Genomic DNA, 72,089 nt, shown 5'->3' with positions numbered 1-72,089 from the left:
TATCTACTGATCTTTACCAAATTAGAAATTAAAATGTCTTAGTGTTATTACAAAAATAGTTTTGATTTCTCAGTCTCACTGAAAGGGCCTTAGGAATCCCTGGACTACTCTTTGTTCTATGAGTTACAAAACTTCTTCCTCAAATCTCTACCTCATACCATTGCTGCATTTGTTTCCTGGCATTTCGATTCACCATTTGTCCTGGATACAGTTGAGGAGACAACTAATTATTCATGATCTCTTAGACTTGAAAAACCAGAAAGGGATTAGGTCATTGTCTATTAAGTGCCCACTATGTTCAGTTTCAGGCAGCTAGGTGGCACGGTGGATGGAGCACCAGGCCTGAAGTCAGGAAGACTCATCTTTGTGAGTTCAAATCTACCTTCAGACACTTTACTAGCTGTGTGACCCTAAGCAAGTCACTTAGCCTGTTTCAGTTCTTCAGTTGTAAAAATGAGCTGAAGAAGGAAATAGCAAATCACTTTCAGTATCTTTGCCGAGAAAACCCTAAATAGGGTCCTGAAGAATCAGACACAACTGAACCCATGTTCCAAACATTGTGTTGAGGAGACAAAGAGACAGATAAAACCCTCAAAGAACTTTCATTCTTTTGGTGGAAATAGCATTGTACATATACAAGGGAAGAAGCATTTATCATGCACCTACTACGTACCAGATACTCACTTTATAATCTTGGGAGGTAGGTACTCTTATTCTCCTTGTTTTACAGTTGAAATCAAGACAAACAGAGATAAAGTGACTCACCTACAGTGTCTACAGTGTCTCACCTACAGTCTACACTTTAGAGTAAGTCATTGGGGCTGGATTTAAACTCAGGTCTTCCTGACTTTTGGCCTAATGCTCTAAGTACTGCTTTACCTAGCTTCCTCCTATAGGTATAAATACAAGGCAGGGGGTTAAGGGAAGGTACTAACTAATGGAGTGGGGGGAGGGGGATTCTGGAAGGGTTTGATGTATAAGGAGGAGCTTGAGCTAAGTTTTGGAAAAAGAAGGAATTTCAAGAATGACCTTGACTTAGTCTCTTGAGTTTGCTTTGTTTTATGCATTATGTATTATGCATAGGTAATTCTCAACAGGATTTCCCTGGTAATAAGACTAAAAAAAAAAAACTACATTCTCAAATGTAGTCATCTTATCAGTCTCTGCTTCTTGGAGAATTGTGGCAGCTCCATTTAAAGCCAGAGACATAGGACAGAAGTCTTAAAGTCACAACAGCAATCAGAAAGCTTGCCAAATGGTTCATTTCAGCTTTCTCATCGAGAGTGATCTCTAGTGTTTCACATTTGCCATTGTTTGGCTAGATTCCAAAAGCAAAGCCCTAAGGGAGCTGGGCAGAATCACTGAATGCTTAATAAGAGACATCACCAGATTTGTACTCTGGGGAGGCTGGGTGCATGTTTTCAGTAAGTGCCCTCGCTGTTTTTCCTAGACTTTGGTCCAGGAACAGATGGATAATGATAGGAAAGCATATGGTGCTTGAGGTTCCCCCACATACACCTTATCGTTATCTTCCTTGAACTTTTTATTCTGTGTACTGTCACTCATATAGTTTGAATGAGCTTGAACACTCACCCCCACACTCCCTTTCAGGCCACCTTTCCCTGAACCTCTCCTGCAGCCACCACAAGCACTGAAGAGTCCCCTTCTATGGTTAAACGAAAGAGTAGGCCTGGCCCTGGCTCACTACCACATCCTCCTCGTCAGGCTCAGAGGCATGTCCTTTTTTGTGGTAAAGAAAAGCACCTGTAGCCACATGTTCTCATGGGTACTGCACAAAGTAGTCTACAAAGACCAAGAGACTGGAGCTGCCCCTAGGACTTCCCCATTTATGTCCTTTTTCTTCTTTCCCTGATTAATTGCATTCCTCCATATCGATTCTCTGTTGTCTGGCCGACTTTCTCTTTGAAGAAAAGACAGAAACAGTGATCTTTTTCTTCCCCTTTAATTGCTAAAAGGTAAAATAAAATGGAGTTAGTTTTATCAGTCCTATCCATGTCATCAGGAAAAAAAAATCCTACCACCAAAAATGATTTCCAAAGTCTTCTTTGCTAAGTATCATTCTTATTGTTGGCTGAGGGAAACATAGTGGAATGAGCAAGTAGAATCAGAAGACCAGGCTTCCAGTCTTGGTCCTTCTGTCTGATAGCTATGTGATCTTGGACAAGTCACTTAATCTTTATGTGCCTCAGTTTCCTCATTTGTCAGATAGGGATAATATTTAGAGAGCTTTCTCATGGGGTTGTTGTGAGAAAGACTAATGTTTGTAAAATGTTTTTTCAATCTGAAAACATTTCATAAATGTCAGTCATTAATATCATTAATGGTTATATCATTATTTGGAGTTATTGTGAAATATTTGAGGAACAGTTCTTGGCTCTAATATCTACTTTCCAATGAGATAAGAATTTTTTTTAAGTAGAATTGTAGATCATTTAGATCAGAGACAGTTGACTCCAACTCCAACATTTTACATTTAAGGAGACTGAGATTAAAAAAAAGGTTAAATGACTTGTTCAGACTCACAGAGCTAGTAAGTATATATACGTGCAAGTATACAGAATTTTATCTATGAGTCAAATGTTATAAGTCAAAAAATAGGGAAGGCAACAATGGGTCATACTGGCTTACCATATCATCTTCAGATAGCTCACTGCCCAAATGCAGATCTCCATCAGTATCACAGTATAGAAACTGGGAGTGATTCAAGCTTAGGACTCTTTGCCCCACTAGGTCAGAAGAGTGGCAGCGTGGATTCTCCTTTTTTTAGACTACAGGATTCTGTGTAGCCACCTCCTCAAAGTGGATTATCAAGTGAAACATGACTTCTTATCCAAAAAAACAATTATTTAGCTTTGCTCATCATCTCTTCATAAGTCTCCCTGATACAATGCTTTATTGTTAGCCTCCAAGTAAAACTTGTGTTATTCCCACTCCATAGAAAACTAACTCAGCCTGCATGTAGAAATGCTGTCTTACACATGGTAATTATATATGCAAATTGGGAGCCCCATGACTTGCCTGCTGAGTGTTCATCCCCTAAACTGTGGGGGGCATATGGTTTCTGTTTTATTACTTTTGTCCTTTATTGTAAAGAGGGTAAGAAGTAAAAAGTGGCACCATAGAAATACAGATGAGTCTAAATTTATAAAGGGGGGTGGGGAAGGGGGTTGAGAGAAACAGCCCAGATTAGGGCATTTGGTAGCATGAGGAGAAAAACAGAAGTGTACCTGAGTGACTTCATTGTGAAAGAAGATTCTAAAGTGACAAAACCCAAGAGAGTGCTGGGAAGCCAGAGGCAATGGGGAGAGAATGAGCAAGCCCTCTTGTCACAATTGGGCCCAAAAGGCAGGAGAACAAAAGCAAGACCATTGGGTTTTATAGACTAACCATCTTGATAAAAAATAGGAGAAATGAAGTTAACAACTCTTAAACAATTTCCACTTTCTGAGAGGATTATAATTGAGTTTCTCTCCTCTCAACCTTGCTAAAAATTGCCTTTGGACTGCCAGTGGTTAGCTCTTAGCTCTGTTTCTCCCCTGGGAAATTGCCATTTGCCTCAGAGAGAACAGTTTGCCTTAATCTGCTGTCCAAACTAGCAGCCGAATGGGAATGTGGGCAAATGACCTGGGCATCTGAAGGATTAAAATGTTATTCTGAGATAATCCTAGGTACATACTAAGTGGCCACATAGCAAGGTTAACTCTGTAAAGACAGAAATCTTAAAGTACATGTGTATTATGCCCTAAATTGGTAAACTACCAGACAAGGGTTCTCAATCTGGAGTCTACAGACTCTTGAGGGGTCTGTGGATAGATTTCAGAGGGTCTGTAAACTTGGATGGAGGAAAAAACCACTTTTTATTTCAATATATTTGGATTTCTTTGTAATCCAATCTATTTTATTGTATGTGCTTTAAGACATTTCAGGAAGGGTTCACTAGGAACCAAAGGAGTCCATGACACAAAAAAGGTTAAGAACCCCTGATCTAGAGTCTTGTTTTATTTTTTTAATTTGTTTTTAAAATATAATTAATTTATTTTTAGTTTTCAACATTCACTTCCATAAGATTTTGATTTTAAAATTTTCTCCCCCTACCTTCCCACCCTCTTCCCCAAGATAGCATGCATCTGATATAGGCTCTACTTATACATTCATATTAAACATATTTTCACGTTAGTCATGATGTGAAGAAGAATTAGAACTAATAGAAAGAACCATGAGAAAGAAGAAGCAAAACAATAAAAGAAAAGGAGAGCAAATAGTATGCTACCATCTGCATTCAGACTCTAAAGTTTTCTCTGGTTGGGGATAGCATTGTCTATCATGAGTCTTTTGGAGTTACCTTAGGTCCTTGCATTGCTGAGAAGAGATAAGTCTATCAAAGTTAGTCATCCCACAATGTGGCTGTTATTATGTACAGTGTTCTCCTGGTTCTGCTCACTTCACTCAGAATCAATTCATAGAAGTCTTTCCATGTTTTTCTGAAGTCTGCCTGCTCATCATTTCTTTTTTTTTTCCTTTTAAATTAATTTATTTTTAGTTTACAATGTTCAGTTCCACAAGCTTTTGAGTTCCAAATTTTCTCCTTCTCCCTCTCTTCCCCCCTGCCCCCCTCCCCAAGATGGCATGCAATCCAATGTAGGCTCTACATATACATTCACATTAAACATTTTCACGTTGATTATGTTGCAAAGAAAAATTATAACCAATGGAATAAACCACAAGAAAGAAGAAACAAAACCAAAGAAGAGATTGCAAATAGTATGCTTCCATCTGCATTCAGACTCCAAAGTTGTTGCTGTAGATGTGGAGAGCATTTTCTATCATGAGTCTTTTGGAGTTGTCTTAGAACCTTGCATTGCTGAGAAGAGCCAAGTCTATCAAAGTTAGTCATCGCACAATGTGTCTGTAACTGTGTTCACTGTTCTCCTGGTTCTGATCCCCTCACTCTGAATCAGTTCATATAATGCTTTCCAGGTTTTTCTGAAGTCTATCTGCTCATCATTTCTTATAGTACAACAGTATTCCATTACATTCATATACCACAACTTGTTCAGCCATTCCCCAATTGATTGACATCCCCTCAATTTCCAATTCTTTGCCACCACAAAAAGAGCTGTTATAAATATTTTTTGTACATGTTGTTCCTTTTCTCATTTTTATGATCTCTTTGGGATATAGACCTAGAAGGAGTATTGCTGGGTCAAAGGGTATGCACATTTTTATGGCTGTTTGGACATAGTTCCAAATTGCTCTCCAAAATGGTTGCATCAGTTCACAACTCCACCAACAATCCATTAGTGTTTCAATTTTCCCACCTCTTCTCCAATATTTATCATTTTCCTGTTTTGTCATGTTAGCCAATCTGATGGATGTGATGTGGTACCTCAGAGTCATTTTGATTTGCATTTCTCTAATCAATAGTGATTTGGGGCATTTTTTCATATGACTATAGATAGCTCTAATTTATTGCAGAGTCTGTTTTATAATCTTTTCTGAGAAACGAAGAATGTTTTCAAGAGATTAAAAAAATTAATATTTTGTATTCTATCTATGTAGCTAATCATGTCATAGTCTTTTTTCCTTGTGATGCCCAGCCCTATCTTATATAAAATCTGTATTTCATCTCTATAGACTTTGGTTGGGACTACCAAGCCAGAAAGCCTTTAGTGTAAGGGGTGGGGTGGTGGAAAGCATTTTCCTAACAAAGAGAGCTGTCCAAAAGAAGAATGGACTGCTTTGGGAGATTTGGGGATCCCTCTCATTTTCTTCAGGCCAAAGGATGAATGACCACTTGTCCAGTATTCTGAAGAAGGATTCTTGTTCAAGTATGGGTAAGACCTACAAGCCCTCTTTCAACTCTTGAGATTCTCTCTGTTTCATATTGTGACCTCTCTGTGCCTTAATGGGCTGATCTATTTGTCTGTCTCTCTCTGTCTCTCTGTGTGTCTTTCTCTTTGTGTCTTTCTCTCTCTGTCTTTCTGTGTCATTCTCTGTCATTCTCTCTGTGTCTCTTTCTCTCTGTCTCTCTCTGTTTCTGTCTCTGTGTCTCTTTCTGTCTCTGTCTCTCACACATACAACACACACACACACACATAACACACATACACACATACACACACACATACACATAGACAGAGAGAGAGACAGAGAGAATGATCACTTAGTGGCTAACCACCAGTTGAATTTACTGGTCCTCTACATTGGATCAATAGAATATTTTCCAGCTTGGGGAAAACCTCTCAGAGCTTATAAAACAGGATCCTGTCAAAGAAGGATTTTATTGGAAGACCTTCTAACACAGTCTTACTTCAGTGTCTCATCATAGTGTAGGAGTGCCCTTGGGGTCTTGAAGGCTGTGCTAATAGAGTACATGGGCTCTGGATGACCCTCCCAAGCTAAAAAGGCTTCAAACATGGACAAAATGAAGAAGTGCTGCTTTCTGCCCAAGAATCAGCCCCGTTACCAGAAGGGTGGCTCTCAGGTGATGAATACTTTTGGCCCCAGTAACTCATGAAACTGTCTACTAAGTTGTGGAGAGCCTTGTGTCTACATCACAAGATCTTTTTGAAATACTGAAGACGATCAGAGTTAAGTGCCTAATATTTGCTGGGCCCATGTCTAGGCTATGCAATTGGGAAGGTATAGCAGGGGGTTAACCATCTCCTGGGGGAAATAAAGACAAGGACAAAAATAAACTCTAATAGCAGGCACAGTGTGATAAGTCTGAAAAAAATTTATTGTGGTTCTGTCCTAAAAACAGCTGGGCTTCAAGTCCTGGCCTGTGGCTTACGCTTTACCAGTCACAGGTTCTCAAAATAACATTTTCGAATAGGACTTTAAGTCAGAGAATGAAAGACAAAAATAAAGAGATATAAAGTATCTACTGTGTGCAGAGCACTGTGCAGGGAGAAATAGAAAGATAATTAAGATCCTGTCCTTCCTGCCCTTGTGGTTTAGGTGGGAGGGCAAGACAGATACACTAGTAGCAGTGAAAATGTTGCATGAGGTCTGAGGGGGGAAAGTCATTTCTGAATGGAAAGACCAAGAAGAAAAGTCTCTCAGAGCCACAGGTTGATCTGGAAGGAACCTTAAATGTCATCTAGTCCATCTTTGTTTTAGAGATGAGGAAACTGAAGGCCAGAGAGGTTAATGAGCTTGCCCAAAGATCTATTATGGTATATGAACTGTATCTTTAAGATCTAGCTGTTGACTGACCTCTGCCATTGAGTGTCCTGAAGTGTGCCTTGCTACTCAGTCACCTCCTTCCTCCCCCCAGCCTTGCTCAGGAATGTGATAGTCGAAGGAATAGTTAAAAAGGTCATAGCATTCTACTGTCCTATGACTCCATTCAGAATCCTTGTGACTCAGTTACGGGCTGCCTGGATAGAAACTTTTTTCCATGGGTGCCACTCCGTTTTCTCATACATCAGTGTCAGTCCCATTCCTGCTGTGGCCCTAACCAACTCCCTTCCATTGACCCCTATTCTATGGGGTCTAATGGGAGTCCCCATTCTATTGGTAACAAAATTTTCTCCCTAGCCCTTCTGCAAGTCTGGTGAAGGCTATAGACCCCTTCTCAGAATAATGTTTTTAAATTCACAAAATAAAATACACAGAACTACGACGGAAACCAATCATGTTGAAAAAATGTGTATGTGTATGTATGTATATGTGTATATACATACATGTATATATGTATCTATCTCCATCTATGACCAAATAGACATTCCTAAAGCAGAAGGAATATCATATCATTTCCCTGCTCATGAAATTTCAATAGTTTTCTCTTGCCTCTAGGACAAAATATGAAGCTGAACTCTCTTTAGATTTAAAACTTTTTGTTATCTGGCTCCAACCTACCTTTCTAGGTTTATTACAAATCCTTTCCTTTTACACATTCTGTATCATAGCGGAATTGGCTTACTTGTTGTTCCCCATATACAATATTACATCTTAGTACCTTTGTATAGGCTATCCCTCAGGCCTAGAGGACACTCCTTCCTCACATCTGCCCCTTAGAATCCATAACTTTATTTAAAAAACAGCTAAAATGCCACCCGCTGAAATAACCATCTGGATCACCACATTTGCCAGTGCCTCCCCTACCCATTACTTTGTATATATTTTGTATCTATTTCCTGTATATGTGTTGTTTCTCTTTGGTAGAATGTAAACTTCTTGAAGGCAGGGACAATTTCATTTTTGTCTTTGTATACTTAGAGACTGCCACACGGTAGATATTTCAAAAAGATTGAATGAATCAGTGGATTTTGATAAGTTGAAATGGGAGGCAAGAAGAAATTAGGTCAATGAAAGCATCTTCTTTATCTATTATCCCAGATAATTGGCACAGCTTAAAAAAATTCTTAAGAATGGCAATGGGAAAAAATACAAGAAAATTCAAGTTGGACCTATGACCCCCAAGTAACTGGGTCACTTCTTGTCATTCAACAATTAAAAATGATTTCTATTTTTATGTATTTTGTAATTGTGTGAGTAAACCCATCCACTTGTAGAGGAAGAGGAAAGATGAGAAAAATTCTGATAAAAGGAATTCTTGTAAATGAAAGCTAATAATCTGTTCTTTTTTTCTCTCAGAATGACTTCATTTTTTTCTATTATTTAGCACAAGATAGTGGTCAGGGGAATATGAAGGGTGCTTGGGTCTTACTTCTGGGGCCTCCAGTTTTCTTCCTTATCAAAGAGTACCATGGCTTTCTATGGGAGAGCAAAAGTGTGTTCAGGTGATGTGTTCAAACTGAATAGTTTATTATTTATTATGGGTAACCCACAGGACTTCCCAATAGATTGTAGAAGGAAGGCACATTTTTAGTTTGTACCATAGCCTCCTAAATGGCTTTGTCTGGGTATGGAAAATACCCTCAACACTGGCTCTATCTGGGGAAGCAGAGTATGTCCCTCTTGAACCCAACAGACTCTTTCTCTTTTAGATGCCAAAAGTTAATGAATAGGGAAAAAAAGCATTTAGTAAGGATTTACCATGTACCAAGCGCTGTAGGAAGAAATGCAACCCTGAATAAAGTCATGTCATTGAGGCCAGTGGTGTTGCTTTTGACACATTTCAACATGTATCTGATTTGTGACCAGTTTACCTTTTTCCATGGAATCCATTTGGTCTAGCAAAGCTAAAAATTCAAGTGGAGAGGGCTTCCACTGTTTGTGACTTTACCTCATGTGAAGTTGCTTCAGAGTCACTGGAGAAGACACAGTTCAGTATGGCTGCCATGGTAAATCTAAAACTGTGATGACAGAGTATCAGAGTCCTAACATTGAGGGAGGGATCTCAGTAGCCAGCTAGTCCAATTAAAGGAAAATGGCTCTTATCTAACCTTAGCGTGAGAAGAGGAGTCAGTTTATTGTAGTTGTTCAAAATAAAATATCTGACCTCACTTTCATGCTTAGGCATGTAGAACAAATCCAAGTGTGGCAATATTGTCCTTACTCGATCCAGTGGTAAATCATTCCCCCTCTTTGGACCTTACTTTCCCCAGCTGCAAAGTGAGGGAGTCAGACTTAACAGATTTCTAAGGTCCTTACTCCATCTGACAGTCTGAGATTCTATGAATATTAACCAAGTATTTATTGTAAATGCTTTTAATAAAACTGCTTGACTGAGGAATAAAATGCCAGAAAGATTAGTGTTTAGCTGGTCTCAGTCACATAGCTTTCATCACTGACAGAGATGGGGTAGGACAATGAGAGAATCTTCCTAAATAAACCTTTCATAGCAATGTAGGAAAGAAATGCTTTTGAGTATATTCATTTTATAAATGCTTGTTGAATGATTGATTTGGACATTGGGAAGGCTATGAGACCATGACTCATATTATTGTTTAGTCACTTTTCAGTCAATATTCAGTCTGACTTTTCATAACCCCATTTGGGGTTTTCTTGGCAGAGACATTAGAGTCGTTTGCCATTTCCCTCTCCAGCTCATTTTACATGTGAGAAACTGAGGCAAACAGGGATAAGTGACTTGCCCAGGGTCACATAGCTAGGAAGTGTCTGAGGCTGGTTTTGAAGTCAGGAACATGAGTCTTCCTGACTTCAGACTCTCTATCCACTAGTGACACTGCTCCCTCTGACTGGTATTAGTCATCTGGAATAAATGAGATGATTGCTTCTCAATCTTTAAAGCATCAACTCTTATAACATACTTCCTGAAACAGGATATAGCTTATACAAACATCCTCTGTTTTAATAGCAATTACAGCACATTTACTCATCTCCTAAGGAGAAAATAGTCTTGTATTCAGGAATGATAAGCAGATAGGGGTAAGGACTTGATTCCAAAATGATCAGAAAATGGATTCTATGCTTGGACAAGAGTTTATAGGCATCAACTTGCTTAAAAACAGATCTGGACTAGAAAGAAACTGCCATGTGGCTAAATTAAATTTAAAAAGTTATGTTTTTAGATGTGTAGATAAGGAAAGACTTCTGACTCCACTATGCTCTCTAGCATCTCAGTTTCTCTTGTGAGAATGTCTAAGGATATAGAACCTTTGATAAGGAAAGATTACTCTGTTAGAATGTAAATTAAATATAAAGGGATCAATGTAAAGTCCTACATTTAAATGTAAAAAGTCAACTGCCCAAATACAAGTTGGAGAAGCAATGGCTATACAACATTTCCTGTGGAAAAAGCCAAGGGGTTGAGGGAGAGAGAGGAGGAAGTATGTGGTATATTAAGGCAAGTTCAACATGAGTCAATGATGTGATATGTCAGCCACAGAAGCCAAGGCGATATTAGGTTATAATGACTGAAACTTAGTTCCCAGAAGGAGGGAAATTGTATATCAACTGCATTCTATCCTGGTCACATCACATCTGAAGTATCTTGCTTGTTTCTGGGTGCTGAATTTTAGAAAAGATATTGACGAGCTGAAGTGGATCCAGAGGAGGGCAACCAGGAAGATAAAGGGACTTGAAATATAAGGAATTGAGAACATGATAGGTGTCCTGAAGGATACCAAAGGCCCCCATGTCAAAGAAGCTTTGACTTGTTTTGTTGGGCTCCAAGAGGCAGAACTAACAGCAGTAGGTTGAAATTGCAGAGAGGCAGATTTCTGTTCCTTTGCAAATAAAAAAAAAGAAAAGAAAAAGAAAAAAAATTCCTAATGATTAGGACTGTCCAGTAGTAGAATAGAATGCCTTCAGTTGAAGTAGTGAAGGAAGTGAAGGGATGATAAAGGAGGAACTCTAAGCACATATAAGAGTTAAAGCTATAAAGACTGAAAAGTGGCCATCTGGTATATTCCAAGTGATGAATGCTAGTCATGGTCTTATGGTCTTTCCAATGTCCCAATCAATCAACAAGTGATTGTTCTGTTAGAACAGCCCCTGAGATCCTTTCCAATACCATTATGCTGTGCTTCTGTGATCAGCTCCCACTGAGGGGGGGCAAATCTTCCTATGTGCCATGTTCCAGTCTATACCAGCTTGCCTGAATTTGGCCCTGTGACCTAGAAGTGAAAGACGCCTTGTCCTCCAGCTAACAGACTTATGCATAATCTCCTAGCTAATCTAAACATCATCACATACCAATTATGATTAGGAAGGCAATGACTCGTCTCATTTAATCGAATTACTGTCTATGGGAGAATCGATGACTGAACTGATGTGAGAAGCTCTAAAGTCATATTTTGGTGCTATTTCTTATGGGCCCTCAGCTTTAGGAGAATTAAGGGCTGAAATATCAAGAAAAAGATATCTATTATTTCCTGGTCCTCTCTGAGGCATCTATATCTGATTGTTGTGGATTTTGCTGGACTATATTTATGTTGATGGTGTAGTGAGGCAGACCTGGGTTTTGAGATACCTTTGACCAAATGATTTAAGTCCAGCTAAATGGGCCTTTCTTGCTGTTCCTCACACAAGACCCTCCAGCTGTTTTTTTCTCTGTCTTTGTATCATGCCTGCAGTGTACACCCTCACCTCTGCCTCTTAGAATTCTTATTTTCCTTTAAAGCTCAGCTCATGAAACGTCTCCTGATACTTCTTCCCCCACAGCAGCTGCTACTGTTTCCCCCCAAAAAAATTACCTTGAAGAGGGGAGTGAGCAATAGTGTTGCCCTCTCCTGCTGAAAAAAGAGAGCCAGTGAAACAGTTTTTTAAGACATAAAACAAAAGAAAGTTTAGAAGGAAACATATACATGGCAGCTATGTATAAGAGACTTGGGATTTCCCATATAATCCTCTTTTCTATTCTGCTCCATATGTGCAAATGTTTGGGGGAGGAGGGAGCAGTGTTTGTGAAGTTCAAAGTAAAAAAAATACAATTTAAAAAGTGTGGCTTGTTTATTTACATGTAATGTCAGTATTAATTACAAACCTATCCTATCCTGGTAATAACTTTTCCATCACAGTCATTAGACTCCTCTTTCTGTATGAAATGAGATAATTTATGTGAGGTGCTTTGCAAGCCTTCAGGTGCTTTATAAATGTGAGCTATTATTATTACTGTGTAGCCAGACTTTTTGCTATTTTCTTACTACCTTCTGAAGTTACTAAATTTTATAGCTTTTTAAAGAGGCAGCATGAGGATCTAGCAAATGCATTGGGGCAAAGATGCAGAAGCTCTGGGTTCCAGCTTTGATTCTCCCAGGTCCTTGCTTCAGGGAAGTGACTATACCTCTTTAGACCTTGGTTTCCTCAGCAGTAAAATGAAAGGTTGAGATTAGACCCTTTTTACTACTGTCTTCTAGCTAACAGTCTATGCTCTATTAGTCTGTAGCTTAAATATATATATTTAAAAATTTATTCTTTGATATGTTGCAGTAAGATGTAGACCAAAATGTATCTAAATGTTCATGGGGAAAATCTACTTTAACATCTAGATACAAAAAAGGAAACATACTATTTTAAAAATCCAGAGAATTATCCTATTGTGTTTGAAACATTCCAGGGTCTTCTACATGAAATAATATGCTGGTGACCAAAGTGGTGGCTCCTGATTCTATGATGATGGGCCTACAGACTTCAGCTAATTAATGCTTTTTGCGTTGTTTGCACATTTGGCATGTTTTCTGTCTCGCATATCAACCTCATAGATCCTAAAGTACCATTAAATGGGGCAGTTTATTCTATGGTAGATAAGTGGTTAACTTACATAGTAGTCTATATTAATTTGCATGCTTGTCTATTTCTTTACCAGATGGTAAGCTCCTTGAGCTTACCTTTGTAAGCAGCTTTGTAGCACCAACACCTTTCATGAAGTAGGCATTTGAGAGTTTGAATCAAATTGAAAACACACAGAAAGAGAGAACCTTGTTTTTGTTTTTTGTTTTTTAACACAATAAGATAATAGTCAGTACTGTAAATCCCTTGATGTCGTAAACTCACAGAATCTCAGAGCTGAAAGGGATTTTCAGAGGTCATCTAGTCCAACCTTCAATTAACACAAACCCTCTCCACAACCTCTTCAACCTGTGCTTGAGAGCTTCCAGTGACAGGGAACCCAGTGAATCTGGTGGACAGCCTATTCCACTTCTGGATAGTTCTAATTAAGAAGGTTTTCCTTAAATTGAGCTGAAATAAGCCCCTAAACAGTTCTTGTTTTGTGTGTTTAGATGTTTAGTTTTTTAAGAATTCTATTCTATATACTGAACGAACTCCTTTCATGCCAATCAAAAACAATAAATTACTTTAAAAGATATCACAGAAGCAGGTTTCTCCTGAAGAGTGATGGTTAATCATAATTGGACTTGCTTTAGAAGTAATCCTGTCCACTCAAAACAATGTCAAATTGATAGCGATCTGATTTTTCAAAGCTAGCATTTATGTAACTGATGTCATGCTGCAATGGTTTAACAAATGTTCAGAAGGTATATGAATCAAGTAACATCGAATGGGATCCAAAACACAAAACTGTACTGACTCCATTTAGATATAGATGGTAGTTTTTGATTATATATGTTGAAAAGCCTTCCCATGTTAAATATATCTAAGTGCTAAATAAATGTGCTTATTAGAATGACATTATTTTCAAATTAAAGAACTCTCTTAAAAAAACCCTCTAGCTTAGTTCTTAAAGGCCAATGCTTGCCTAATAATTTCAAATCTTAAAGATAGCTTACGTGTATAATCATATATGTAGTGAATCCATACATAATTGAAGCAAAAGTTCCTAACTCCTGGTCATTTAAGTAGAATGAATTTTAATTTTCAAGGGATTTTCTATTCCCATAAGTACTTTTAAAAAAAAGGCTCTTAAAAAGGCAACATATATCCTTCCCATGTGGTGTTTAGGTGATGTTGACCACTACAAAGCATAAATAGGGGCATAGACTTAGAGCTAGAAGGGCACCCAGATGCCATCTAGTCCAGCTCCATCAATTTACAGATGAAGAAATTTTGGCCCAGGGAGGTTAAGTGATTTGCCTAAGTTCACACAGCTAGTATATATCAGAAGCATGGTTTGGACCTAGTGTGACTCTCCAGCCAGCATATTAAGTAGTGTTACCAACCAGCCAAGCATTTACTAAATGCCTGTTGTGTGCCGGGCACTATGCTAGACACTGGCCATTACAAATACAAAGAATGAAACAATCCCAACTCTAAAGGAGTTTATATTCCAATGTGAGGGTTTTGCCTAATAATAGTATATTCTCTCTGAGCTCTTTATCCAAATTATTCTCATGTAGGGACCCAACTTCATAGGGTGAAGCAGGCTTCAGCTTTCTTTCAGTACAATTTTAGAACTTGCATGATGTCATTTATTTGATGCAAAAACTAATTGTGTAAACTTAGCGCTCACTTTAGGATTATTCCCTCCCCTCCCCCCCAAAAAAACTTCATTATTACTAATAGCAAAAAATGTAAAAATCTGACCTTTTCTCAAAAAATATTTTCTGATGTTTCATTATACATTTGATTTGACAAGCAAATTTCATTGTAGATTTGATTTGATGTGTAAGACATTAGACTGGGCACTGGGTTAAAATATAGACTGCTTGCAGTACAGGGCTCTAAGTTATGATTAAATGAAGGCACAGATGCATGTCTGTCAAATCTGCAAGTGATTAAAAAAAACTGGCAGAATAATTAACCTCTTGGATAATATGCTCTGTGCCTGATCTAATAAGTTGAAATTTGCTTGAATGAATGAAAAGCATTTATTAAGGACTTACTATGTGCCTAGGGATTTGCTACATAATATGGATACAAATACAAGAGCAAAATAGTTTCTGCCCTTGAGAGTGCTTATAGTCTAATATAAATGGTGGCCAGCAAAGGTTTGGTTTTGGTCTGAAAAGTGGCCTGGATGGTAAATGAACCTACAGACAATTGATTGAAGAACTCTTTCCAGAAGCAAGGAATAGAAAAGTGAGGAAAGAGGCGTAATTTTTTTAAGGATCATGCAGATCACATCCCCTGTATCATTTAGGAGATGGTCTTTGGTAGGTTTTCAGTCTTAGTTTTTTGTTCTATTTTTGTTGTTGTTGTTTTTGCAACAGCAACTCTTACCCTGTGGTTAATTTGGTAATGAGTCTCTCCAATTGAACCAAGTTTATCCTTAGATTTGGTAGAATTTATTGGAGCTTGTGTTCTACTGGGTCCGCTCCATTCCATAATAAGGTTAGAACAAAAATTTTTGTGGAGGAAGATAAAATTTAGAAGGAACTTCCCCCCACCTTCTTTGCAGGTGTGGCAAACTAGGGGTGTGCAGTACTACATACAATGTCATGCTTTTTCCAATATCTTGGCTAATTTTGATGAATTGTCTGAGTTTTCTCTCTCTGTTTTAAGGGATAGTTTTTTGAAAGAGAGTATACAGGGGTGTGTTGAGAGATGTAAGTGATTAAAAATAAAATCTATAAAATTTTTATTTTTAACAACTTAATTGAGCTAAATGTGAAGTCCTATACTTGGGTTGTTTTGTTTTGTTTTTAATCAACAGCACAAGTATAATATGAGAGAGACATGGCTAGAAAATTTCACATGGAAAATATTTGGGGGATTTAGTGGACCATTACTGCAACGTGAGTCAACAGTGTGATAAGGCTGACAAAAGAAGCTAATGTGACAGTGGGCCATGTTTAGTAGAGATTTAGTATTTAGAAAGAAGGAGATGACAGGCGCACTGTACTCTAGCCTAGTCAGACCCCATCCAGAATATTGCCTTTAGTTCTAGGCATCATGTCCGCAAAAAGACTTTGACAAGCTAGAGCATACCCAGAGGAGGGCAGTCAGGAGGATGAATGGATTGAAAATCATTCCTTAAGATGAATTGTTAAGAAAAAAAAAAAAGAGGCTCTTCATCATGTGGCAGAGAGAGAGCTGCCTTCACATATCTGAAGGGCAACCATGGGCATGAGAGATTCTGCTCTGCTTGGTCCCTGAAAGCAGAACTGGAAATAATGAATGGAAGCTGAGATTTCATCAAGTGAGGAATAATAATTATAACAATAGGTCACATTTACTTGCTTTAAAGTTCCCAAAGCATTTTATGTACATTTTAAAGCCCTTCAAAATCAGCCTCCCTTTTTCAGCTTCCCTTTGAGTGTTATCTTACTCCATTAGAATGTAATCTCCTTGAGGCCAGGGATCATCTTTCTTTCCCCCCCCCCCCCTTGTATTTGTATTCTCAGCACTTAGCACAGGGCCTGGTACATAGTAAGTCCTTAGGAATGCTGCTTGATTGCCTGACGCTGCACTGTATAGTTCAGACAATGGGCTTTCTCTCGTTCCTCATTCCCAAAGGCATCTCTGATGCCTGGAATGCACTGCCTTCTCACCTGTACTTCACAGAATCTCTCTCATCCTTCAAGATGCCATTCCAACATGCCCAATGTGAAGCCTGTTCTGGTCTCTCCCAACTGCTAGCAGTTCCTCTCTTATGTTAAACTACTATACTTAAACTATTTCTATCTTATATTAAACTTATTCTATTTATACTTATTCTACATGTATTCACATACATATATGTTTCCCTTATAGTACATAAAGTCCTTGATGATAGAAATGATTTCATTCTTTGTGTTTCTATCCCCAGTACATAACACATAGTAGGGACTTAATAAATGCTTATTGATTGATTATCCCATTTGACCATTTGTTAGGGGGAGGAAAAGACTTCCTCTACAAGTGGAATAAGTTCCATAAAGTGGAATTCTTGTGGTCTTGGGGTGCCCGAAGTGACAGGGCAATGGGTGTGGGTCTGCCTAGAAAGAATTCAACCACTCAAGCCTTCTTTCAGTCAGAGACAAAGTTTATTGTATTGCTAACAGAAGTAGGCGTGATTTTAAGAATCTGAACAATTTAATGGGGGGCAAGATGGACACTTTTATACAAGAAGACTGTAGGAAGATCTGGATGGTATTAAGGAAAGGCAAGTAGCATGGGGTAGGGGCTATATTAGGAAGGCAGAATTTATGATTTCAAAGAGAATCTCATATGTGCCTAAAAGGTCCGGAACCGCAGGATATAAGGAATTCTCTAGGCAGAAGGCAGGAGAACTAAAGCATGTATTTACACTCCACAATAACAAGCCCACAAACCAGCGTCCCCATTTTGATATTTTCATCAAAAGCTTCCAGGCCCAATAAGTCCGCCTTACAAGGGTAACCAGGAGGCCACAGAGAAGCGAGATGGTATAAGGCAAAATCGTATACATGCTTTCCCTCTACGGTAAGAAGATTACCCACTAGCCTCTAGTCAGCTTTGCTACCAGCAGCTCAGCTTCGGCTATAGGCGTCTCTGGCTCCAACCGGAAAAGGAAAGGAGGATCTTCAAGCTGTCCTCTCCCCTCTTATAGAGTTTTTGACATCATCAAGCGCCGCCTGAACGACCAGGGCCGATTGGTTCTTGACTTGGCCCCTCCCCCTAGCGTAGACCACGTTAACACACCTCCCCTCAGCCAGCCCCATGACTCATCACACAGGAAGCTCTCCGATCCCTGGCATGGTCGCTGGGCCTCCTGCCCTGGAAGAGCAAGCCCCAGCGTCCAGGGAAGCTCAACGAAGCAAGCTGAGTCATTCAAAGAAAACAAAGTCCATTCTGGCTACAGGGGCCAAAGAGGGCCACAAAGAAAGGGCAGTTAAAAGGATTATTGACTGGGAAGGGCCTGCTGCCTCAGGCAAATGCCAGAGGTCTGGGTTCAGGGACTTTGGGGTCCAGGTCCCAAAGACATGGTCTTTTCCTTTTAGGGGTCCAGTGAGAATCCCATCCCCCATCAGAATGGGAAGGTGAAGTGGGGTTCCCCTCACGCCATTAAAAGCCCATCTCTGTGATACTCTGAAAACAAAGATAATTTGGGAGCTTTGTCTTTCAAAGAAGTGGAACATCACTTAAGCCTAATTGACTGGGCCTTTATTCTTGGCTTTAGACTCTATGGCTCCAGGTGGGGAAGGGGAGGGGGAGGCACAGAGAGACACAAATGTATTGGCTTATACATGATTCTGCATGTTTAGAATGCTAAGCCTACCTATCAACAAATATTGTGTAAAGCCATGATGCTAAAAAATTCCCTTTAATAAGCACGATGCTAAAAAAAAAAATTCCCTTTAATAAGCGATAAGACAGTTCCCTCTCTGCTCCTCCCTACATTCTGTTCATTAGTCTGTAGCAGCTGCTGTCACCTATACAGTTTCTGTAGGCTCCAGGCCAGCTTGCATATGCAGGTAGAAGAGCTGATAGCCGATTAAGAAATAGGTGACTCAAAGGCCCAATGAGAATTCCTTGCCAAGTAGCACCATTTCAATTGGACCCACCTGTCTCTATCCTCCAGCTGTCTCTGGGAAATGGTCTCACCCAATCAGCCTAATTAGTTAGAATGAAGGGTCTTTACTGACTACCTGAGAATAGCTCTGAGGCTCTGAAATTTAATCAGTCCAAAAAGGGAAACTTCTTGTGAGGACTTGAAACTGTTTTTGAACCTCAGACATTATCAGAGGAGAAGATGCTCTGCCAAATTTCCCAAAAGGCTAAAATTAGGGCTGCCATATATATTCACACTGGGAAGAGATAATGACATTCCTTTCTGTTAAACCATATGGTTGTTGAAGGTCTCATCCACCTTGGTTAGAATGCTAGTTCTTAGCTTGGTTACAGATATTTTACAAGCTGGAAAGTAAAACATCACAAGCTACATTAACTCTAGTTATAAATGGACTTTTTTTTCCCCAAGTGCTCCATTAACACTTACCAAGAAGCTTGTCCAAAGTGTTCTGTTCCTTCCTACCTTAATTCTCTAAGGACATGATCTATTTTCTGAGCCACCATTTAGTATCTTTGAAAGATTGTCAATCAGTCACCAGTCAAGCATTTATTAAGCACCTGTTGTGTGCCAGACACAATGCTAATTGTAGAGAAAAATGACTGTAACGAGTACTGTATAATTATAATGAGCAAAAAAGATTGGCCCTAGAAAAGAGATTAGAAAATCTACCTCCATCACTTCTTTTCAGGGGGTGGGTGACTATGGGCATAAAATATTACATGAGTTTTGGGCTTAGTTGATGTTTTAGTTGGTTTTGCTAATTTTTCCCCTTTTCTTTTCCTTTCTTCTCTCTTTCTCTCTGTCCCTCTCCCTCTCCTTCTCTCCCCCCACCTCTTTTTTTACAAGGGAAAGCTCATCAGGTAAGAGAGAGGGAGAGATATATTCAAAAATGATGGTGAAATGAAAACAAAAGATATCAATAAAATGTTTTTCTAAAAAAGCATTATGGAGAGCACAAGACATGTCACGAGACTTAAACAAAAAAGCCAAATGTTTTCTAATCTTCAAAAAAAGAAAGAGAATAGAATTGAGAAACTATAGGCCAGTGAGCTGAACTTTGATTCCTAGAAAAATTCTAGAATGTATTATTAAAGGGATAGTGAATATGTAGAAAAGGAAGCAATGACAAGAATCCAGTCCATCAAGAACAGGGACATGCCAGGTTAACTTTGTTTCCTTCTTTGATAGGGCTATTAAATTCAGAGATCAGGGGAATATTGTAGTTATATTTTGCTGATTTTGAGGTTTTTTGCAAATCATTTGACAAATCTCATTCTATTCCTGTATAAAAGATTAGGAGATGTAGGGCAGATCATAGGAAAATTTAGATGGATATGAAGCTGGCTGAATGGCTGGATCCAAATCACAAGCTTTTTATGAGTCAAACACTGACCAGCCAGAAGACTACAACATAACCTATGGAAAGACTTATGGACTCTTGGGCTTCATTTAGGGTAGTGAGAAAAGAGATGCTAGTCCTACTGTTCTCCATCTTGGTCCGACAATGTCTACACTTTCTATTTGGAGAAGGCAGCATTGCATTACAGATAGATTGCTGAATTCAGAGTTAGGAAAGACATTGGTTCCAATACTAACTGGTTCCAATTCTTACTAGCTGTGTGACCCTGGGAAGGTCATTTAACTTCTGTGAGCTTCAGTCACCCCATCTATAAACTGGAGATAATCACATCTACCTTGCATAGTTGTTGTGAGGATCAATTGAGCTAATTAATATGTATGATGTGATACACTTTGAAAGCCTTAATGTGCTATATGAATGGGAATTATTGTTGTTATTATGGCCAGCACATTTTAGGAACAACCCCGCTAAACTGGAAAGTGTCCAGAGCAAAGCAGTCAGGATCGTGATAGGCCTGGTGTTAGTGTTAGCACTGAGACTGTGTTGAAGGAAATGAATGCTTAGCCAGAAGAGGAGACTTGTGTGGACAGGAGAGTCTTCTTCAAATATCTGAAGGCCTGATGTGTAGAAAAAGGATTAGATTTGTTCTGTTTGGCACCTTGGGTAGAGCCAGGAGCAACAGGAGAGAGTTATTAAAGAAGTGAGGAAAAACTTAACAATTTGCTGTCTACCAGTGGGTAGAGCCAAGAGCAACAGGAGAACATTGTTAAAGAAGTGAGGAAAAACTTAACAATTTGCTGTCCCAAAGTGGAACAGGCTGTTTTGGGGCATAATAAGCTCTTACTCGTTGGAAGAACATCTTCATTGAGGAAAGGGGGCTGACCACATTTGGCCATGTTGTAGGGAAGATGTAGCTGATTAAAGCTTAGACTAAATGACCTCTGAGATCACTTGAAATTTGAAAGGTATGTGATTCTGTTTGTACTTAGTTATCATATCAGCTAAAAATGTTTTTTTTTTCCTGTGCTTGTCTCTATCCCTTATAGAACATAAGTTCCATGAGAGCAAAGACTGTTTTTTTTTGTTTGTTTTGTTTTTAATCTTTGTATTCCCAGTACCTACTTAAGTGCCTATAATACTCATTAAATGTGTGGTTGAGTTGAACGGATCATCTAGAATAGGTATTATAATAAAGAATCTTTAACCGATTTAAAAAATGTACATGTGCATGCACACTTAGGCTCCTGAATCAATCAACAAGCATTTATTAAGCAGGTACTATGGGCCAGGCGCTGTGCTTGGTCCTGGGAATACAAAGACAAAGATGGATGCTATGTAAGCCCTGAAGAAGACAGAAACTACCAGGGGAAATAACAGGTACATATAAATATATTTTTTAAATGGAAGGTGATTTTGTGGGGGAGGCACTAGTGGTTGTGGAAGGGGTGCTCATATAAAGAGGCAGCATTTAAGCCTGGTTTTGAAGGAACCTGGCAATTCTAAGACATGAAATCAAGGAGGGGGAGGGCATTGCAGGCCTGCACAATAGCCTTGACCTGAGCAAACTACAGAGGTGGGAGGTGTAATGGTAATACAAGAAGAACAGCAAGAAGGATAGTGTGGGTGGACTCTAGTAAGTCTAGGAAAATAGATTGGAAGAGTTTACATTTGATAGTAGAGGTTAAGAGGTGGCATTGGAGCTTATTTAGCAGGGGAATGACATTATGACAAAGAAGGCATTTGAGGATAACAGAATGGGTAAGGTATTTACCATGTTAAAGGACTCTGGAAAGTCTCAACCAGTCTTGAAATGTTTAACCAATAAAACATATGATATGCATTGTCTCCTTTTGCCCTGAAAGCAAATATGATGATTTCCCTCAAATTTCACTTTTTTAAAAGAATTTTCTAATTTACTTAAAATATATTGCATATTAGGATGAGGGAATTTGGTCAGAAATTACCTTAGAGATTATTTAGTTCAAAACACCCATCTCATAGGTGAAGAAAATGAGGGAGAAGAGTCATGAAAAGAGTAAGCAGCAGATCCAGCATACAAGACCAAGCCTTCTGACTCCAAATCTAAATGTTTGGGTTTTATCTTCCCCACTAGACTTGGAACTCCAGGAGGGCAAGGACCTTACCTTATCTAAACTTTGCATTTCCCTGAGCACCTAGCCCAATACTCTGCATACAGTATACATTTATTCATTTATTTCATTGTGTTTAGAGTTTTCAGAAGAGAGTTGCCACTTAGTATTTCATGCCTTTATTAATTGCTTAAACAGCTACTGCTTTTAAAAAATGCTTCTGTTGTGAGTCTCCAGACATTACTGGACAACATATTTCTCTGTGATAAAGTAGAAAGAGAATTTGGTTCAGGGTCAGAGGATTTAGGTCAAAATCCCAATTCTGCTACTTGTTCCTTGTGTAGTTTTATGTAAGTTACTTCGTCTCTCTAGGCTTCAGTTTCTTTATAAAAGAGCCAGTTGGACTAGATGACTGAGCTCTAAATGCTTTGATCCTATTATGAGACAATTAGCTGATCATTCATTCTATGTAATTATCATTAATAATAACATTTAATAGCACTTTAATACTCACAAAGCAATCCATATTTTTTAAAGCATGTTTAAGGTTACAATGGACCCTCAACATAACCCTGTAAGGTAAGTAGTATTAAGTACTTTCCCCTATTTTAAGGATGAGGTAACTGTGAGGCTTGCAAGATTGTAACTTGCCCCAGTTATAAGGCCATTAAATAAAAAAGCTGAGATGTGAACCTGTTTTTTGCCGTCTAGTTGACGGGTCTTTCCGTGACTTCATGCTTCCTGAAACATCATTGTTATAAGTTGTATCACCCTACAACCAAATATTTCTGTAAGATCAGACAACACACACACGCACACACACACACATGCACACACATACACACACGTTGAAGGGGTGGGGAGTCCAAAATGAATTTCTTTAGCTCAGGGACCTTCCAGTGCAGATATTCCATAGACCACAGACAGATTAGCTACTCCTTTGTTTATCTTTATACACACATAAGTATATGTGAATGTAGATGCATATATATATGTATGTGTGTGTCTATATATACATATACAGGTGTGTATATGTGTGTATATATATATATATATGCATACATATACATATGTATGTATATTCACATATAGTACACATAAATGAGAAAGGCAGTGTAACAAGTTAAGGACTGACTTGGGAGTCGGGAAAACCTGAGCTTAAATCCTACCTCCAAGATGCTTCTCAGTGTTGGGGCAACTTTTTAACCACAGGTGAAAATTACAAAGTGTTTCTGATTTGCATTGGTGGAGGGAGTATGACGCCAGGTATTGCCTACATAGATGGACTAGTTGTTCATCGTATGTCTGGACCAAAATAAAGAAATAATACAGATAATATATAATAAATAAATATATATACTAGACACATACATGTGAATACTACATATACAAATATGCACAATACATGTATTATTTTTGTATATATTATATGTATGTGTATATGCTTATAGACACAGACCTTCAATAGCTATTGAATTTTCCCAGTGTTAAATATGCATAAGGCAGGAAGGAATCTGCCACTCTCACATAGCTTTTTAATTCTGTGCGTCATCCCAAGACAAAACTTTCCTCATTTGGCATCTTTGTTTTTTGAGTGGAAAAAATAAGCATAAGAGTGTAGCAATTGTCTTATGAAAGCTGAAGTCACAGGGGTGGGGCAAAAAGGGGAATTGGGAAATTGCAGAAATTCGGAAATTGGGAAAAAGTAGAGGTGGGGCTGTGGAAAAATTTTCAGGAAGGTGGCAGAAGTATTTTAGTCTTTCTCCACTCTTGAATTTATTCATGAAGTTGCTTTTAGAAGAAGTTGTTTGGATCCTTTTAACTGTGTGGAAATTCATTACATATTGAGGCCAATTCTGCATCTGCAGAAGTGATTTCCTTAGCACAGGTGAGTCGCTTTCATTAGTGAGTGAATTATTTGGGGCCTGTTAGTAAATTTCTATTGCACCTGAGTGGAATGAGCCGAACTGGAAGTCTGGCTGATTGACATAATTTGGCAAAAGATGACCACACATAGGAAAGTCAATTCCAAACCTTCTACCTCTGTGATCTTGGGTTCTGTGATCTCTTGGATGCTTTGATATTTCAGAGATCTGTGATCTTCATGCATAAGGGAAATCCTTTCATCTATTCAGATCTTTATACCTCCATACCTAAAGAGATAGGTAGGTTTTAAAGGTGCTAAGCAGAATTGGCTTATTATACCTCACCCCCTTCTTTGTATTCTACTGTCTAGCTAATCTGACATTCTTGCTATTTATCACATGAAACATTCCATCTCTCATCTCCTCTCTTTTTTTTGCAAGATCCCCCAATATACCCCTCCCCCGCTTTGCCCCATGCCTCCAATGCACTCCTTTCCTACCTTTGCCCAGAATCCTTAACTCCCTCCAAAGGTCAAGTACTACCTGAGGGCTTTGCTGAGACTTCTAGCTACTATGGTCTCCTACCTACCCCTGCCTCATCAACCTGGGACAAACTGACCTTTTATTTATTTTGTATATATTCTAATAGTCGTGCACATGCTGTCTCCTCAATAGGGTATAGAGCCCTTGATGCTAGAGACTATCATTTTTTTAAACTTTGCATCTCCAGACCTAGCACAGTGCTTGGCCCACAAGAGATGCTTAAATGCTTGTCGATTGATTGACTGACTATAACCAGTTTCTTTTCAACTTGCTAGTTGGTCCTTGGATAATGTATGTGCACAGTCTATCATTGGGCCTGTGCCTGAAGACCTTCTAGCTTGGTAGGACTTGCTAAAGCTTGTAGCCTTTAAGATCCCAGGATCATCGTCATCTTTCATCATGATGAGTCAGCAGAAGGAGACTTAACTGGAGGATGATATGGAAGAGGTCCCAAAAGATTCTAGCCAAACACTGTTGTTTATGCAAATGGAAACTTTTTAAAGACCCAAGTTCATTTCCAGGAGTAGGAGGGTAGAGACCTTTTTCACTGAACTAAATCCATCCTGCTGAGGTTTTGCCTTTCATTAGGGGAATTAGTTCCATGTCCTTAGTGGCAGCACATTTTGTGCCCCACAGAGTATTTGGTGTTTTCAAACAGATTGATAGTGAAAAATCAACAAGGTCCTTTGCCCATTTTCTGTGATTGGAGACATATGGATTGTCCTTCAGAAATAATAAGCTGAAGTATCCCATGTTCTGTTCCTCCATCAACTAATTTTGAAAGATTTCTTTCCATTGTTTCCTATCTCCATCTCTCCTCTTGTTTCTACCCAAAATGTACTCAGAAATGACAAGAGTAATTCAACTTCGGGGCTGAGTGGGACTCATCAGTTGGCCTAAAGTAGCACTTTAGCAAGAAGGGCCATTAGTTGGAGATTTATGTTTCCTTAGTCTGGGGATGGGGAATGACTGAAATACAGATCCACGCAAAGAAAAGTTTGGAATCCACTAATTTAATATTCTTATTACAGGATGAAGTACATTCAGAAGTACACAGATCAGAGACTTAAAGCTTAACCGTTCCTATTATCATCACCTTTTATTTTTTTTACTTGAAACTCTGGAAATCAAATAATTTGCAGACTCTTGTGAACACTGAAGGCTGGATTGATCCCCTTGTTGATGGAAATGCCACAAAATCCGAGGGGAGAAAACACCTTTATTTCAACCCAGTCATTTGTCTTTTCCAGCGTACCCACTCCAGTTGAGAATGGATTTGACATCGACTCTCTGGGCACCAAAGAGTTATGCCACACACCCTTGAGCAATGGCACTGTACTTTCAAATGCTAACAGTCCTTTAGATTCCTGCACACAGCCCCTCTGCAATGCCACATCTGGCAAATCCAGCCCCTGTAGTGAAGAAGTCAAATATGTGTCTGCAGAGGGAGAAAACATTGCCTGTGGCTGGGGGGCTTTCACTCCTGATTGTTTACAGTTTTTTAATACACCCAAAGGAATACTCTTTTTCCTCTGCATGGCCTCCTTTCTTCAGGGGATGACAGTGAACGGTTTCATCAATACCGTCATCACCTCCATCGAACGACGATATGATCTCCACAGTTATCAGAGCGGGCTTATTGCCAGTTCGTATGACATAGCAGCTTGTGTCTGTCTGACCTTTGTCAGCTACTTTGGAGGCACTGGACACAAACCTAGGTGGCTTGGGTGGGGGGTGTTGGTAATGGGGCTTGGCTCCCTTGTCTTTGCTTTGCCTCAGTTTACCACTGGTCATTATGAAGTGAACTTCTCAGAAGAGTTTGGAACATGTGGCTCAAATCAAAATACATCCTGTACAGAAAGGACCTCAAGCCTCTCCAACTACAGGTTTGTCTTCATGCTTGGGCAGTTCCTTCATGGGATTGGTGCAACACCACTGTACACTCTGGGAGTGACCTATCTCGATGAAAATGTCAAGTCAAACTACTCTCCAGTCTATATTGGTAAGTGTAATAACCTATCGATGAAAATCTTTCTTCTGGTTATTAAATAAACATGGTGTGTATTTAATGTTGTTTATTAGAATGGAAAATGAACTATCCCCTAATGGGATGCTATGAAAATGTGTGTGTGTGTGTGTGTGTGTGTGTGCAACTAGCAAAATATTGTGCTTTGCAGAGACAAAGCCTGCTAACAAGTCATCATTTTGATTCAATTAAATATCAAGTTGATTCTGATAGCAAGGGAATTTACCAATGAGAGGAAAAAAGAGATAGCAAGTGACATAGTGGGTTTAAAAATCTTTAAGGGAGCGGTGTGTGTGTGTGTGTGTGTGTGTGTGTGTGTGTGTTGAGAGGGATGGGTAAGAGTGAAATTCTAAAAAAAGATTCATTACATAAAGTTTCTTAAAAGTAGTCTGCTTAAATCAGGGTTGTATCCTTTTTAAGATTTGCATATGGATAGGAAATCTACATTGCAAAGTGCAGAGGTTCTTAACCTTTTGTTGTCAGGGACCCCTGGTACAATCTGGTGAAAACTTTAGACTCCTTCTCAGAGTGATGTTTTTAAATAATTAAAGGAAACGCTCAATGTTGGTTGGAGGTGAGTGAAGATAAAGATGAAATTATTTTCTTATTCAAGTTCATGGATCCCCTGAAATCTATACATGGACTCCTTGAAGGTCCATGGACCTCAGGTTAAGAACCACTAGCCTGGAAGTCAAGAAGCTCTGGGTTGGAGTCCTTTCTCTACCACATACTAGCTGAGAGACCACAGCTAAACATAAATGGGGGGTGGGGGGAATAGGATGGAGAAAAAGACACAGATAGTAATCAGAACTGTGAATGTGAATGGGATGAACTCTACCATAAAACAGAGGCAGATAGCAGAATGGATTAAAAACCATAATCTTACAATATTTTGTTTACAAAAAACACATTTGAAACAGGGGAATAGACACAGCGTAAAGGTAAAAGGCTGGAGTAGAATATATCATGCTTCAGCTAAAGTGCAAAAAAAGCAGGGGTGGCAATCTTAATCACTAGCTGAGAGACCACTTTTTTTGCTCTTGGTGCTTCAGGCAACTCTCTAAGATCATACATTCAAGATGAATTATTGAACTAAAATTGGTATAGAGAGATTTTACATTGGGACTTCCCCTGAACATTTACTTCTAGACTTATGATTTAACTAATGTAGGGAACTTCCAGGGTGACACTCTCTCTACCCAAGCAAATCAGAACTATGTGTGTTTGGACCTGAATTGTGAGTTCATGAATGTAAGGAGTTCCCATCAAGGAAACTCCCTCTACCAATGCAGGTTAGTTTTAGGAAGCTGTCTGGGGCACTGAGAAATTAAGCAATTTGCAAAACGTTGCACAACCTATATGTATATATCAAAGGAAAGACTTAAACCCAGGTTGTCCTGACTCTGAGGCTGGCTCTCTATCCATTCTTTCTCACTTGCCTCTTATCTATATGTAAGATTGTATATGTGTGTGTAACATACATAAGAGACAGCATGACATGCATATTCATAGACATGGGTATGCACAAGTAAGCTTATACTGGTTCTTGAGAGGCAATTACTAAATATTCAATGTGAGCATTAATTTATGTCTCAGGATTGGCAAAAATCCTTAAATCAGGGTTTGATTTATTGTTTTGTTGTCTAGGCTTAAGAAAGTGATGGAGAAAATGTTAATGCAAATTCAACTTTTAAGATGTGGCATACATATTTTTTTTTTTTTACAGAGAATCAGAGAGTATATAAATGAGAGAGTTTTCTCTATCTCTATTTATAGGTGAGAATTGTAGAAACTACTTTTATAAGTAAAATAGCAAAGGGACAAAGGTTTTTCTGAATTGGTGCATGAGGAAATGAATAAAGAGTGCCCATGAAATAAGTCATCTGTACAGTTCTCTTCCTTGGCTTTCTACACCCCCTTAAACATGTAATTTGAAGAGAGCACACTATGGTCACTGGCACTAAACACAGCACGAAGCCATTGCCATTAATGAAATAATGCAGAGCACATGTTCCAAGCAACTTTGCAATTTCATCTTTATATAGGGAGTAGAGCATAACACTGTTAATTTTGAAAAAATTTTGAAATGTCTATTTCTTTCCAAAGAGTAAACTGGGGATGTTATTATTGGGATTTTGAGTTTTTCAAATGCAGCTGAATCCAGCTTCAGATGAATTGAGTCATTGATATGCCAGACACAGAAGAATTCCAATCTAGCATTTCTGTTAGATTTCTAGTTACAATGCTCAACTGAGTAACTTAGACAAATTTATTTCAGGGGTGAGTCAGTAGAGAATTCACAATTCCATTCACAAAAAGTTGCAAGGTTAATTCATGAGACCAGACAAGTGTCAATGCTGAACTTGGCCTCTCCCACCCCCACCATTGACTAAAAGGGCTTCAATTGGTCTCCTGTGATTTAATGGCCCCACTTGATTGGTGGGTATGTCTGTCTATCCATCATCTAGGAGTTAATTCTTAAGGCTATTTCATCATTATGCCTCCATGAAACTATTCCTGGACCTATACAGGTGAGGAAAATGTTGAGCTATATATGACCCCACTTTGCATTCAGAGGATCATAGATTTAGAGATGGAAGAGACTTTACAGGCTATCTAATCCAACTCCCCTCATTTTTGAAATGAAGAAATGAAGCCCAGAGAAATTAAGTGACTTGCCCAGGGTCACACAAGGAGTATAGGGTAGAGCAAAGATTTGAACTTGGATCCTCGAATTCCAAATCCCAAACCACACTATGCAACTCTTTCTCAGAAAATGCTTAACAAGACAACATTTTCATGAGGAGGATATCCCAAATGAAGTTCAAAATTGATCTCTTTGTATTATAGCCTACATCAAGAAAATATCTTTGGAAAATATGCCCACATAGCATAAAGAGCTTTCCTGAAGCTCAGAGACTATCTGGAAACCTGTATCCAAATCAGAATCCCCTCTACTTCATACCCAACAAGTTGTCAAGCAGTCTTTGTCCAAAGACTTTGAGGAGTCTACTAACTCTTGAGATACCTTTTGTCATTCATAAAATGAAGGAAGGGAGGGAGAAAAGGAAGGAAGGAAAGAAAGAAACATCTGTGCCAGAAACTGAGGCAAGCAGAAGTTATGTGACTTATCCACAGTGACATAGCTAGTAAGTGTCTGAGGTCACATTAGAATTCAGGTCTTCTTGACTCCAAGCCCAGCACACTATCCACTGAGTCACCTAGCTGCCTCAAATGGATGATCTGAGTTCCCTTCCTCATCTAAAAATCTGTGATCCAGATCAGCAAAACTAAGACTTGAACCCAGGTCTCCTGACTCCCCATGCAATGTTCTTTCTGTGTTGGCTACTTCCCTACCCCTCATCTCCCAAAACCTCCCTAGTCCCAAAGTAAGAAAGAGACCATACCTCAGACATGTCAGAAATCCAGAGCCTTAGTGGGGAACAATGTCTGGAGTTTCATTGTGGTAACGAAGTAGGGGTATCCAGTGTAATCTGGGTAATCCCTTTAAGGAAAGTATACAGTCCCCCAATTTAACTGATCTGTTTTGTTTATTAACAGCAATTTTCTATACAGCTGCAATTCTTGGCCCTGCAGCAGGTTACCTGATTGGAGGAGCGCTGCTGAACATTTACACTGAAATTGGCAAACCGTAAGTAGATATATATTGGTCTGTTCTGTTTGGGCTCAAAGACACATTTGATGCTTAATTATGTGGAAGAAACCTTTTAGGGGGATTATACCTGTTATTTCTTTGGTGTGAAGAACTCAGCATGGGGAAACTCCCTCTGCCACTTTAAATTAGCGTCTTCTTTGTAACTTATAGTTTTAGAAATTGGTTGAGGACACTTCTGAGGTTAGATGGCTTGCCCTGGATTACACAGACAGTATATGCCAGAAGGAGGATTTGGATGGTAGTGTTCCTTGATTCCAAAGCCAGACCTTTATCCGTGATGCCATGGCTGATTCTAATGCAAAAAACCATGTTGGTTTTTTCTATGTGGCATCAGATTTATTTGCATATCCTTTGCCGAAGGTGGTTTCCAACCCTAATTATAGTTTTATGGGAGAGTATCTGTAGTAACTCTGACCACACACAACGTAGGAGCCTAGAAGGAGCTTCAGAGGTCATCTTGTCCTGCTCCTACTTGAGTCCCAAGGCTGTTCTAGATCCAGGGATGAAGGGATAATTTTGCACATGAGAAAGGCCCCTCTTGTCTTCTCCCCATAGTCCCCTCACACAAAGGGAGGGAAACAAGGTACAGTGGAAGGAATTAAAATTTGAGTTTTAACCCCCGCCCTGCCACATAATTATTAGTATTCATAATGTTAATTCTCCTAACTGCTATAACCACCTTTTCCTTTATATAAATGGTTAATATTATTATTTTATTAATATTACTTATCCTTTTAATTTAATGATTAGCATATTGATAATATAATTAATAATAATATAAAATAGCAAGCATTTATATAGCACTTGAAAATTTGCAGACATATATATGTATATATACAATATTTATATATGTATGTATATATCCTCATAACAACTCATGTGGTAGGTCCTATTATGATGTCTATTTTGCAAATGAAGAAACTGAATCTGAGAGAAGTAAATTGACTTAGCCAGGGTCATACGGTTTTGAGTGTCTGAAGCAGGATTTGAACAAAGATCTTACTGACTCCAAGTCCAGCACCCTATCCCCTGTGCCCCCTAGCTGGCTTGATAAAATCAGGGGGTTGGTCCCTTTCAGCTTTCAGTCTATGATTCTCTGTGTGAACAAGAAAGGGCTCTCATCATATCATATACACCCTTGATAGGGGAGTGCTTAGAGGGGACAGACTGTCAGGGCCATTTAAGATGGTTTGGATTCTGGAAGCACCTAATGCAGTCAGATCAGTGGATCATGTCAGTCATATCCTGCAGTGCCCCACAAAGCAGCTAGAAGAGTCTAGAGAAGGATCTGCAGATCTCAGGGACCTCAGAGACTACATAGTCCAGCCTGTAGTGTTCTGGTAAATGTTTAACAATTGGCTCTCCAAAAAATGTGCCTGTAACACACTTGAAAATTTAATCTACATTATCACCATTTTCTTTATCGCTTTCTTAAGTGTAGACCATTAACAGAATAATATATCAAGCCCTGATTTGTAGCATTTGCCAATTTCTGAGTGTAAATGCTCACACTGAAAATTGAACAATCAGTTCCAAGAGGCAGCCTGAACTTACTTCAGCACACTCCCAAGTCAAATCCATGCCTGAACTAGTATCTCCCTTGTAACATAACTGATACATGGCCATCTAGTTGTTATGTGACCTCCAATGAGGAGGAGAACCCACTCCCTACCAAACTCATTCTCCTTTTGGACAGCTCCAATGGTTAGGAAGATTCCTTATATTATGTCTCTTTGCAGCTTCTACTCAGTGCTTCTACTTCTGTCCCTTTTAATACTTGAGGAGGACCCTTCAATCTGCTCTTCTCTAAGTCCAAGCATCTCCATTTCTTTCAGAAGATCCTCATCTAACATGATCTCAATTATCTTTCATTATCCTAGTTGCTCTTCTTGGGATGATTTCTAATTTATCAATATTCTTCCTAAAAGTTGATGGCTAGAAATGAACACACTCTCCAGATGTGGTCCGACCAGGGTAGAATAGGGTAGGACTATTGCTGTTTAATTGATTCTGTCGTGTCTGACTCTTAGGGACCCCATTTAGGGTTTTCTTGGCAAAGATTCTGGACTGGTTTGCCATTTCCCATCTTCTCACTAGTCCTAGTCTCTTTCCACATCTTTTCCCACAAACCTCCCCTCTTTCCAAACTTGCCTATTTCTGTCAATGGCACCACCTAGTCTCCCAGATTCATAATGTCAGCATTGAACCTTGACTCCTCTCAATCTTTCATCTTAGCGATCCAATCAGTTGCCAAATTAATTGGTTCTAACTCCACAACATCTCACACATCTGACCCCTTCTCTCTACACATGCAGCCACCACCTTATTTCAAGCTCTCATTGCCTTTTGCTTGGACTGTAGCAATGACCTCCTAATTGGTCTCCCTGCTTCAAGTCTTTCCCCACTCCAATTCAGCCTTAACACAGCTGCCGAAACTGATTTTTCTTAAGCACAGATCTAACCGTGTCGACCTCCTACTAATAAACTCTATTGGCTCCCCCTGGCCTTAGGATAAAGTATAAACTTCACATTTTGGCTTTTAAAGGCCTTCCCAAACTTTCACCAACCAATCTTTCCAGTCTCATTATACATCACACTCTGTGAATCACGCACTGTGATTCAGCCAAATTGAACCCATGTTATCCACACCCTCAGCACGCTGTCTCCTATCTCATTGGCCATATTCCCTGCATGGAATGCACACCATCCTGACCTTGACTTCATAGAATCTCTCACTTCCTTCAAGTTCAAGCACCACCTTCTACAGGAAACCTTTCCTGGTCCCCTAAACTGCTGGTAACTTTTCTCCACCAAGTACTATATAGTTTAAATACCTTCCATTTATCTTGTATTTATTCTGCCTATCCTTTCAACTGTACTTGTTCTCTCAATACAAATGTAAGCTTCCTGAGATCAGGAATGATTTTTTTTGATCTTTTTGTCACTTCCTGTTCCAAAATCTTGCACAGTGCCTGGCACACAGCAAACACTTAATAAATGCTTGATTCGTTTTCATGCAACCAAAAATCTTATTAGCAGTCAGGTGGTACAATGGAAGTGCTGAACCTGGAATCAAGTAGACCCAGGTTCAAATCATTCCTTACTTCTAGTTGTGTGACCTTGGGCAAATCAATTGACTTTTGTCTGTCTCATTTTTCTCATCAGCAAAATGGGCATGATTATAGCACTTATTTCCCAGAATTGATGTGAGGAAAAATGGGAGAGTATTTGTAAATGCAAGCTATTATTTTGACTTAAAAAAGACACTGTAGACTTATATTAAACTTATAGTACACTAATACTCCTACATCTTTTTCTCAGACAAACTAATTTCTAGTCATACTTTCCCTGAATTTTTAAAACTTTTAAAAAAAGTTTTTTTAAAATAATATTGTATTTTTTTTCCAATTACATATAAAGACAGTTTTAACATTCATTTATTTTAAATTTGAGTTCCAAATTTTTCTCCCTCCCCCTGAAAAAATGGTAAGCAATTTAATATAGATTATGTATGTGCAATCATGTAAAACATATTTCCAGATTAGTTGTGTTGTGAAAGAAGAAACAGAACAAAAGGGAAAAAAAGGAAAAAAAATTGAAAAAAGTAAAAATAGTATGCCTTAATCTCCATTCAGAGTCCATCAGTTCTTTCTCTGAATATGGATAGCATTTTCAATCATGAGTCCTTTGGAATTGTCTTGGATCATTGCATTGCTGAGAAGAGCTAAGTAACTCATAGCTGATCATCACACAGTTGTTGCTGTTACTGTATACAGTGTCGTCCTGCTTCTGCTCACTTCACTCAGCATCAGTTCGTGTAAGTCCAGGTTTTTCTGAAAACTGCCTGCTCATCATTTCTTATTTTACAATAGTATTCCATTACATTCATACACCACAACTTGTTCAGCCATTCCCCAATTGGTAGTAAAGCTTTAAAAAAAAATGCAAACAAAGCCCTTTCCCCCAAGATGGCGCCGAAGGCGAAGAAGGAAGCCGTTGTCCCCCCCAAGACAGAGGCCAAGTCCAAGGCCTTGAAGGCCAAGAAGGCGGTGTTGAAGGGTGTCCACAGCCACAAAAAGAAGAAGATCCGAACATCCCCCTCCTTTCGGCGACCCAAGACACTAAGACTTCGAAGGCAGCCCAAGTACCCTCGGAAAAGTGCCCTTCGGAGAAACAAGCTGGATCACTATGCCATCATTAAGTTCCCCTTGACCACTGAGTCTGCTATGAAGAAGATTGAGGACAACAACACCCTAGTCTTCATTGTGGACGTCAAAGCCAACAAGCATCAGATAAAGCAGGTGGTAAAGAAGCTGTATGACATAGATGTGGCCAAGGTCAACACACTGATCCGGCCTGATGGAGAGAAGAAGGCCTATGTCCGACTTGCTCCAGACTACGATGCTTTAGATGTTGCCAACAAAATTGGAATCATCTAAACTGTGTCCAGCTATCCCACTCCACCTACAATAAAAAGTTTTCCAGTAAAAAAAAAAAATGCAAACAAAGCACATGCCAAGAAGTTCTAGTTCCATGAATTATGTTCTTTATTTTTTTTTTTAGTAATGAAACAGATAATGGCTAAGATTCACAGTTGCTTTCCAGCATTCACAGGGAAGAAAAACTTGTGGCAGGATATTATGGATGCAAGCCAGAGGGTTAAATGCCCTCCCAATAGTGGTACTGGAGCATAATCTAAGAGTTCTTCGGAAAGAGAGATTCTGCTGATAAAACCAATTTTTTTTAAGTAGGCAATTGACATTCCAATTTTTTACTTGAAATTCAAATTTCATTTTCTTTCACATTCTTCTCTTATTGACTAGTTGGTTTGTTTTTATCTGTGTGGAGAGGTGGGTGGGAAAGAAAGGCAGGACTATGGAAATCCTAACCAGAAAAAAAAAAAAAAGAAACATGAGAGGCTGCATGGCATGGCAATTGAGTATCAGTTTTGGAATCAGGAAGACTCAGATTCAAATCCTGCCTTTGACATCTATGAGCTATGAGACCATGGGCAAATCACTTAACAACTCAGTTCCCTAAGCCACTCTTTTAAGACCACTGATTACAGGCAATTACATAACAATATCAGTCAGTCAACAAAAATCAGCTGAATTTCCGCAGCAGGAGTTCTTCATACCGTAAGACCCAAAAAGTGTGGAGGAGGGGGCGGGGGCAGGGAAGAGGAAGCCTGTCTCATAAAGACTGAAATATTCCTTAGATTGATTTTGTGTTACTTGTTATTTGCAATTACCAAACTCCATTCCTTTTCAGTGAGCTACTAACATTTTCCCTCATTGTATTTACTAGTCTTCCTTTTCCAAGCTGTCTAGTTGGATTCATTGTATATTTATGAGCCCCATTTCAGGCATTTCCACACCTTGAAATCTTTTCACAGATGGACTTCCTTGTCCTTGGTCTTTCTAAAGCTTTACAGCTGTTACAAATTCCGATATCTTGCTACATGTTGAAGAATAGGTGTATCAAATGTTGCTATTATTACATCCACCAAAAACGTATGGTGGGTGCCTCACAAAACCCTTGCTGCAACTGGAACTTCATTTCCCCTTTTCTCTTTTCACATTCTTCTGGAAACAGTAAAATAGGAGGCATTACAGTGATGTTCCTGGCCTAGAAAGCTTGTAGATGTCCTTAAAGGCTCTGCAAAAGCCAAGTCCTCATCCTAGCCATGATGGACTATTTCTTTCGCCCTCAAAAGTTTTCTAGTATGCTGCATTGCCTCATATTTCTTTTAAGGGATTCCAGAAGATTGGGTGTGTGTGAGCAGCCTAGGATATTTGAGGGGGCCATAGCGAATGATTCCTAAAGTTTTTCCTATCTTTAAAGATCTGGCTCCCTAGGCCACAAGTCACTCCTCTTGTTTTCCTCTTCTATAACAGACCCAGAGCTCTCCTGCTAGCTTATCTGGGGATTCAGAGTAGAAAGTCAACTCTGGGGTTCTTACCACGTCGGAACCTAGAAATAGAGGCAATGTGATAAAGTATATACAGTATCAGAGTCAGGAAGACCTGAGTTCAAATCTGGTCTTAGACACTTATTAGCTATGTGACGTTGGGCAAGTCACTTAACTCTGTTTGCCTCAGTTTACTCATCAGTAAAATGAGCTGGAGAAGTAAATGACAAAACCACACCAGAATCTCTGGCAAGAAAACCCCAAATGGGTTTTTCAGATTTGTCACATTTTCATATATGACTGAAATGACTGAACAACAACAATAACGGTAAATCTGGGGCAAGTCATTTCACCTCTCTGGGCCTCATTTTCTTCATCTACAAATGAAGGAGTTAGACAAGGTGACCTCTAAAGTTCCTCCCAACTCTAAACATAATATTAGGAGTAGTTTCCACGGTGGAGTTGAATTGCCAATTAGACTCAAATTCCCCCAAATCATTTTCTTCTTATTTACATTTTCAATTAGAAAAAATAAAAATATTTTTTGCGTGTAAGTTACAACTGAACTTGTAAAGATCCTTTTGCTGCAAGCTTCCAGCTGATTCTGGTTGAATCTCTCTGCTCCCACTTAGAAAATTTTATGAGGCCCCAGATATGCAATCTGTTCATCCCATTTGAACTGTTTTAGTTTTAATGGCTGGGTGATAGAATACACTGCACTTGCTCGTCCATGGAACGCCTGCTGATCCTAGACCTCAAAATAGGAAGCCTGGTATCTGTGGGCCCCATTATGATTATTTTGGAGAGAGATCAGCTTACCGTAGTTCCTCACATTAATCCTTAGAACTAGGCACATTAGCTGGGAAGCATGGTGTCCAATCCATCACTGGAATTGCTTGAAAGGCCACATGGTGTGGTGGAAAGAGTGAAGGCCTTGGAGCATTGAGTTTGAAACCCAGCTTTTCCATCCCTCAATAGCTCTTTGACCTTGGGCAAAGTCTGGACTGCTCCATGCCATGCCACTGCACATACCTCTCTCTTTTCTAGATCCCCTTTATGTGGAGTCTTCTCCCCATCAGAATATAAGCTTCTTGAGGCAGGGACTATCTTGCTTGCTTGTATTGGTATTCCCACCACTTAGCACCATGCTAAAACATGGTAAGCACTTAATCGATGCTTTATCTCTCTGTCTACCTACCTACCTATCTACTTAGCTACCTATCCACCTGCCCACATTGATCCAATCAATATTCCCTCTGTCTGAATCCCCTCATCTATAAAATGGGGATGATGTTACCTATATAGCCTACCTCACAGGGTTGCAAAAAGGGCTTTACAAACTGTACCATCACAAAGAGGCAGGGTTCCCCAGAGAGGGCAGCAAATTTGGAGTCAGTGGACCTGGGTTCATATCCCACTTCACCTACTTTCTACCAATGTGACCTTAGAGAAGTCATTTAACCTCTCTGGGCCTCAGTTTCTTTATTAGTAAAATGACAGTGTTGGACTAGATGGCTTCTAGGGTACCTTCCCAGTGTTAGTCTAAGATCCACAGTCATCATGAGAATGGGAACTCTTATTTTTTTGCATCAGAATAAAGAATATATTTATCAGTACTACATACTTGCTTAGAATAATCAGATCCCATTAGAAAAGTATGTGATGTGAAGAAGGGGCACAGGGCTAAGATGAGTCCATTTCTGTCTGGATTTATGACGAACAAAGATTTGAGACATCACCATTTTTTTCCGACCTTCCTCAGGACTGAACTAACTACAGAAAACCCTTTGTGGGTTGGGGCCTGGTGGATTGGGTTCCTGGGTGCTGGAGCATCTGCCTTCCTCATTTCCATCCCCATCCTTGGCTACCCTCGTCAATTGCCAGGTAGGCTCTTCCTTTTCCCAGTCTTTTTTCTATAATAAGGCATCTTGGGTCAGGAATGAGAATCCTGTGCAGGGACAGGCAGCCCACACCTTCCATCTTACCTTCCCCTTTGCCATTGGAACAATTGGTCTCTGAAAGCCTTTTAAGCCTCATTTCTAACATGATTGTTCTGGACTACTCAAGTGTGTGAAGGAGACTGAGATGAGCCACCAGAGTTGAATACTTCAGACAAACAGTTACTAATTGTGCACAGGGTGGGGGAGCCTGAACCTTTGTTGCTTGTGGCTAGCCTCTGTTTTCCAAGTTAGCAAACCTCACCTCTCTGTTCTTTCCATTTACGGTATACTGATTTATGAGTACATACAAATAAGAAAGAGGAAACAGTTGTGATCGTGGAATTAATGTCTGGTTAAGCAATTTTGCCTTCCTCCATGCCCTCATCCCTAAGCTGCCCATCTGTGCTCTATCTCTTATTTTCATTCATCAGACAGGCCCCCTGGTGGCTGTTGGACATACATGGAAATAATTTCTTCCTCCCCCACACACCCTCCTCCAAAAAATTCCACATTTTCTGGCATTTTTGCCTCTAAAATAAATTGCTCAAAACTCTGCTGTCTCTGCAGAGTCTGAATAGGCCCTCAAAGATGATGAACTGAGGGAAAATTAGAACTTGGCAAAAATCCCATCCAAACTTGATTTCTACAGTCCCGTCTTCCTTGTCTCACAATGAGATGTGTGAAAAATCTAAATCAACAAATATTGGCAGGACCTTGTGCCTTCAAGTTAACCAATCTTAGCCATCCTATAACCACAGGCCTGCTGCTCACAGTAAGGGGGTAGAGGGGGTGGGGATATTCAGGTGGAATTTTAAAATGGAGGTGTGAGAAATGCAGCTTGCCTGACTGAGCATTGTAGGTATTCTCAATAAACTGACTTATGGGATACTTTCCCATTCCTGTCATTTGCCTTTAAATTTTCCTTTCATCTTCTTCCAGGATCTCAGCGATATGTGGTAATGAGGGTGTCTGAAACTCATCAGTTAAAAGATGGGAGCCATAAGACGGCATCTGATCCAGACTTTGGGAAAACAGTCAAAGATCTGCCTCTGTAAGGACCTGTCTCATCAACCTTCTGAAAACACTGCTGCTGATGACACTGTTATCTATAACAAACCTCTCTTAAACTGTGTCTTTCCTATCCTGACTCCCCTCACCCCTCAGGGACTGAAGTTTTCATTATGTTTCCCATAATCCTCTTCCTGCAAAAGGGCTTATTTTTACATCATAGAGATATATATATTAGAGACAGGTGAAATAATTTTTCTAAAGTTATGTAATGAACAGAAGATTGATTTCTAAACCGTTTCTTAAAGCCTGGATGTCACAGAAGTGTCTTTTTCTCCTGATTCTTAGGCCTGGAAGAGGAAGAATAATATACACAGATCTTTAGGGCTAGACTCCCCTTTTCTGAATCACTGCCTTAACAAATGGGTTTTGGCCCTAAAGAAAGGTCTGTGGTCTTCCCTCGGCAGGTTACCTTTGTTACAATCAGTCTGGGCACCAGCTGCTAGTCAAATGCATCTTTCCCTGTTCAGCAGCCTTAATGTTATCACTGTTAATAGTCTCCCCATGTGCTTGGCATCTGGCAGACCCCACCCCACCCCACCCCACCGTGGTCCTTTATCTTCACAAATCAGAGCTCACTCACATAAATGGAATCATGGGAAATTAGTTACCAAATTAGCTTCCTGTAAATCAGAAGCAGGGAATGCCAGCAGGATTTGCCAGTACTGGGATGATGCAATTTGACCCTCAGAGAAAATTTCTGAGGATTATGAGTTTCAAGTGATTCCAGCAAGCTGAATTCTCTGCTGGCTATGTCCCATGCACAGCAGGGTAGTGTCAGGCTCATACCATTATCTCATGGGGCATTTAAAGGATTATAACAAGAAAACATTTTCTACCTCTCATTTCTTTCTCATTTGCCTCCCCATCTGTTGCACATGAAGTGCATTTCCTGGTTTTTCTTTTTTGTTTCCAAATATTCATTTCTTTGTTTCATGTCATAGTGATTTCATCTCCCTTCCCCTCCTCCCCACTTTTGGTTTGATTTGACTCTGTGCTGTTTTCCCTCAGAATTACTTTAATGTATTGTCTCTGGTCACTCATACAATGACAATTTGGTTCAGAATGGGATTTCCAGTGGACCGCAGCTGGTGCCCTGACCTCCTTTTAGACCCTTTGGAGGTAGAATTCAGTTTGAAAGAATCTGGCAGCTCTGAGAAGCATTTTTTTTTCTGAATCCATTAGTAAATCTAATTGGCCACATTAGGACAGGGTAAGGCACTGTTCACTGTGGGAATTGATTACAGCCACTGCAGGGGGCTAAAGGACATTGTTAGGGCTACTGCTCTGTTTTCACTATTAGGGAGGAGAAGAATAAGTGACAGGTACAGAGTGATGTATTTCTGTAAAGACACTTATTGTCTCCCTATGCCCTTTCTTCTCAGTTCTGCTTGTGACTGAGACAAGAGGGAGAAGTAGACAAAAAATCCAACGAGCCTTATAAGAGCTTTAGATCATCAAATTATTGTCAAAATTGAATTTTTTAAAAAATGGGGTTTTTGCCAATCACATGTTTTTGTTTTTACCTTTAAAAATAATTTCAGAATATAAAGAACACTGTTTGTTATTCTCAGGAGCAGTTATATTAGTAGCACTATTCCATTAAGCACCATAAAACAGAAGCTTGACTTGGCCTCTGCCTCATGATGAGGCTTAACAGGACTCATGGAAGGTCCTACATTTGAATTTAAAAATTATAAACCACAAAAGCATAGGGCATAGGACACATAAGGTCTAGGTGATGCAAGAGATGGAGCACTGAGCTTGGAATCAGGAATACTCATCTTCATGAGTTTAAATCTGGCCTCAGACACTTACTACCTGTGTGACCTTGGGAAAGTCACTTCACCCTGTTTGCTTCAGTTTCCACATTTGTAAAATGACCTGGAGAAGGAAATTTCAAATCACTTCAGCATCTTTGCCTAGAAAACCCCAAATATAGTCATGAAGAGTCAGACATGACTGAAAAACGACTGGCCAACAAAACACAAGTATAAGAGAGAGAAAGGCAAGCATGACTAACAATCACTGGGGTGGGCAGTTGGGGAGGGGGGTAGAGGCACAGCACGAGGATCTAGAGGTTTTAGTGAACTTCAAGCTAAGTATATGAGATGTAATAGCCAAAAAGCTAAAGCTGTCATAGATTGCATTAATAGATATAAAATTTCCAGAATGAGGGAAGTGACTGTCCCTTTTGTATACTTGGCCCTGATCATGTGGCAACAGAAGAGTCTTGTTCAGTTCCTTGGGGTCATACTATATATAGGAAGGACATTGACCAGCTGAAGGGTATCCAAAAGGAGGTGGGGGATGGCAGTGCAGAACAGCCAAGATGATAAGAGAATCCTGCCATACAAAGATTAATGGAAGGAATTAACGGAGGTGTTTAGGCGTCCAAAAATTGAATACAGAGACGGGTTGGCTACTTGTGGAGTATTTGATAAAGAGAATTTCTGTTGTTATGGGGTGGGTCAACTAGGAATCCATTAAGGTCGCTGTTAACTCTGGGATTCTGAGAAGTTTGACAAACTCTTGTCAAAGATCGGTTGCCCTGATAAATCTTAAGGACAGTTTGTCCTCTCTCTGGGACAGGAAAGAACAGATTTCTTGTTATCACCAGGTCCCTGAATGTTAAAGCCAGGTTTGAGTTATCTGAGATTGTTATTCCACCCCTTCATTTTAGAGAGAAAGAATCTGAGACCTGACTGGAGAAAATGTTCTGTCTAAATCACAGGCTTCTGGCTCTAAGTCCATCATTATTTCTACTACAATTAAGATCAAAATATGAAACTAATTCTCAGCATATTTGGACATTTGGAAAATAATAGGGATAAAAGTAAAGAGAAGGAGCTGGCCTCAGAGCCAGGAAGATCTGGGTTCAGGACATACCTTGGGCACATACTGGCTGTGTGACCCTGGGCAAGTGACTTAAGTTTTCAGTGCCTCAGACAACTCTCCAAGCCTCTAAGTGACAGAGGATACATTGATCTGCTTTTAGTAAAGGGTCTTTTTTGTCTCTGGGTAAATCCCTACATTAATGAAATTATTTATTGGCTTTCCTTCTGCACATACTCCCCAAAAAATGAAACCACAGAATTTAATCAGGTCTTCCTATTTAGTTGGCCTTGGGCTAAATTATTTGCTTCACTAAAGGTTAAATGTGTGAGTATTTCACTGAACCAGCTGCTGTTAATAAGATTAATTGCAGAAGAAAAATGCCATTTCTCAGAATCATAACTTGTCGTTTAGGGAAATTAAATCTGATAATTATAGTTGAGAAAATACAGATGAAAATAAAAGCCAAGGAAACTTTCAATGCCACCTCAAACATTTTCCTTTCCTTTTGTTATTTGTTTGTGAGCCCTCCCTAAGATGTCCTATCATTTCCTTCCATGAATGTTTAGGTAAAGCCATGTGGAAAGAAGAGCAGTTTTCCAAACACATGGCCTGAGCTCCTGTAGTCCAACTGTTCCCATTTCATTTGAAGAGCTTTCTGTTACCAGATGGCCATGTTCTTGAGTGCTGTTAGCTGAGCCTTGTTATTAGGTTGGAATACGAAGTAGCAGGTATTGTTTCTACCAGAGCACAAGCTATTAACCTATTGAGGAATACAGAACCATAACTAATAATTTTGGTCTGCCTGGGGAGAGCTAAACAAAACATGCTTGGCACGAGCATTTCAAATATATCCTTCAATCACCATTTTAAAAACTTCTTCAGCTGGGGAGAGTAAGTGGGAAGGGACCTTAGACTTTGAAACATGAAGGGGAAACTTGTACACTACTTCATTGGGGGAGGAAGGAGAGGGAAGAGAGAGATTTTGGCACACCAAGAGGACCCTGAGAGAGGAAGCAAGAGAAAGTATGTATGCCATCTGGTATCTTTCTTTTCTTTTACTGCTAGCTAGGTGCTCATTTGTTTTCCCGTGCTGAAGTACAAGTGCTATCCACACCCTTTACATTTTTTTTGTGCTTAGCCAAAGCTCTGATCACCTTTCCTTAGTAATGGCTCCAGATGAAATTTTAATTAGCTACTGGTCCCTCTTTTCACTCAATGTATTGCTTTGATGCTTTCTTGTGGTGCTGAGGTAAGCCTTGAAGTTTGTGCTATCAGAGCACAAGTCTGGCTACTATAGGTCCTACCAAGTTGGAAGGGCTTTGAAATCAGATCCAGTGAATGACTGGGATGAATTTTTTCTGCCACAGCAACTTTCAAAGACTATCTCTCCACTAAGATTATAGAGGAGCTGTGATCTGCACCAGAGGAGGGAATATACACACTCACAAAATTATAGATCATTGAAGTCATTTCCTGATACTGAAGGAGGATATTTCCCCACCCCCCACCCCCATTGAGGGAGAGATCAAGTGGTTAACTAGAATGGAAACATCCTAGATTTCAAAAATAAACTTCTGGAAAACTAGGTTAGCTCATTTTAATGTGTATAGGGAGCAGCAAAAAGATCTTACCAACGTAAGCAATTAAAAGCATTGGCCTAGAATAGAGGACACCTCAATTCTAGTTTTAGTCCTGCTATAGAACAGCCATGTGACCTTGGACAAGTCCTTTCCCCTTCCCTTGGCCTTAGTTTGTTCCTCTATAAAAGAAGGAAAGGGTTCAAATAGACAAGCTCAAAACTTCCTCCTTGCTCTAAAAGTCTGTGATGCCCCCTAGCTCGAAGAGTTAATTTAGATCACGAAGTGAGAAGATTCTATTCCACCAATATCCTCTCTACAGGGCTTGGTTCTTAGGACTTTTATTTCAATGGTGAATGATGAGTACATTTTACAAATAGTGCTCCAGAAGGATAATTGGGTGGGATTGTTTGTTGTGGTGGTGGCGGTTGTTTTTTTTTTGAGGGGGGTGGGGGGAGTGATACATTATTTCAGAGATACAGTACTCATCTAAAGAGATTTTTACACTCCAGTATCAGGCCAAGAGAAGGCCAAGACGTTTCAAATGGTTCAATTGAGACATAAATTGAAAAAGCAGCATTGTACGATGGACAAAACCCTGGAATTGGAGACCCAGGTTGAAATTTTAGCTCTAATGCTAGATTTCTGACCCTTTTAAATTCAGCTTATCTTTCTAGTCTGTTCATTTTTTTTATATCCTTGACATATGTCACCTTATCTATCTAAGCTTCAATTTCCTAATCAATACAATAGATATTACATATATATATATACACATGCATACACATATATGTGTGTATATACATATAATATACACACATATATGTATATGTAATCCTTTTTATTGTTATATATCTATTATATATTTCTCTACATCCATGTCTATCCATATATTATTATATATCCATTATATGTGGATATATAATAACCAATAAAAAGGACTACATATGTGATTTTGTATGTATATGTGTGTGTATATATATATATATGCACATATATATATATACACACATATAATCACATTTGAGCCTCACAAGAACCCTGGGAAGTATGCTTGTATACTTTCTTGTATACTTTGTATACTTTCTGATTTTATTATTCTCCTTTTACAGATGAGTAAACTGAGGCACAGAAGCTTGGTGACTTTCCCAGGGTCACATGGCATGTAGATGAGGCAGAATTTGAACTAAGGTTTTCCTGACTCCAAGCCCAGCATTCTATGTACTGTGTCACCTAGCTGCCGCACAAATGAGTGGAGGGCTTTGTGAATTATTTCTTAGTACTTTTGGATCTAGAATTTGGTCAGTATGGGTATATAACACAACCTTCCCATGCCTTCTCCTTCTGAGTCGTTCTTGTCCATGTTTTTCCATAAACCTCCTCTGACGGCTAAGGTGCTAATTATGGTAAATAGATGAAGTCGATCTGTAGTGTGGCCATTCATACTTACCATACATATGTAAATTCTCATTTGTGTTGTGAAAGTCAATAACATATACCACCTATTCTGGCCTGATTCATAAAACACTTTCTCCCCTAAATTCAGATACCAGATTTATTTATGTCATTGTCATTTGAAAGACCATGATTATATGGATTTAGAAAACTGTAATTTCACAAAGCACTCAGAATTCTTCTTTCTCATGAAAAATTGCTTTTTTCATCTGAGGGCATGAGAATGAATATATTATTCTGTGACCCAGGACTTGGGAATTTTTTTTTCTAGCACTTAATGAACAATTACTTTATTCATATATTCCTGAGTGAAACTACAAATACAATCAGGGAGCTCTCATATGCACACAATTATTCCATTCCTTTGGAATGTGAATTTGTTAGACCTCAAAATATTAGTGCACAGGAACTCCTGTCTATAAAGCCCAGGGGCATGGAATTAAATAAAGCCTCCAGACTGGGTGTGCTATAACGGAAAGAGTTACTTAGCTTGGAATCCAAAGGCCTGAGTTGTATACCTGGATCTGCTACTTAATAGCTGGGTGACCTTGACCAAGACTTTGGTGTCTTTGTCTGTAAAATGGAGAGACTGGATAAGATGACTTCTAAGGGAAAGAAGATAATAGGGGAGGAGGAAAAAAGTATTAAGCATCTACTATGATCCAGGCACTGTGTTTTCATCCTCACCAACAAGCCTGGGAAGTAGGTATTATCATTATCCCTATTTTATAATTGAGGAAACTGAGACAGACAGAGGTTTAGGGACTTGCTCCAGGTCACACAGCTGGTAAGAGTCTGAAACTGGGTTTGAACTCAGGTCTTCTTGATGCCTGACAAAGGGCCCAGTACTCCATCCACAGCCATAACACTTTGCCCTCTGTCATCCAAGAGCTCCTTTCTAGGTGATGTGGCCTTCCATTACTCTGTCAGGGACACTTCACTGATGCTTGGAGTTCTTGCAGCTCCCAGCTTGGCACCAGAACCGTTCTGTCACTACTTCCAGAAGTAGCCATCTCTGGGGCCCACTTCATTTCCCTGGAGGAACTTCACATATGCACAGCCTTCCCCTCCAGGGAACAGAGGCTGACACTCTGTGTTTCTCTACTTGATTTCTCAGCTTTGGTGCTCTCTCCCCCTTACTTCCCTCCCCCTTTCTCCCATCTCCCTCTCCTCCCTGTCTCTCTCCCTCCTTTCCCTCTTTCTCTCCCTCTCTTCCCTCTCCCTCCCCCTTTCTTCCCTCTCTGCTCCCTCTCCTCCCCCTCCTCCTCCCTCTCTTTCTTTTCCTTCTCCTTCCTCTCTCCTCTCTCTTTCCCTCTCCCTCTATTCCCTCTCCCTCTCTCCTTCCTCTCCTTCTCCTATTATTCCTTTCCCTCTCCCTCTCTTCCCTCTCCTTCTCCTTCCTCTCTTCTCTCTCTCCCTCTCCCTCAACCTCTCTTCCCTCTCCCTCTCCTCCTTCCTCTCTCTCCTCTCTCTTCCTCTTCTCCTTCTCCATCACTTCCCCCTCTCCTTCTTCTCCCTCTCCCTATTATTCCTTTCCCTCTCCCTCTCTTCCCTCTCCTCCTCCCTCTCTCCTCCTCCTTCTCTCCTCCATCTCCCTCTCCTCCCTCCTCTCTCTCCCTCTTTTCCCTCTCCTCTCTCTCTCTTATCTCTCTCCCTCTCCTTCCTCTGTCTCTCTCTCCTTTTCCTCTCACTCTCTCTCTCTCTCTTTCTCTCCTTCACCCTTTCCCCGTGCAACTTTTCAAAATCAAGCCTAAGAATGTGGCTCAAGTTTATTTCTAGCCATGACTCAATTATTGTCAAATATGATGTTACTAGGAATGCTTATATTTTATGTATGGAAACATCGTCAATGAGAGAAAAAAACTTTACCACTGGTTAGTAAGAAAACCAGCAATAATTTCTGAGAGCATATATCTCCTGCAAATTGCATCCCTGTCCTCCACAGCAACACTTCAGATATTTACCGATAGTGATCATATTCATCCCCCTATCAAGTCTCCTCTTTAGGCTAAACCACCTCCAGTTTTGTCCACTAATCTTCAGCTAGGTACAACAAATGTTTCCCAAGAACCTACTATGTATAAAGCACTATAGTAGGCATTGGGACTAGAGCCAAAAACACCAGACAAAATAAAACCAGTTCTTGCCCTCAAGAAGCTTGCATTCTGTTAGGTTAAGAAAAGTAAATGCAATATTATTTTTTAAGTTTAAAAGTATTTTATTTTTCCCCCAGTTATATGTCAAGAAAATTTTTAGCTTTCATTTTTACAAGAGTTTGAGTTCCAAATTTTTCTCCCACCCTTCCCCTTTTCTGAAAATGGTAGGCAGTTTGATATAGGTTATACATGTGTTACCATATAAAAAATCTATATTAGTCATTGTGAAAGAAGAAACAGAACAAAAAGAAAAAATATGAGAAAGAAAACAGTGCAAAAAATATGCTTCAATCTACATTCAGAGTCCATTGGTTCTTTATCTGGGTATGGATAGCATTTTCCTTCATGGGTTTTTTGTACTTGTCTTGGATCATTGTATTGCTGAGAAGAGCTGGGTCATTCATAGTTAATCATCACAATGTTGTTGACACTATATATACAATGTATTTTTGGTTCTGCTCACTTCCCTTATCATCAGTTCATATAAGTCTTTCCTGGTTTTTTTCTGGGCATCCCCTCAATTTCCAATGTTTTACCACCATGAAAAGGCCTGCTATAAAAACTTTTTCATATGTAAGTTCTTTTTCCTTCTTTATGATCTCTTTGGGATACACACCTAGTAGTGGTATTGCTGCATCAAAGGGTATACATAGTTTGGTTGCCCTTTGGGCATAGTTCCCAATTGCTCTCCAGAATGGTTGGATCAATTCACAACTCCACCAACACTGCATCAGTGTCCCAGTTTTCCCACATTCTCTCCAACATTTATCATTCTCCTTTTTTGTCATTAGCCAATCTGATAAGTGTGAGGTGGTATCTCAGAGCTGTTTTGTCATTTCTCTAATCAAAAGGGATTTAGAGCACTTCTTCATATGCCTATATATATGCTTTGATTTCTTCATATGAAAATTGCCTGTTCATATCCTTTGACTATTTCTCAATTGGAGAATGGCTTGTATTCCTGTAAATTTGTCAGTGCTCTGCATATTTGAGAAATGAGGCCTTTATCAGAGACACTTGCTGTAAAGATCGCTTCCCACAATCTTTAAAAAATCTCTACCTCTTGCCAGTCCTTTTGCCACCTGAGAATGTCATTCCTTCATCTGAGCCTAGTGACTTAAGTTCATTTTAGAATATTGTTATTTTTAGCTTCTTATCTATATAATCATGGAATTGTGCTGCTTGGCTAGAAAGCCTCTTCCAGTGCTAATATTCTATGATTTTAAGCAATTGAAGAATTTCTGGGTGATTTCCACCTATTGTCAGTTGAGTTTGGAGGTAGAGATACAGTATTATACAGCAGTTCTCTTATGTAGCTTCTTAATAAGGGCATTTTTGCTTTTGCTTACTTTTTGAGTCTAAGCTTTAGTTATTTGTTGGGGTTACTCCTAATCAGTTCTCTAATTGCTTTATCTAAGCATACTTTTTGAGATGGTATTTTGGTTTGTTCCACCCTGTCCCCCAGCTTCTTGGGCTATCCAGTTTCTTTCTCTTCCTCAAAAAATATGACTCAATCATTGAAACCACCTGTATCATTGAATGCTATCAATATGAACATGTCATTGTGCATACAGAAAATAGCACCCTGTCACCTGAAACAGAAGAGAAGTTATAGAGCCTTATCTAGAATGAGCTTCTTTAATTTTGCTGTAACTTTATCTGTGCAGGGAACCCCCCCTAGTGAGGAAGCTCACTATATAGCAATTGTTCTTTGTCTTAGAGTGTTGCTTTGGGATACAAAGAGGTTGAGCACTTTGCCCAGTGTTGCACAGCCAGCTTGTGTCAGGGGCAGTACTTCTTCCAGGTCATCCTGACTCTTGGCTGGTACTCTGGTCATTGTTGAGCATTACACCATCCCTTAATTAGATCTTATGACTTGAAAATCTTTTCCTTTTTTACCTTTGTGTCGAGTTACGTCAAACTGCGGTGACTTCAGCATCCATCGTGGATTAAGCAAGGGGCCATGCCAAGTGTGAGATACATCCAATGATACGAAACAGGCCCTCTTCTCAAGAAGGTCATACCAAAATAAGTAGTAGATGAGGGAAGGTAAAACGAAAATCACATTAAGTACCTATGGTACAAAGGAGATTGTGATATATCCAAAGGAGAGAACCAATCGAAATGCCATAAGAAGTCCAAGGGAGGAGAAATCAACATCGCTGCAGTGGGGTGGGGGTGGGGGGCAGGGGTGGCTTCTATTTCCCTTCCCATAGCTATAAGTGGCCATTTTGACACCTGGACTAATTCAGTTGACAGGGAGGGGGAGGAGGAAATAGTGCAATGGTAAATCTGACTATCACAAGGCTGTTTCTGGGAAAGCATCAGCAGGGGCTGGGCCATCGATGATTTCAGTGTCTCTGGAGGAAGGTGACCGTATGATAGCTTCCTTTTTTCATTATTCTTGCTTATTTGGGCCAAACCTCAGTTGTTTCTAAGCTGCGGAAGGAGTGCCAAAGCTGTTGCCATCTAAATTTCAGCACCCCGGGACAAAGCTGTGGTCACTCTGCCTGGTTGTGGCCCTGAGAAACTCCTTCCCCCACAAAAAGTAACAACATGATAATAATAGCTAGCATTGATTTAGTATTTTAAGGTTTGCAAATTACTTTACATAAGTTATCTTGTTTTTCAACAACCCTTGTGGACTAGGTGTTATTATTGACCCTATCTTACAGATGAGGAAACTGAGGCTGAGAGAAGTTAAGTAATTTGCCTACGGTAACGCAGTTAGTAAATGTCTGAGATAGGATTTGAACTCAGGGCTTCTTGACTCAAAAGCTAGCACTATCCCTTATATCCCTTAGCTTTCTATAATTTAACTTTAATATAAATTCTTTGAGAGATTTAATGTCATAGAGGATAGAGAATCTCTGAGCCCACCAGTTGAAGGACTGGCACTGATCTGCATGGGTAGAGGGGGTTTTCCCCAGAACTTCCCTAAAGGGATGAAATCACAGTCTGCTTTAAAAATATATATTTATGTCCCCAGGAAGGTGGAGCCCTATGAAAACTTGGCCTGCCTACCTCACACATTTGCATATGCCATGACTCAGTTCAAGTTCCCTCCACCCTAGCAACCAGTCCCTTGAAAATCTAACAAAACATGTTGAGTCTGCAGTGTAAATGGTGAGCAGAGTTCCCTTCACTAGGGTTAGACAGGGCACTGCTTCAGATGAATAAAGAATAGCTTTTCGTGTTGACTTGTACTGTATCTCTGAGAGGAACTCTATGCAGAAGGCTATTTTCCGGGACTGCCCTGATCTGCCTCATTATGAGGAAGCAGCATCCTCCTCAATGCATTTTTCAGCTTTACAACCATACCCCCTGCCAGTGTCATCCAAGATGAGTGCTGGGGGATTACTCAAAGGGGGCTCTGTTGGAAGCCAGTCCCTGTTGACCCACCAGCTAAATGCCCGCCTTTCCTTCCGAGTCAATGAGCTTTCACAAGCTCCCTTTCTAGTCATCTCTGTGACAGAGTGCCTTGGGAATGTGACCTTTTTTCTCCTTCTGTGACCCAGAAACTCTTCTTCAGGGTCTTCTGCCTTCAGACCTTGCAAATGCTCCCTGGGGTCTAAATTCACTGCTCAGTACCCCCGGATAAGCCACAGCACCAGCAGATTTCCTTGTCTTCCTGCCTTGTATGGCTCTTCCTTTGTTCTCTCTTTTGTCAGCAGAAGAGAAATTAGTTCCTCAGTTTTCAAGCCTGTGAAACTAAAGGTTATTAATTCTGCTCCCTCTTAATGTCTGTATATGTGGGATCGGCTGATAGAAACTACAGTGACTGGCCTGGGAATTAACAGACTTGAGAGTAAATCCTTGCTCCATTGCCGAGTCTAGAGTGGGGCAATAATAAATTATTTTCCCTCTGATTCCTTCTTCAAAGTAGCAAAGGAATATCAGGATAATGCAAATCACTCTTTGCAATAGGTTAGTATGGCACAGCTGAGCCAGACACATCATCATCTTCAAATCTGGAATTAAAAGCAGACATTGGAAGAAGCTTTCCTTATCCCTCTTGGAGCCATGTTCCTGCCAGTATTTTGACTTTTCTGAAATAAATTTACAAGATCCTGTTACCTAATCATAAGCAAAGGAGGGTGGCTCTGTCTCTTTCTAAGAGACTCCCTTGTGCTCAGGTGAGAGGGAGCAGATCACAAATCTCAAGGAGAAAATGTTGGAAATGAAGCTTCTTTATGGACCTTTCTCTCTGTTCTTAAAGTAGACCATCTCAGGGGTCAAAAATCTAGTTGAGATACTGGAAAGAGCATTGGATTTGGGGATCAAAAGACTTGTATTGGAGCCTGGAAGCTACCCTTCTTTGCTGTGCAACTTCGGGCAAATAATTTCTTTCTGGACCTCAGTCTCTGTCTATATAAAAAAAAGGTGGAGGGGGAGGGAGGGGGGTGATGAATTCTCTATCCATACCAAAAACAAAAGACAGGGGGAGATAGATTAGAATACTCTTGTGATTCCCCCACCCCCATCTTCTCCAATCCATTCTCCACACAGCTGCCAATTTAGTATTCCTAAAGCTGAGATCCAATCACATCACTCCCTTTCAAGAAATCTTAGTTGTTCCCTATTGACTCTAGGATAAAATGCAGACTCCTCTCCTAGCCTTCCATTTAAAGCCTTCCATTGTCCGACTCTGAGTTGGATTTCCAGATTGATTATAAATTATTTCCCCTCCAGTACTACCTGTTCCAGTCAAATTAGCCTGCGTTGCTGCCCTGTACATGACATTCTGTCTCTCATTTCTGTCTTTGCACCAGCTCTTCATGCCTGGAATGCTATCCTCTCCTAATCTCTGCCTCTTAGAATCCCTACCTTCCTCCAAAAGCCTCAGCTCACAAAGTCATCCTGTATTTAGTTTGTTTTATTTTGTATTCCGTTATCCATAACACCCTGTTTCAGTAAATTGGACTCCTTAAAGCCTGGGACTATGGTTTTTGTCTTTGTATCAACAGTGCCTGGAACATGCTGGCACCTAATAAATGCTTCCCGGATTCAGCTGAAATCTGTGGTGCAGTTACTTTATTACATAATTTTTAGTCACTTATGATTTTATCCAAGTGAGACTTAAAAAAAATAGCTCAGGACTAGCAATTTGATTCTGATTTGCATTTTTCATTTCCGGTCCACTCTGACCTCTTGCTCTCCAGCTCAATCTGGCTGCTGCTGCAGAACCCTACATTCATCCTGCTCTGCTTAGCTGGGGCAACGGAGGCCACCCTCATTGCTGGCATGTCGACTTTTGGACCCAAGTTCCTCGAATCACAGTTCAGTATAAGTGCTTCTGAAGCTGCTACCTTATTCGGTAAGAAACAGAATGCGTGAGTTTTTCTTCAGATCTCTCCGCAGAGAGAGCCTTTGAAAAATTCAGCCAGATGTCTAATGAGTGTTTAGGAATGTTTAGGAAGCTCTTTTCATAGTGCGCTGTGACTCCTGTGATTGGCTCAGTGTGAATGCGAGTGTAATCACTAACCAGTAGGACTTCGAAGGCTCTGGGGAGATTTGAGTTTAGAAGTCACAGTTAACCAGTCTCCCTAGTACACAAAGGCTGGCCTTTTGCCAATTCTTCAACTCCTTTCCCCTCCCCATCACCAGACGTGTAGTATCCTAGCCCCCGTTTGGATGGAGTATACCTAAGTTTTCATGCTGCTTGTTTTATTGTTGTTTTTAAATCATTTTTTTCAGTCATATCCTACTCTTCATGACCCCATTTGGGGTTTTCTTGGCAGAGATAATGGGGTGGTTTGCTATTTCCTTCTCCAGCTCATTTTATAGATGAGGAAACTGAGGCAAACAGGGTTAAGTGACTTGCCCAGGGTCACACAGCTAAGAAGTATCTGAGGCCAGATTTGAACTCAGGAAGAGGAATCTTCCTGACTCCAGGCCCAGCGCCTTATTCACTGCACCATCTAGCTGCTCATGTTGCTGTGGTGACATAGAAATTTTTCTTTTCCCTATTGGTATTAAGCATCCTTAAAATTTATTTAGTGTTTAATTTTTCCCCAGTTAACTGGAAAAACAAAATTTTTTTAACATTTGTTTTTAAAACTCTGAGTTCCAAACTCTCTCCCTTTCTCCCTCCCTACTCCCCTTCATTGAGAAGGCAAGTAGTTCCATATAGGTTATATATGTGTAGTCATACAAAACATATCCATAATAGTCATGTTGCAAAAGAAAATATAGACAAAAAAAGACTCAAGGAAAATAAGAGTAAACCCAATTTTCATGGCAAAGTGATTGTCCCAAACAATCAGGTTCTGAAAGTTAAATAGCAACAACTTTGACTGTTTCAATCTCCAAATGCTTAAATGTGTGGCACTACGGCCAGATTAGGCACAAGGCACATAGGCACAACCTATAATTTCCAAAATACAGCATCACTTGGTATGTCTTGTTGGCAGCAGGCATCCTTTCTCCAAAGCATTGTGAAACTTGCTTCTCTACCAAACTCACAGTGTCTTCCTTTCATCTCCAGGGCCCACAGCTGATTGACAGCTAGTGGGCGCAATTGGTAGACTACTGGACTTGGTGTTCAAATCCTGCCTAGGACACTTCCTTGGGTTGGAAAAATTGGTAAAATTTTGAACTTAGTATTAGAAAGATTTATGGTCAAATCCTTCCTCAGACTCTTAGCTCTCTGACTCTGGGCAAGTATCAGCCTCAGTTTCCTCATCTGTAAAATTGGGACAATAATAGCACTTACTTCACAGGAGTGTCATGAGGACCAAATGACTTGTGAAGCACTTTTCAAACCTTGAAGTGCTAGATATCATTGTTATTATTTGTATCCATATCAAACTGTGAGTGTGATTATCCCATATGGCTGGAAGTCACCACCCCCTACATAGCACCATGCTTCCCTGTGTATACAAACATACACACACACACACACACACACACACACACACACACACACACACCTGTGAAGTCTGAGCTGTTTTCGACTCTGATGTGCGACCTTAGTATATAGAACACCTTATCCCACAGAGTCTCAAACAATAGGTTAGATTTCAATTCAAGAGACAGAAATTTAGCATCCTTTTCTCAGTACTCATATTTTTCTTGTGTTCTGTAATCACCTTTCTCGGATCAAATTCAGATTAGCCATTCAAATTAGCAAAGTGCCTTATTCCTTCTGGAATATGATTCTTCCTGAGCAATCAACAAACACTTGTTAAGTGTTTACTCTGTGCCAGGCACTATGCTGTATACTGGGGTTACAAAAGCAAAAATGAAATAGTGCTTGCCCTCAACGAACTTAAACGTTTCTATTTCTAAAGTTGCTTCCAGTTCTAAATTTGCTCCTTCATAAATAATAGCCTCAGAATGAAATAGACGAAACATCTCACTTCATCTGAGTAATGTTTTCTAACTGTCCCTTGGTATAGAAATGTGTCCTCAGCTCCAGCAATGTTCTAGTCCTTGAATTATAATAATCATTCATATTTTGCCACCTGAATTAGAACATAAGCTTCTTGAGGGCAGTAATCCTCTTTTACAGTATTTTATTTTTCTCCAATTACATGCAAAGAATTTTTAGCATTAATTTTTTTAAATTTTGAGTTCCAAATTTTCTCCTTCCCTCCCTACAACATTAAGCAATTTGATGTTATATATGCGTTATCATGTAAAATATATTTCCATATCAGTCATGTTGTGAAAGAAGAAACAGGCCAAAAGAAGATGAACACACAAAAAAAAATAAAGTAAAAACAGTATGTTTGATCTGCATTCAGACTCCATCAGACTTTCTGTGGATGTGGACAGCATTTTCCATCATGAGTCCTTTGGAGTTGTCTTGGGTCATTGTATTGCTGAGTTTCACAGTTCTTCATCATACAGTGTTGCCGGTACTGTGTATAATGTTCTCCTGGTTCTGCTCACTTCACTTTACATCAGTTCATGTAAGCCTTTCCAGGTTTTTCTGAAATCCGGAGGGCAGAAATTCCTTTTCACCTTTGTCATAGCATCTGGTACAGAGTAGGCACTTGAATAATTGATTTACAAAGTACTTCAAGTTTTTCAGAGCCCTCTACATGCATTATCTCATTTGGCCCTGAAGCTTATCCAATCTAGTGATGAAGAATGGACTCAAAGCCAATCCTCAGCAGTCTGCTTCTTGTCCTTTCTAGGCATTTCAATGCAATTCTCTTTCTTGTAGGCTACCTGGTGGTGCCAGCAGGGGGAGGAGGTACATTCCTCGGTGGATTCTTCGTGAATAAATTTAAGCTCCGCTGCTCAGGGATTATCAAGTTCTGCCTCTTTTGCACATTGATAAGCCTGTTAGCCATCTGCATATTTTTCGTGTACTGTCCGAACATGCCTGTGGCTGGCGTGACTCTTAAGTATAATGGGAGGTAAGAGCCCAGAGCTTATGTTTTGGTTGGAATGGCACATAGTGATTGGGGGAAAACATCTGTGAGAAACGAAAGTGGTTACTGGGGTGGTACATTTCAGGAAACCTCTGAGTGTGGAACAGAGATGGGACTTCAGGTGGAGTTAGAATGTCTAGCTTTTAATAGATCTTTAATGCTCCCATAAAATGGAAAATGGATTACCAGGTGGTATAGATACTTGTAACAAACTGTTGGCTAAGAAGACAGTCAATTATAGCAGATAGATCACTGAATTTAGAGACAGAGGCCCAGGATTGATCCCTGCCTCTGCCACTTACTAGTTTTGTGAACATCAGCAAGTTGCTTCCCTTGTTGGGTAGAGAGACAAGTGGTCTAATGGCTGGAGTTCTAGATCTGGGAGGATTGGATTAATATCTTGGAAGCCCATAAATGCCAAAATATATTCATTCATTCATTCCTCCGTGCATTGTGATGCCAGGCCTGGAGACCTGTGCCACGTGAGATTCTTGGGATCATTGGCAATGGCATCCAGCAGCTGCTTTGAGGTCTAGGGCTCTTCTGACCCCCAACCAAATCTGCTCCAGGTGCCAGAAGTCTTAGTTATGACTCTGCATGTCATATATTCCTCTCTGACCCCAGCTGGCTATAAATTCCTTGAGAATAGGGAATATGTCATTTTTATGTGCCTGTCACATAATAGCTACTTAATAAATGTTTGCTGAATTGGATGTCCTGTTTTCTCTAGCATGTTGCCAGAAGGCAGTCTACAGCTGTTGGCTTCTTGCAATGAGAAATGTGGGTGTCTGAGGGAGATCTACAGTCCAGTGTGTGGTACAGACAACGTGATGTACTACTCTCCCTGCCATGCTGGGTGCTCCACAGTGTCCACAATTCCAGAAGGAGGCAAGAAGGTAGGTGACTTTGTCTCCTCTGGCTTACTTCTATGAGAAACTTTGACGTGCTCCATTCCTTCCATTGGGTAACTGGTAATTGGTCTGATGTTGTTGGGCTTCCCAGGTTTACCGTGACTGTAGCTGTATTCCTCAGCATTTCCCTTCTCGTTTGGGTCATGCTACAGCAGGGAAATGCACTTCATCTTGTCAGAGAAAGTCCCTTCTTCTGGTTTTCGTATTCGTTGTAATTTTATTTACATTCCTAAGCAGCATTCCTGCTTTAACTGCAACTTTACGGTAAGAAACCGGGTGGGGTTTTTGATCAGTCCTAAAACCTTACTTTCAGCAAGTTAAACTCTGGAACATCATGAGCCCAAGCAAACCAATAGCTGGGATTCTGCCCATGATTTCTTGAATAGCTTTCTCTAGAGGGGTCAAATTTGTATTACATTTGGTGATTATTGCATCATAGATTTAAAGCTGGAAGGGACTTCAGAAATCACCCAATCCAAACCCCTCATTTTTACAGATGACGAATTCAAATCCCCAAGAAAGGAAATTACCTAGACACTGTTAAGTAGCAGAACCTTGATTCAAACCCAGGTCTACTGACTCAAAATCCAGCATCCTCATCACTGGCCCATACTGCCACTGAATAAGTCAAATGGCCCTAAGAATGCTATTCATACCTTGCTTGTGAAATAAAACCCCGAATGCCCAAAAGAGATGTTAATATAGTATATGTGCCACTGCTGAGGTGTGTTCCGAAATAGGCATGGTCTAATTGGGGCTGTAGTGTTCAAAGAATACCATTTTTATATACCCTTCTAACTCTGATACTTTGTCTTATAGGTGTGTCTCTGACCGGCAGAGATCCTTTGCACTAGGAATTCAATGGATTGTAGTACGCACTCTAGGTACAGTATAGTATATTAAAGGAGAAGCCATCTGGAAGACCCCATGTGCTTTCTTCTGCTCATAACATCAGGGGTAGTCAAAAGACCCCTATGTGCAATTCAAGAATGTTATTTGACTAACTCTAAGTGACAAATTTAGCTTTTTCCAAAAACCTATCTCATGGATTTTAATGCCCCGTATCATGAAGACATTGGTTCATACACCAAAACATCTATCCCTCAAAATCTTCCCCTCTTCCAGATTTCCCTATTACCATCAAGGGCACTACCATCCTTCCAATCACCCAAGGCTAGCAACCTTGGTTTTATCCTTACTCCTCTCTCTTTTTCATCTCACATATCCAACCCATTGCCAGATCTTGTCTTTTCTACCTTCATAGCATTCCTTGTATGTGTTCCCTTCTCTCTACTCACACAATCATGACCCTGGTGCGGGCTCTCCTCACCTCTTGCCTGGACTATCATAATGATTGTCTTCAAACCCTCAAACCTCCCCACTCCAACAGATCCTCCACTCAATTTCCAAACTGATTTTCCAAAAGCACAGATCTGACCATGTCAACCTTCTACTTATTGAACTCTTTATTACCTCCAGAATCAAATTTTTAAAAATTCCTCTCTGATATTTAAAACCTTTTCTACCACTGCCCCTTTCTCCTTTTCCAGTCTTATTAGACTTTGCATTCCTCTGCATGCTCTATAATGAAACTACACTAGCCTACTTGCAATTCCTGGCACAGAGCAATCCATTACCCACCTTTATGCCTTTTCCTCATCTGTCCCTTATGTCTGGATTTCTCTCACTCCTCACCTCCCCTTCTTAGCTTCCCTGGCTTCTTTCAAGATTCAGCTCATATCTCACCTTCCACAAGAAGCCTTTCTCATCCTCTCAGCTGCTAGTGCCTTGCCCTGAGATCATCTCTTACCAACTCTGTGTATCTTATATATACACCTAGTGAATTACTTGTTCTCTCCTCCATTAGAATGTGAACTCCTTGAGTTCTTAGCCTTTTTTTAGCCTTCCTTTGTATCTCTACTACTTAGAACAGTGCCTGGATCAAAGAAAGTGCTTATAAGTATTTGTTACTGACTGTAGGACTAACATCAAGACCCAACTTAACAGCAAGCTCAGTTAACATAAAGTGCTATTTCTTTCCCTACAGGTGGAATTCCAGGCCCAATTGCCTTTGGCTGGGTGATTGATAAAGCTTGCTTACTCTGGCAGGACCAATGTGGAGATCAGGGATCCTGCTATATTTATCAGAACTCTGCCATGAGCCACTACACCCTCATTGCTGGAATTGTTTACAAGGTGAATTAGGACTATATCTTATTTTCTTAGCTCATGTCGTGTTAGTAGAAATTAGGAGCCCTGCAAGGAACATTTCAAGAGTCTGAGTTTGAAAAAAATTTTTTGTACTTTAGCTTATAATAGGGTTTGCCAAAAATCAGCAGATCATGTATATTCTTATACTTGAACCAGGGTCTTTGACCAGTAGATTCTGTGTTCTGATTGGTGCTGCCATGCCTTCTTCTCTACCTCACTACCCTCTTCCCAGGGAAAAGAACTTAGACAATAGCAACATCCCCTTTAGTCTATCTAGGGACTTTATCTGTCAACATTTATAATCAGTGATCTTAAGGCATCAAGAGAATGAGAAGGAGTTCTTCCTGACCAAAAGACTGAGAAGATCTGAACTGCCTATTTAATTCTACGTAATTAGTATTTTGATTGATGCTGGTGTTGGCGTCATTACTTTCCTTGATAATCAGCCAGGTGTCATTAGTTCTTAAATTCCAAGGAAGTCTTCATCATGACCCTCTTTAATTACAGCATTAGAAAAATATGGATTCTAATTCCTTAGATAGTTCTATGTTGACTTACTCAATAATTGGCACAACTCAAGAAAGAATGGAAAAAATACTGACTTCAGAGTCATGAGACCTGGGTTCAAAAACCTACCCCTGAGACTTACCTGTGTGACACTAGGCAGACAGATATATATATCACTTAATTTCCCTGGCTTCTCGATTTCTCATCTGTATAATTAGGGGGTTGAGCGCCATCGCCTCTGAGGTCCCATCCAGCTCTATGATCCCATATGTCAGGCTTAGAAGGGTACCAAAAGGCCTGCTTACTCAGAATATCATAGAGATAGCTAGGGTACATAGTGGATAGAATAGTAGGGTCAAGAACACTTGATTTCATATCCTCCCTCAGAAGCTTAGTAGCCATGTGACAATGGGAAAACCTTTGAATCTCTCTCAGGCCCCACTTCCTCATTTGAGGAAGGTAGACTTGATTAGTTTCCAGCTCCAAGCCTATTATTCCATGATAATTGCAGCTCATATTTTTTCTCATTGGGAAAGAAGGAAGAGGCTCAACTGGAATTTAAAATATATCCTTGGATTTCATTCTTGTCTCTGGAAAGGTTTGTCATGAGGTCTGTTGACATAGAATCAAAGTAGTACAGGAGTCCTTACCTTAGGTCATAATATCCTTACCTGCAAATAAGAAAAAGTTTAATTTTCAGGCTTGGCCAATGATATCAATTGGTTTTCTTTTATTATGGAGCTCATTTAACATACGATTAGACGTATGTACTATAATATTTTAGGATCATATTGAAAACTGGAGGGAACCTCAGACAATATCTTAGCCTTTTTTGCATGTCATAGACCCCTTTTGCAGGCTGGTGAAGCCAATGGACCTGTTCTCAAGATAACATTTTTAAATATGTAAAATAAAATGCATAGGGTTACAAACAGAGCTGTGCTGGCAAATGTTTAACAACTAGCTATCTAGAAGAAAAATTTACCTACCGCATACTTTTAAGTTTAATCTGCATATTAACATTTTTCCACTCCTTCATTAAGTCTAGACACTTAAGAAAACAATAAATCAAGTCCTGATTTTTGTAGCATTTGCTCATTTCTGAATTGTAAATGCTCATACTGTAAATTCACAATTGGCTCCTGGGGCTGGAACGAGCTGGCTCCATTACACTCCTGAGACTTACAAAGAAAATCAATTATACTAAAATATAGTAATCAAAATGTCTTTAAAAATAAGTTCACAGACTCAAGGTTAAGAACACCTAATCTAGCCTAACCTGGTAGTGTTACACAGGAGTGAACTTTTAAGTGTAAAATTGCAGAATTGTACAACATGCCAAGAATTAGCTGCCAAGGCTCCTCGCAATTATCAGTGGGTAGGGTAGCTATGCATCATGCCATATTGTATGTGAAGAACAATGACTTTTACATTAACTGAAGCCTTCCAACACTATTACAAATGGTCAGAAGAAGTCAGGATGAAGGATGCAAGAACATGTTGGCTTAATGTTTAAAAAGAGATTACACAATTTTGCCTTCTATAGGATAGGCATTGGATGTGCAATTTCATTGGCCTAGGGAACTATGCTTACCCACGCAACCCATATGGGTGGGTTTTCCTTGCTTTGAAGGGCCAAACTGCCTCTTACTGCCCTCTCTATCTAGAGAAAATATAACAATTCTAAATTATCAAAAGTCTAAGCAAATATTCAAAGTATTCATTGGAGTTTTGTTTTTGTTTTTAGAAACCTTCAATTCACAGAGTTGTTTTAATGCTCATTAGCAAGTTGAAGTATATCCACTCATAGTGCTTCTGAATAATAATAGCTAATACTTACATTATGCCTACTATGTGCCAGACACTATGCTAAACACTTTACAAGTATTATCTTACTTGTATTATGCTATATTACTTTATATGACATTATATTATATTATTTGACATATTATTTACATTCACATACAATTTAACATATTACATCATATCAAATCATATCATCATACCATATCACAGCTCTGGGAGGTAGGTGCTCTTGTCATCCCCCTTTTACAGATGAGGAAAACAAAGCAAACAGATATTAAATGACTTGCCTAGTGTCACACAGCTAGTATGTGTCTGAGGCCAGATTTAAACTTAAGTCTTCCTGACTCTAAGCTTGGAGCTCTTTTTTGCTTCTGAACTAACAGTTGTACTTTTCACAACTGATAACAGCCTTTCGATACAACTCAAATATTTGTTGAATGAATCTATTCGTATTTAAATTTGAACTCATTGATCATTTAACAAATATTGAATTCATTCAGATATGGAAGAGAGATAGACATGTGATTTTGTCAGTGTACAGAACTCACGGGTGAGGAAACCACCTCTACCAATGCAGGTTGGCACCCAACATACACTTTATAGTCTTACAGAGTTGCTTGAATACTGAGAAGTAAATGATTGGCAGATTGTCATCATTGTCACCAATCATCATTCAGCACCAGAGATATAAATTTCCCAGCATAGGGCTACCCCCACGCTGTATTCTCTAGCCCTGCTCCCAGAATGAACTACGGTAGAACACCATTCTAAGAGGTTGCTTGGGCATGCTAACAGGGGTCAGGGAGCTTATGCCAACTGAAATTTAAATCTAGGATATTTGAAAAAGGGATTATTATCTTTAAGAGGAAATAGAAGTTGTAGTTGTAAATTCTGAGCTTATACTTCTAGTATCCCATATCTTTTGGGAAACTCTGTTAGGCTTTTAATGACTTATCAATAAAAAACAAAAAAGCCAAAAACCAACTCTCTTTTTTTCCATAGGTGCTTGGGATCATTTTCTTTGGCTCAGCCTATTTGCTGTATAAGCCACCAAGAGGCTCCCCAGACTCCCCAGCAGCATCTCCTCCCAGCAGTTCAAGTGCTTCTGAAAACACCACTGACCTCCAAGAGCATGGCTCTGTCCTACAAACCCAGAACAGCGTTTAAACGTCACACTGTGTCTGTCCATATCAGCCTCATTTCCCCATGGATTGCTGAAATTCCCATTTAATTTCATCACTTACATCTGTACCCAGTCGCTTGAGTTTTTCTCAGAAGGGCTAACTAAGCACTTATTTGTTCTTCTTAACAGAACCGATATATTCCAATCCATCTTTACCCTTTAAAAAGCACATATTGAACTCTCATGTTTGAGAGTAACAGAAAGACTTTGTATTATTGAGACAAACTGATGGGTTAAGTTTTGATTTCCTCAGTGAAGAAAAGTAAACTTGTTCTAGTCACATGTAAACATGAAGGGAGAAAGAAGGGAAGAATGAGGCCAGGCCTGGACATAGGAAAAAAGCATGGAGTTCCTCTGTTCTAACGCTGCCTCGTCATAAGAAAAGGTAGTAGTGGGAAGAAGAGATTAAACAGAGGAGACAGACAGGAAACAACCTCCTAGACTTCACAGGAAGGCAGGAGGGGCCTGTCTGAATCCACCACCACCATCACCATGCGCAACTTCAGAGTTCTATTCAGTTTGTGTCATAGATGGATTCCTATTTGACCTTGGGAGCTGAAGGCTCAGCCAAGTCAGCACAAGGAATGTCAGACCCGACCTTGTTCTTCCTTATGTTCTGTCACTGCCAAAGCCTCTGATCTTGTACCCTTTCCTAAGGTCCTTTGGTTCCTCAACTGTGGTTTCTATTTTGGTGTACTTTCATTTAAACAGGTGGTCTTGGAAGACATCTAAAGATCCACTTGAATGCTTTGAAAGCTTTTTTTTTAAATAGAGACAAAAAAAGGATCTATGCAATTTTAGATTAGCTTTTAAAAAATATCAAATGACTGAGTTTGTTTGAGAGTATGTGTGAATTTTGGAATTTGCTCTTAGAGTATTTTTTTTAGAGGGGCACAATTAGTTTGGTAGTTTCCTCATAGGCTCCCTGATATGTAGGCTTTTAAAAAAATTGTGCTGTATTTTTTATTGAATCTTGTTGGTGAATGTATAAAATTATTATTCTTTCTTGGAGAAAACTACTGATGAGCTGTCTAGTAAGAAGATAAAGCCAACCCTGCCCCACCCCCTCAGACTTGCACACAAGCACAATTTATATTTATTTATGAAGATATTGCCCAACATGACTTCAATCCTAAGTGTGACAAAGGAAATTTTTCTATCTACAAATAGACCCTCTGGAGGCCCTTTTAAAAATCAGTTCATTGAATCAAGTAAGGTCCATCATGGCCTCGGTCATGTTAATAGATTTCCTGCCCTTTGATTTTATGTGTATGTGTTCAGGCAAAGAAAGGCGTAAAAGCAGTTAAACTACAGTACCATAAAAATGGTTTTCCTTTGTGTATACCTTTTTGCTTTTTGCTGACCATTACAATGTAGAAGAACTGCTCTGTAACCACATTGCCTCCACTCAGGCACTCACTGGGGCTTTCCTTGACCGTTTGAAGTCTGCAGTGATTGCTTGACTTGGACCTTTGGGGAGGAGCTTTTGAGAAGGGGGCCATTCACATAGATAAAATGCGACATGGTTTAAGTAAATATTTATGATGCTGCAGCTTTTAGGCCTGACAACTAGTGTGTAGAAAGTGTGATTAAACTGGATACTCAGATGTGAAGCTCATGGTATGTGCTGGTATGAAATCAGGAGCTTTAAACTTCATTAAAAGTTTGTGTGCATTTACCATGTCCGAGGTAAAATTGTATATATGTACATGTACTATATTTTTAATATTTAAAAGATTTCCATGCCCTCCATAACAAAGTCCTATATTTCTATGAATTCAGAATTGACTAGTTTTTTTTTAACAAGGTCTTTGTATATACTTTATTAGCTCTAAACTTGGTTAAAGGGCAAAGAGCACTTCTGACCTCATGGGCAACTCAGCTGAAATGCCAAGTGCCATCCTAGGTCCTTTTTGTTTTCCTGTGTTCCCTGAATGATGTTTTGCTTGCCTGAGGTCCATTGAGTCCCTGGGACGTGAGGCCTTTAAGATCAAGGGCAAATGTGCTCCTACTCACAGCACAAATACTTCCTGCTGGATTAGGACCAGGCAGCATAATTGAATGAAGTTACTATGCTTGGGAAAGCCTGAACAAAAGTCGGCCGCTCCCCTTCCTGGTAGCACTGGTGTTGGAGCTGTGTGTGGCTCTGTGTATGTGTATGTGTGTGTATGTATGTATGTATGTATGTTTGGGGAGAAATAGACAAGCTATCTCCTCACTTCCAGCTTTTAAGGTAGTGTTGTATCAGTGTAGCCTAAATCTAATATGAAGGTGGGTGACAAGGAGGTTAGATTTATTGACCCATTCCTAGGGTTCAGCCTGCCATTCCTCAGGAGCCCTGTACACTGGATCATGTGATTCTTATTTATGGAGGTATGGTTTTATGGAGAAGAAATCCTCGTGTTTGGGGCTGAGATTTTTTCAGACCGTCATTAAGATGCTGAGCTTTGATACCTGTGAGAACAAAAATATAAAGGGGGGAAACAAAACCTAAAACTCCTACAAGAAAAGGCTTTGTCCTAAAGGGACACTTCTGTTGAGCAGCCCTAGCTTCTGATTGGCTTTCTACTCTTTGATGTCCTGACCTGAATTCTTGGAGGAGAAATGATCCTTTGGAATTAGACTGATGGGCCTGGGATAGGGAGAGGGAGGAAGGAAGAGGAGTGTTGACTCCAAGTTCATTATAAACTTTTGAACCTGAAACAAAGCCATAGGAATGACAGAAGTCCAGGAGCTTTGCAGAGATCAGGACATTGTAGTTCCCCTTGACCATTTGTACAAGATTGAGAGATGGAAAAATAAAGTGGATGCTTTAATGCACAAATATAAATAAGTTGAGGAAATGTGAATTTGTAATATTTATCCTGGAGGGCCAACCCAACTGTCTTGGTTAACCCAATTGCCTGGCAGTCAGATTATGAAAGTTCATTTTTTTAAAACAAGCACAATTTTAAAATATTGTTCTATAGAGAAAGTGGAAGCTTGTGGTAAATCACAGAGCAGAAAACAGCAGCATGTAAAGAATTGTATCCATGGCTTCTCCATATAAAGGACTGGTGGTGTTCACTGACCCATAACAATGAACTTGTCATCCTGAGGCTGGTTTAACCAGGCTCTATAACTCTCATTTCTTTCTCCGTGGCAGCCAGATAACATGCTGACCTGATTTTCATGCCCTCTCAGTTCCTGGATGGGGACCATGAACCGGGGTCAAGGCTGCGTGTATGAAAAGTATTAAAGCCAATGGGAGGTCAAAATGTCTTTGTGTGGTAATGTATTGTCCATTGTGGTACAGTGAATAAAGTACAAAAACTAAATCTCCTCAGAAGATTTTTTGGTATTTGGTTTGGGGAAGAGGGAGTTAAGGGAAAAAAGGGTTATGGAAATGGAACAAGAGGGAGAGGGGTGGAGATGAAGACAGAGCTTTTTTTTTTTTCTCCTTCTTGAATTTTAAACTTCTTATGCTACCATTCTCTTGGGTGGCAGCAGTCATACACCTTGATGCCTGACTCCTAAATAAATTATATTCGTTTCTCCTTGGTATGCATGAGATAAGAATGAACAAAGATGGGTATGGCAGGCAGCATGGGGCAGTTGAAAGAAGGCTGGATTTGGATTCGGGCCCCCAGTTTAGATTCCAGTCCTGCCACATACTAACTCTGTGACTTGGAGCAAGTTGCTAACCCTTTCTGGGCCTCTTATCCAATCCAATCCAATCAACATTTATTAAGCACCTACTATGTGCCAGGCACTGTGATAAGCTCATTCTTCACCTTTAAAACAAGGAAGTTGGACTAGAGGACCTCTGCGTTCCTTTTAGCTCTAAGTCTAGGATGACATTCATTTAAAAAGTGCTGTGTTACAGGCACTAGGCTACATAGAGGGGACAAAAAAAACAATACGGATCGTTTATTACTTGAAGAAATCCTAATGTCATGGATATGGTTACTCCTTATAATGAGGCAGAGCCCAACTCTTCTACATCCAATCAAGGCCCTGGACTTCAAGTAATAGAAAGCAATAGTAATGGAAAAGTTAAAAAAGAAAAAATAGAACCGATAAATCGAAGTATGTATAGAATGATTTTACATATATACATATTTCTGTCTAATGGTAGCCATCTCTAGGGTTGGGGTGGGGAGAGGGGAAAAAAGAGAAAAAATACACAATAACTTTGTTATACGTTTAAAAGGAATAGCAAGTTGTACATAACTTGCAGTTTCATGTGCAATCATCTTTTTTTATTATTCCATGTTATGGGAATGCTTGTTTTAGTCCATAAATTAAAAAAGAAAGAAAGAAACATATTCACCTCTCCGCTAACTCAATAGTGTTTATGAGTAGTACAGCATACAAACCACTGGAAGAACACAGACACAAAAGAAGAAATCTTCCCCCTTACTACCACCATTGGGTCCCAATCTTGATCTCATTTTATAAAATGAATTCTGACAGTCTATCAACAGGTATTTAAGATGAAATGTCAGTCACTGTGCTGAGTATTGGGAATAAAATAAATGGCCTTTGCCCTCAAGGAGCTCACATTCTAATAGGGAAGACAATATGTAACTAACTATGCACATACAAGACACGCATAGTGTAAATGGAGGGTAATCTCAGAAGGAAGGCAGTAGCAGTAGGGAAGAACAGAAAATGCTTCCTATGGAAGGTAGGAATTGAGTTGACTCTTGAAGGATGCCAGGAGTCAGAGACAAGGAATGAGAGAGCTCCAAGGAAGGGGGACAGCCAGGGAAAAGGTGTAGAGGTAGGAAATGGATTATTCTGTGCCAGGAACAGGCTAGTGCAGCTGGATCATAGAGCTCAGGGTGGGGGTCGCAGTGTGATAATACTGGGAAGGGGCCAGGTTATGAAGAGCTTTAAATGCCAAGTAGAGGACTTTATAGGTGATCCTGGAAGTAATAGAGAGCCACTGGAGTTTATTGAGTAGAGGGTTGACATGGTTATACCTATGACTTAGGAAAACCACTTTGGCAAGTAAATTGAAAAGGGGAGAGACCTGAGACAGTGATATCAACTAGAAGGCTATTACAATAGTCCAGGTGTGAGGTGCTGGAGGTCTATACCAAGATGGTGACTATATGAATGGAGAAAAGGAGATATACATGAGATATGTTTAAAAACATAAAGGCCAAAAAGGGGGGCATGTGGGTGACATGGTGGAGAGAGCACAGGCCCTGGAGTCAGGAGGACCTGAGTTTCAATCCAACCTCAGACATGTACTAGCTGTGTGACCCTTGGCAAGTTACTTAACCCAAAACACTTGCCTCAAAAAAAAGACGTCTGATGGATGACATTAATGATGGAAGAATCCCTTCTTTCCTCCTGTTATAACTTAATTACTGGATCTGCAAAAAAAAAAAAAGTGAAATAAACACTGGAGTTTGAGGAGTTAGAGTTCAGATCCTACTTCTGTGCGACCCAGGGCAAATCAATTAATTGGGGGGGGGCGGAGCATGCAGTGTAGTTGGACTAGATGTCCCTTCTACTTCAAAATCAATTATCCTATGATCTGAAAAATTTGAAAACATGTTCCTGAATGACAACATGAGATAGTGGGAAGAACACTGTATATAGAGTCAAAGGACCTGGGTTCAAATTCTGCCTCTTGTCATTTACTAAAAACATAAGTCAACTAACCTTTCAGGGTCACAGTTACCTCATCTATAAAATGAGGTTAGACTGGAAGACCTCTACAATCCCTTCCACCTCTAAATCTATGATCATGAATTCCCTCAGTTTCATAGTATTTTAGGACAGGAAAGGACCTCGAAGCTTGTGGAGTCCAGCCTTCTCGTTTGTCAGATGATGAAGACGATCATCAGAGAAGAGAAGCAAGTTGTCCAATTTCACACTGATTTAGTGGCAGAACTGAGAGTGGAATCAGAGCTTCTGTTTCCCACTCCAACATTATTTACAAACGTTGGCAGAAAGAGAGAACTTTTGCTCACATCCAAAAAGGGAAGTGAGTATATGGAATGAGGATATGCTTGCAGGTTACATTTCCCTAAGCCTGTCAAAGTTGAACTAGCAAATACTGGAATATGATGAAGTCAATCTTTGTAGCAATAGATGCACCTTAATATATACATGTTGAAGAGAAGGGTAGCTGGGTGATATGGTGAATAAAGTGATGAACTTAGAGATATGAAGATCTGCTTAAAATGTTTACTAGTTGTATGACACTGGACAAGTCATTTAACCGTAACCTGAAGATAACATAGCACTTATGACAACTAACCTGATGATAACACAGCACCTTAACCTGAAGATAACATCACACTTATCTTACAGGGTTATTGTTAGGATTAAAAGATATAACACATGTAAAGTGTTTTGCTGACCTTAAACCCTATATAAACAATAGCTGTAAGTATTGGGATATAGACTTTCAGAATGGGATTATTTCTCAGCTCAACACTAGTAAATCTAGTTTTCAAATGGAATAGTCTACAATTACATCCAAGTAAAATGGTGAATGCCTTGGGTGGCTTAAATGGGATCCAAAATGACTTCATTGGGTTGGAACAAAGGGCTAAATCTACCAAATGTGAAGTTTAATATGAAAAAATATAAAATCCGGGACTTGAATTCATAACTACACGGGCATGAGATAAAGCTGTGACTAGGCAATAGCTTGTTTGGAAAAGACCCATGGTTTTAGTTCACTACCAGCTCAGCAAGCAGCCTAACCCCAGTTCCCCAAAGATAATATGATCTTGGACTACGTTGATAGAAGAATCATGTATAAAAATTTAAAAAGGCAATAGCCCCACTTTCCTCTGTCCTTGTCCAACCACAGATAGAATACTATGTGCACTTTTGGAAGCCACACTTTAGAATGGACAGTGACAATCTGAAGAGCATCCCAAAAAGAAGTCAAGGACAGGAAGGGGCCTAGAATACTTGGTATGTGAGGACCAATTAAAGGATATTCAAGCTGAAAAAGAGAAGACTTGATGGTAGGAAGAAATGTTCTTGATGGCTTTAAGTTTTTGAAAGACTATTACGCGGAAGAGGGATTCAGTTTCTTTTACTTGGCCCTAGAAGCAGATTTTAGCCTCACATAATGATCAGCTTTCTAATTGGAGCTGTCCAAATGAAGAATTATTTGCCTTGGGGAACAGGACATTCTGCTGGTGTTGGAGGTCTTCCGTTAGAGTCCAGGAGCTAGATGATCCGTTGCCAGAAACATCGTAGTGGGGATTTCTGAAGTTTCTTCCAGGTCTCAGATTATGTGATGTTATATTCATAGCAATATCTGGCAAAAATGCTTTATGGAAATGGGCCAGTTTACTAAATGAGCGGATCAGGCACACTTCACCACCACAGGCTGTGTCAGAGAGCCAAACATGTCACAGAACACAGAAGAAGAGGAGCAGACACTAGACATTCTCTGATCATGTGGTTCATCATTCAGAATAGCATCAAGGACCCTTGAGCCCCAGAACATGAGATTTTTCCCTAAAGGTAAGGTTTTTAGTTAATGTTGTTATTGTCCAGTTATGTCTAACTCTTTGTATCCCCATTTGGAGTTTTCTTGGCAAAGATGCTGAACTGGTTTGCCATTTCCTTCTCCAGTTCATTTTATAGATGAGAAAACTGAGGCAAATAGGGTTCAGTGATTTACCCAGGGTCACATAATAGTAAGTACCTGAGGCTAGAACTGAACTCAGGAATTCCTGACTCCAGGCCAGGCGTTCTGTCCACTGCATCTATCTGCCATAGGTAATGGCTGTTTTCTAAATGATATCAGAATTACACAGAATCAGAATCATAGAATTTGAGAATGGGAAGAGAGCTCAGTGGTCATCTAGTCCAACCTGTATCCAAAGAAATCCCCACTATTACATACCTGACCTTCGCTATTGGATGGCTTCCAGGGTGGTGAGGGGGAATCTCTCCCTCCCAAAGCATCTCCTTCTACCTGTGAACATCCCAACTATTAGGAAAGTTTTCCTCGCATCAAGCCTAAATGTGCTTCTTTTCTACTTAGGCCCATTGCTCCTGGGTCTGCACTTCAAGGCCATGTAATAAGTACAATTAATCCCTTTTCTACATTGTGATACTTCAAATAACCGAATAAAATGATTGTGCTCCTCTTGAGTCTTCTCTTCTCCAAGCTAAATATTCCCTTTTCCTTTCACCAATGTCTACATAACATAGCCTCCACCATCTCTAAATGTTCTCCAGCTTATCAATGTCCTTCATAAATTGCTGCACCCAGAACATAACGCATTTCCTGTTGAATTGATCTCTTCAGGACAAAATACGGAAACTTCCTTTTTCCTGGAAGCCACACCTCTCAAAGTAGCCCATGATTACATTAGGTTTCGGGCTGTCATATCTTACAGCTGACTCATAAGGAGTTTCCAGTCTATTAATACTTATTTTCTTTTTTTTGGATGACATCATATTTAATTGGTACAAACTGTTAGGAAAACCGGAAAGCGTTTTGGCATGAAACAGATTTAGAAGAACAATTTACAACATATACCAGAGGCTTAAAATGAACAAGACATTGAAATATGAAAACTCACATCTTAAAAAATGAGAATAGATTTAATTTAATTAACTGAACAATCAAAACCTTTTTTTCTCTTTTCCCCACATTTATTTATTTTATGTTTAATTCACTAATAAAACAAACATTGCCGTAACATGGTATAATAAAATAATATGATTGTACATGAAACTACAAGTCTGTTATGCACAACTTGCTATTCCTTTTAAATATATATATATATAATATATAAATATAAATATATAAATATATAAATAAATATATATATAAATATATCATGTAAATTTCTTTTTTTCTTCCCTCCCCCTGCCCTAGAGATGGCTATCATTAGTCACAATTATATATACATACATATATATATGTAAAATTATTCTACAAACTTCTATTTATCAGTTCTTTCACTGGACACAGATAGTATCTTTCTTCATGTGTCCTTTATAGTTAATTTAGATATTTATAATAGTCAAAATGATTTATTCATGCAATTAAAACCTTTTTTCAAACAGCTCTGTCTAAGCATTCCTCCTTCATCTTGTATCTATGAAGTTTTTTAGTCAAGTGTATGACTATGTTTATCCTTATTGAATTTCATCTTATTAGATTTCTCCCAATGTTCTAGCCTAGATCTCTAAGGATTCTTTTTTTTGCTTGTGATTTTTTTATTGTTCTGAACAGGAAGGGATCATTGGGAGAGAGAGATAATAAAAGCTTTAATATAAAAATAAATAAATAGTTGACATTTTGAAAATTCTAATATAAAAAGACACCTCTTAAAATAATATCCAGAAATCTCTAGGAGGGAACGAGTCATGCCATTTGGAGACGATTGATGGAGACATCTTGGATTTGGCCTTTAAAAAGGGAGACGACATGTATCTGTAAAGATAGACAAAGAGATACAGATAAGAGAGGGTGCACACACATTGAAAGAGCATAGAAGAAAATAAGCATTCATTCAGCACCTACTATGTGGCAGGTACTCTGCTAAGTGCTTTACAAATATTATTTCATTTGATCCTCACAACAACTCTGGAAGGTAGGTGTTGCTATTATCCCCATTCTACAGTCAATGAAACTGAGACAGATAGAGGTTAAGTGACTTGGCCAGGGTCACACAGGTATGAAGCGTCTGAAGCTATATTCGAACCGAAGCCTTCCTAACACCAGGCTTTATTCACTGTGCCACCTAGCTGCCTCCTAGGTATGGGAATAAGTTTATAGGGGAATGTCTGCTGATTCAGACAACCTCCTTGATTACAACCACTCTAGGGAAC

The 72,089-nt window shown here is 39.6% G+C and overlaps 2 protein-coding genes across 2 annotated transcripts; both read left to right on the top strand.

Annotated features, from left to right (window-relative positions):
* The first annotated feature begins 25,720 nt into the window (after positions 1-25,720).
* On the top strand, positions 25,721-65,557 carry SLCO4A1 (solute carrier organic anion transporter family member 4A1). The gene is made up of 11 exons (XM_036753002.1): positions 25,721-26,626; positions 30,212-30,302; positions 38,000-38,121; positions 39,117-39,228; positions 52,434-52,588; positions 55,445-55,640; positions 56,386-56,551; positions 56,658-56,830; positions 57,386-57,450; positions 58,614-58,762; positions 62,093-65,557. The coding sequence occupies exons 1-11, from the start codon at positions 25,807-25,809 to the stop codon at positions 62,255-62,257; spliced, it is 2,214 nt and encodes a 737-aa protein (XP_036608897.1). The 5' UTR covers positions 25,721-25,806; the 3' UTR covers positions 62,258-65,557.
* On the top strand, positions 34,287-34,765 carry LOC118844983 (60S ribosomal protein L23a-like). The gene has a single exon (XM_036753003.1). The coding sequence runs from the start codon at positions 34,295-34,297 to the stop codon at positions 34,763-34,765; it is 471 nt and encodes a 156-aa protein (XP_036608898.1). The 5' UTR covers positions 34,287-34,294.
* Positions 65,558-72,089: the final 6,532 nt, after the last annotated feature.

The sequence above is a fragment of the Trichosurus vulpecula genome, chromosome 3 (genome assembly GCF_011100635.1).
Source record: "Trichosurus vulpecula isolate mTriVul1 chromosome 3, mTriVul1.pri, whole genome shotgun sequence".
In the NCBI taxonomy this organism is placed as follows: Eukaryota; Metazoa; Chordata; class Mammalia; order Diprotodontia; family Phalangeridae; genus Trichosurus; species Trichosurus vulpecula.
The sequence above is the reverse complement of the archived record's forward strand: the minus strand, read 5'-3'. Positions and strand labels throughout refer to the sequence as shown.

Coding starts and splice junctions, on each gene's coding strand:
- SLCO4A1 (XM_036753002.1), top strand. CDS start 25,807: ATGGAAATGCCACAAAATCCGAGGGGAGAAAACACCTTTATTTCAACC. Junction 30,303..37,999: donor TACACTGAAATTGGCAAACC/GTAAGTAGATAT, acceptor GACCTTCCTCAG/GACTGAACTAACTACAGAAA. Junction 56,552..56,657: donor TTCCAGAAGGAGGCAAGAAG/GTAGGTGACTTT, acceptor TGGGCTTCCCAG/GTTTACCGTGACTGTAGCTG.
- LOC118844983 (XM_036753003.1), top strand. CDS start 34,295: ATGGCGCCGAAGGCGAAGAAGGAAGCCGTTGTCCCCCCCAAGACAGAG.